Below are 60948 nucleotides of genomic sequence, written 5' to 3' on the forward strand. Positions count from 1 at the left end.
ACTGAAAACGGAATACCTGCTTTTGACCCTTTGAGGTAAGAGCCAGAAAGGGACCTTACCAAAAAGCAAGATCCCTGGAGGAAGCATCTGGTTGAACTGATCCCAGAGATAAGGCCTCAAGGCAACAGACTGCTGGAGGGGAGGTGGCCACAGCTAGCAGAGGCCAGCCAAGCTGCGACCTGTCTTGATCAGTGGAAGCCACTAAGAGTTTCTACTTTCTTTATTTAATTGAGATGGGGTCTTGTGTAGCCCAGGATGACCTCCAACAGACTGACGCTGAGGATAAGCTTGAAATTCTGGGTGCTAGCTGGGCGTGGCGATACATGCCTTTTATCCTATGGTCTAGAGGCCGGCAGAGCCCTGTGAGTTCAAGGCCAGCCTGGCCCACATAGAGAGTTCCAGGACAGCCAGGGCTACAGAGAGAAACCCTGTCTCAAACAAACAAATGTCTCTACCCCCAGAGTGCCGGGTGCGTGCCACCAACCCGGGGCTTTGGGCATGGTGGGTGGTCACTCTGCCAGCTGAGCTGTACATCCTCAGCCCTGGGAGCCACTGACAGTGGTAATGGGCTCCGTCGGACGTGCCTGCCCAGAGCGTCTCACTTGAGCCACTATGTCTCTTCAACACCCCCCCCCCCCCAGGCTCATTCCCTGGGTCTGAAGCTAGGCATCTATGAAGACTTAGGCAAAATGACCTGCATGGGTTACCCTGGCACAACACTAGACAAAGTGGAGATGGACGCCGAAACCTTTGCCGAGTGGAAGGTGGACATGCTGAAGCTAGATGGCTGTTTCTCGTCTGCCAAAGAGCGCGCAAAGGGTGAGCTTGCTGCTGGCAGCGCCCTCATCTGGAGCTGTCTGTCTGCACCCAGAGGTGGCGGTTTTCCCAAACCCCTCACCCCTGCTTGCAGCTCCCGGGGCTCCCTAAAGATGCACTATAATTACCTCCTGAGGCTTGGTACCCAGGAAGCGAGTCTTTAAGGTGCGGGGAGCCACTTTCTAGACTGTCTCCTGTGCCTGCTCAATCAGCAAATTGGGGTTTCTGCAGGCTACCCCATGATGGCTGCTGCCCTGAATGCCACAGGCCGTCCCATCGCCTTTTCTTGCAGCTGGCCAGCCTACGAAGGGGGCCTACCCCCCAAGGTAAGCTGCCTGCCACAGCTTCCCACTGCCAGGCCCCACCACCTCCTACAGGCCGGGCCTGTGGGAGGCTGCCACCATAGCTAGCTTCAGAGTCAGCCAACACACCCATTTGTGGGTGTCTAGACACCAGGTCACTGAACCGTAGAGGAGGCCTCTGCCAGCTCATCAGGTAGGATGTCGGGGTTGGCATCCAAGGCAAGCCAGCCACGGTCACAACGCTCAGCAAGTGGTCAGAATCCCTGCGTGGCTCCATGCGTGCCAGAAAACCCAGAAGGCTGCTGAGGCCAGGCAGAGCCTCAGAGAGGGCTCAGACCTCCAAACCTGAAGGAGGCGGCTTGTCACTGAAGCAATGGGAGCGCACGTCACGTGTGTGACGCACGGTGGGGAGGGTGATGGTACACCCCCCACATGGAGGGAAGGTCCCCTGACTTTGGCCACCGTCCGTCCCAGGCCACACACCCCTGAGCGCCTCTCCCCCGCCTCACTGCAAGCCTCTGTCAGCCAGCCCCTTCCGTCTGGTAGGTGGCCCCTGAGCAGCCAGGTGACTGATGCTGGCTCCTGCCTTTCCCGACATGCAGGTGAACTACACCCTGATTGCCAGCATCTGCAATCTCTGGCGCAACTATAACGATATCCAGGACTCCTGGAAGAGTGTGCTGTCCATCCTGGACTGGGTTGTGGAGCACCAGGACATACTGCAGCCAGTGTCAGGTCCCGGGCGCTGGAATGACCCAGACATGGTACCAGGGTGGAAGGGGAGGGCTCTGCCCCCACTGTCTGTGCTGTGCAACCCCCATGCTCTCTTCCCTATAGGGCAGTGGCTCTCACCCTTCCTGATGCTGCAACCCTTTAATAATAGTTCCAAGTGTTGTGGTGGCCCCAACCATAGGATTACTTCACGGCTACCTGATAACTAATTTTGCCCCTGGGATGAACCATAATCTAATATGTCACACACACACACACACACACACACACATACCCATGGGGTCTCGACCCACAGATTGAGAACCACTGTTCTTGGGCTAAAGCTGTATCCCTGGACTGGGTGTGTAGGGCTCTTCCAGGCCCCACCCTTCCCCTCTTTCACATCATAATGTTCAAGAGCAGAATTTGGGAATTCCCACTGTTCAGCATCTCCCCAGGACATTCCGATGTCTCTCAAAGCTCTGAAAGCCCATCCGTAGCATCCACCCACCTTCCCTGCGATCTCACTCTCTCGTCCCTTTTCCTCTCTGCCTCTGCTCCTCTGCCACTCTCACACGCGCCCCTCCCCAGCCCCACAAAGCCCCCAGCCCTGCCCCACCCCGCCCACCAGCATGCTGGCCCTCCATCCTGCTCTCAATCCTTCAGAGCCCAGTCCTAGCTGCAGCGGCTTACACACAGACTTCCGTGATGGTCAGCTTATTTAGGCAGCAACCGCACCAGTCGCTGACGATGAAGCAGGAGGGGCCCAGCCTGGGGAGCCGAGCTCACCTGCTGTGAAGCTCCTGCTCTAGCTCTGCAGCTTCGCCTGGCCAGCCTCTCCCTCTCTCTTGTTTGTTTTTGTTGTTCCGTTTGTGACAAAGTCTCTGTACAGCCCTGGTTGGCTTTATAGACCAGGCTGCCCTTGAACTCATGGAGATCCACCTGCCTCTATCTCCTACATGCTGGGGACAAGGGTGTGTGTGACACATTCATCTGTTTGGTTTTGAGACAGGCTCTTTTAGTGGAGACTTCATGTGGCCAAGGATGGCCTTGAATGCCTAATCCCCTTGCTTCTACCTCCCAAGTGCTGAGATTGCAGGCGGGAGCCACAGAGCCTACCCAGCCTTTCTTCTTGATTTTTGTTTTGTTTTGTTTTGTTTTCTCCCAGTACTAAGGCTTTTACACACTCTAGGCAAGCACCGACCGAACCCTGGGCTACACACTCACCCTTTTTTTTTTTTTTTTTTTAAATTTTTGTTTTTTTTAAGACAGGTTTTCTCTGTGTAGCCCTGGCTGTCCTGGACTCTCTTTGTAGACCAGACTGGCCTCAAACTCACAGAGATCCTCGTGCCTCCGCCTCCCAAATTCTGGGATTACAGGCATGCGCCACCATACCCGCCATCACTCACCCTGTTTTTTTAATCTTTACTCTGAGACAAATCTCACTGAGTCGCCCAGGCTAACCCTGAACTCCCTCTAGCACAGAGCCCTTGTATTGTATTTATTAACCTACATCTCCCCGCTCACAAACTTCCTGGCCACGGGTTATTGTATCACCTGAGCTCAGAGCTCCAAAAAGGTCATCACCCCCACTCTATACAAGGGAGGGGAAGTGACTTGCTGTCCCTGTGCCCTTTGGCTGTGCTAAGCCAGCCGCCCCCCCCCCCAATATAGCTGGCTCCCTGATCATTGTCTGCTCTTGCCTTGGCCAATGTTTGGCCCTGCTACCCACCTCCCTGAGGACGCCAACCCTGATTGCTCCTTTCCTGTGTCCCCAGCTGCTCGTTGGGAACTTTGGCCTCAGCTTTGATGAATCCCGGGCCCAGATGGCCCTGTGGACAATACTGGCAGCCCCCCTCTTCATGTCCACGGACCTGCGTACCATCTCCCCCCAGAACATAGACATTCTTCAGAATCCACTCATGATCAAAATCAATCAGGACCCCTTAGGCATCCAGGGACGCAGGATCTTCAAGGTACTGGAATGATGAGGAGGAGAAGAGAAGGGGAGGGTAAAGAACGGGGCTCCCCTGAGAGCCGCAGGGTTGGGGCTGGGTCTCCCTTCTGGTCCCGTAGGAGCTGCTGGCTTCTTGCCTGAGACAGAGCAGGACAGTTCCTTGGAGTCAGGGTGGGGGTACATGACAGGAACATAGGGGATTGGTGAGGCACGGACAGCTGCGTTCAGGTGATGTGTGCAGGAAGTACTTGTCTCCTGAGTTCCAAGAATGTACAGTAGCAAAAGACTACTGTTACTACTGCAAGTGTCCACTGTTCATTGAGCATCACCTCGGGCTGGGCATGCTATAAGCATTTTCTCAGTAACTCTGTTCTACTGCAATTGGAACTTCCAGAATCTAAGAAACAAGACCACATGATTCTGCTTGAATTATGTCACCCCAAATCCTTTGTTCTGCATATAAATCCTAATGTCTAATGAAAAGAACTCTATTATACTATAGAAGGCACTTGTGGAGGTCCAGCAAGAAGGCTCAGCTGGTAAAGTGACAGAGCCTGATGACCTGGGTTCAGTCCTGAGACCCACAGATAGAAGACGAAAACCAAATGCCACAAGTTTTCTGTTTTCCACGTGTTCTCTGACACACACACACACAAACACACACACGTATGTTATTAGTTAATAAAAGTTGGTGATGGAGCTTGCTGCAGTGGTGCACGCCTGTGATCCCAGCACTCTAGGAGGCAGAGGCAGGCAGATCTCTGTGAGTTCGAGGCCAGCCTGGTCTACAAAGTGAGTCCAGGACAGCCAAGGCAACACAGAAAAACCCTGTCTGGAAGAAACAAAACAAACAAAGAAAAAAACCAAACAAACAAACACGTTAGTGATGGAGAGATGGCTCAGTAGTTAAGAACACTTAACTCCTCTTCCAGCGGACTCCAGGTTCATAAAGCATGTGGTGCCCGTAACCCCAGTTCCAGGGATCTAGCATCCTCTTCTGACCTCGAGCATTGTGTACACATGATGCGTTTACATACACGCAGGCAAAACACTCACATAAGCATAATAAATCTTTTCCCAAAACCAAAAGCCAGAAGGCACTTGAGTTCGTGATGTCCCAAGGAGATAATTAGTCTTGCCTAGGTGCCAATGGTGGTGCTGAGCCTGAGGAGTGAATAGTCTGGATGATGAAACTCTACTTGAGGCCAACTGCATCCTCTCCTCCCGCAGTATTCATTGTTCCCTCTTCTAGTATCCCCAACTGCAGCCCTGGAATGGTCTTGGCAGTGTACAGCATGCCCTCAGTTCTTTGTGTCTATGCCTCTTGTCATTCTGGGGCGGGGGCCTGGCAGAGCCTGTGTCAGTTAGCAGCTGCTGAGTCGAGGAGGGGAGAGAAAAGTGTAGGTACTAGATGGCTGTTGCATCGCATTGTCCTCAAGTCTCTATGACAGAGCTGTGGGCTGGGGTTAGAGAGAGAGCTTGGGGCATGGTAGAGAAGGGGAGGGATGTCGGGATCAGACTGAGCGTGAGCCTCCAGCCATTGGTTATCTTTTCTGCCTAGAGTAAGTCTCAAATTGAAGTGTTCAAGCGGCCTCTGTCTAACGATGCCAGCGCCCTGGTCTTCTTCAGCCGCAGGGTAGACATGCCATACTTCTTCCATTGCTCCCTCTTGCAGCTGAACTTCCCCAGATACAGAGTGTATGAGGTGAGTGCCCCGCCGTACAGGCCCTGGCTCAGCCCTCTGGCATCCAGGTGGCCCTACTTCACATACGGTGTCCCCTGTACCTTGGAGAGCCCTAGATGGTTCCTGGGGTGGGAAGGGCAGCTAGAGGCACCGAACCGAACGCTGGGGCTAGTGCTGTTTTCTACACTGTTTGTTCCGGTTGTGGCGATGGAGCCTCTGGATATGAATGTCCACCCTTGACCTCCCAAGCTGGTCCTCTGTCCCTGCTCAGCTTTCGCTGCCGCTGTCCTTAGAGCTTGCCATGCGGTGGGGCTTCTTTCAGCCTTGCTGACAGAGTTCTCACTCCCATGGGGTGTGCTGTGTCCCAGCACAGATAGACTGAAGTACAGGCTTCTTGATCTTCGGGGGGGGGTGTCTCTGTATGGCTGTTCTCAGGTTAGCCTTGATAATGTTGTCTCTCTCCCCAATACAGGGCCAGAACGTCTTCACCAGGGACGTCATCAGCGGCCTCCACAGTGAAACCAACTTCACCGTGATCATCAATCCTTCGGGGGTTGTGATGTGGTACTTATACCCCATCAACAACCTGGAGCACACTCATGTCCCAGTTGTGAGGCCCCAAGAATGACAGGCTATGGCAGCCCCAGTGAGCCTGGACCACGGAGCCTTGGCGTGTGGAGGACATGGCAGCAGGGCTGTGTCCTCCCCGGGCCGCTTGGCGATGTGACGCCATCATACCCAAAGTGCATTTGCAGGGCCAGGTTCTGTGCCCTGCCGGAGCCCAGGGGGGCCCCTTGGAAACCTGGAAAGCTTGGGGCGGTTTCCTGTGGCCTTCAGGCTACAGCTCTGCAGATACTGCTGAACAACTCAGCCAGCCTCCTGAGCCCACAGGCAGGGCACTGATGCCCATCGGACTCTAGCTGCTGACTTTGCTGACTCAGAAATCAGGATTTGGAATTGCTCGAATTGAGAATGGAGATCCCCGTGCCAGGAACTCTCAGGAATCATGTGATTGGCCTCCCTGCTGGAGAAGGCCCTTTCCAATGGTACCCTGGAGACCTTAGGTCACCAATAAAGCTCTTTGATTTTTACAAACTGTTTTCTAATCAACTTGGGCTGTTATAGACCCGGGGCAGAAGACTGCGGGGACCGGTGGAGGACTCTGACCGGCCCTGCCCAGAGGATGACTTCGAGTCTCATCCCGCATGGAACATGTATAGCATCTTTCTAGCCTTCATTTTCCAGAGTGACATTCGGACTCTTTTTCCTCTTAAAAATTTCTTTTCCAGCATCTTCTACTTCCTAGAAATGCCAGGCTTGCCTCCCAGCAGACGACCGTCCCCGGTGTGCCTGACGCTGGTTGAGATGGTGGCGGCGTAGTGGGACGGAGTGGCAATACTCTGAGGCCCTTAACAGCTTAAACTCTGCCCACAGTCTCCCTTTCTTTTAGCTCCTCCGCCTGAGGTCCCCACCACCCGCACCTTGTTTATCAACCAGCCTGGGAGCAGAAGAGAAGCAAGTTTCCTCGCTATCTTCACAAGTCTGGGAGCCCTTTCTGTCCTGGGGTTTGTTACTCCCTCCTCCTCCTGAGAAGCATCAACCAAGGAATGGCAGGCCCTGGACCACTTGTTACTAGTTCCGACCCGGGGCCTTATTTATCTCAGGATGTGGGGATGCCTGCTTCACCTGAAGCCACCCACAACGCTGGTGGCAGAGCGGGCTAGCTGGGTCCTTCTATGTCTTAAATGCAGGGGTGCCCTGTGCTGCAGGCCTGCCGAGGAGGAGGAGATTTCTTCTGGGTGCATCTCTATTCCACCTTGAGGGTTTGGAGGTCCTTGAGTCTACAGTAAGGTGTAAAAAAAAATCTTAGAAGAATGCATTCGACAATGTCATGTGTGGGTTCTCTAAAGGCACAGAACTAGTGTGTGTGTGTGTGTGTGTGTGTGTGTGTGTTTTAAAAGGACCTATTCAATTGGTTTAGGAAATAGGGTCAAAATGGTCTCACACCTGACATGTCCAAAACCCATAATTGCTAGATTCTCAACAGGCAGACAGAGCCCAACAATGGCTGTCTTCTGTCCTGGAGGCAGAACAACCATGCAGTTGCTCCGTCCAGCAGACTAGGCAGTGCCGGGGGTGGGGGGAGGGGACGGCGCTCCTAAAGATCCACTCTTGTCTCTGTTGAAAGGCCAGAAAAGGACTCATCAGCGGTGACAGGGGAAGCCGATAACCTTCCTCCCCTGTCCTGGATCTGGACTCTCCCCAAAAGGTGCTGCCCAGATTTGGGCTGGGCTTTCCCGCAAGGATGAAGGCAACCAAGACGAGGCCCTACAGACCAGCCAGAAGGTCGAGATGACTGTAAACAGTTCCTCAGTTGAGGCTAGGTGATCAGATGACTCTGGGTTGTGGCAGCTGATGTTTAGAACAAACACATCACGCTGCTGAGGCCACCACATCCCACCAGTCCGGCGGTTAAGTCACCGGAGAAAGCTGCCCTTCCCCCAAAGGCTCTGCCGAGGACAAACCCAATTTTTATTTGTCTCAGAAAATATTTCTCTCTTATCTCAAAGATAATCTCACTGGGTATGGAATTTTAGCTGCTTCGTCCCGCTCTGTCTTGGAAGGTTCCCGGTGAGCAGCTGTGCTCTTGCCCTTGCCCTAACGCTAGGAGCTGCCCCATCCTCCCGTGAGGGTCTCTTTCTTTCTGTTACTCCTGTTATACGCACCCGGCATGTTTTATGACCTTTGCACAGTTTACCCTTTGTTTTCTCTTCACCCTTTAGTCCTGGTTACTGGTTTGTGTGTGTGTACAGGTGTACATGCTTCTACACATGCTCCAAAGTATTGGATATCCTCCTCTATCGCTCCGCCTTGTACCTTTTAGGCAGGGTCTCTCACTGAACCTGGAGCTCATGTTTTTTCAGCTGGGCTGGCAGCCAACAGGCCACAGTCGTCCTCCTGTCTCCACTGCCCTCGGTGCTGGGGTTACAGGAACTATGCCTGGGTTTCACATGAGGGCTGAGATTTGAACTCTGGTCCTTGCGCTCGCTCAGCAAGCCGCCCTCAACACTGAGCCATCTCTCCCGTCCCTACTGTTACTGCTGGCACAGGAACAAACCTAAGGACGTTTTTCCTCGGTAATGCTTAGTTCTTTCATGAGTTCTCAGAACACTTCATTCCTGTCCCGGTGATTCTACGTCTCATTTTCCTTTGATTCTTGAGAGTTTTTAACCTCTCTGTTCACATCATCCATGCTCTCCCATGTAGCCTGTGTTTTCCCTCAGAGCCTGTAGTGTACTCATGAGACTAGTTTGGGGCTTGCAGTCTGTCAATCACAATCTTTGTCAGCTGAGTCTGTTTTGTTTTTTGTTTTTTTTTAAGATTTTTTTTTTTTTATTATGTATACAATGTTCTGCTTGCATGTGTTCTGGCCTGCATGCCAGAAGAGGGCACCAGATCTCATTACAGATGGTTGTGAGCCACTATGTGATTGAACTCACATGGAATTGAACTCAGGACTTCTGGAAGAGAGCAGCCAGTGCTCCTAACCAGAGCCCCCACTGAGTCTGGTTCTAATGAGTCATCATTCAGCATTCTTTATAATTAGTGTTTAAAAGCGAATGTCACCTTGTCAACAGGCTGTGTGAGGGCCAAGGTTATGTTTTAAGTTTACATCACCGTGCTTAAGGGAGCTGTAAAACAAAAATGCCTCTAACCTGTCAGCTCCACTTGCCCAAGGACAGAGAACCTCCTGGAATGCTGGGAGTTGCTGTTCACGTAAGATGACAAGCCTCATGTCTTCGCTTCTGCAGACAATCTTGGTTGCCCCAATTGCTTGATCATAGGTAGGCAGGAGGTACGTGGGCAGGAGGCATGCTAGTTAGGATGCATGCTTGCCCCTGATTGGACGAAGACAGGAAGTATGTGGTCTCGTGGGTTTTGCCTTTATAATCTCCTGACTAATGTAATTCACCGTCACACTGTGGGAACCCCAGGCATGGACTGGGCCAGTCTCCATTGTGATAGCCAGTATTGAATAAAGCTTGCTGCAGATTTGGCTTAAATGCTGTGGCAGGGGTCCTGTTCTCCATGGTGGGATTAACAGCTGCCTTATTGCTTTCTGCCCGATACCTGTCGCCACATTCTTGCTCTCCCTTACTCTCCTTTTTCACAGCTCTTACCACCTTTTCTTTGTTCTTGGTCTCTCTGCAGTTTGAACATAACATGTCCAGTAGCGATGAGAGCGATTGATAAAGCAGCCTGCCTCTGTTTTAGGCTTAAAAGCCACCTTCTGGTAAAGACAAACCAGGTTCATCCCCGTTTGATTAAACTTCCTTTTCTCAAGAATTGGGCCATGCCCCACCTGTAACCTCACTCCTCCCTCTCCCCCCTCCCCCCCACCCCACAGGGTTTCTCTGTATACCCTTGGCTGTCCTGGACTTGCTTTGTAGACCCTGAGTGCTGGGATTAAAGGTGTGTTCCACCACGCCTGGACCACATCAATAACCATAACAACAAATGGTTCTGTCCTGCCTGTTTCAGGAAACAGCAACCACGCCTTTGTTTCAAAAGGTTATTACGACCACTTGTTATGACTGTCTTGTTATGAACACATTATATTATGTTTATGTGACCCTATTTGCCTGCCAAACCCCATTTGGAAACCCTTTACCCCGGAGCAATAAAAGCCCTTATCTTGCTCATATCCAAAGCTGACCTCTTGAACCCCTCCTTGGAGGTGAGGACGGGTTGGGGGAGAGGCGGCCCATGTACACGAATAAAAAAAGCTGGTTTTAACTAATTTAGCCATGATGACTTAGGTGGACGGTCTTTACCCTTAAAAAAAAATTTTTTTTTTTTTTGGATTAACACAGGGATTTGGGGGCCACTGGCCTGCTACATGTCAGATCCAAAGAAACCATTTCCCCTTATCGCTGGCAGAAGTGACGAATAGCTATCTGGGGTGCCTATTACCATACTAAAGCACGTGACAGTGTTCCAAGTTCTCACTACACATCTCAAAGCCCGTGGGGGCACCCTGGCCCTCCCATACCCTAACCTTAGCCAGCTTATAGACTTCCTTCCTCCCAGATACTCATTTCTCTTTATAATCCTGCTATTTTGGCTACTTTCTCTTTTTTTTTTCTACTGTCTCTCTTTTGCCATCTCTTAGTCTTCTCTCTTTCTCTCTTTTCATGGCTAGACCAGGTCTGTTAGCCATGTTCATTCTACTACTTTTTTTTTTTTTTCTCTGCTCTGGACTCTTCCAGATGCCTCTGGCTCTTCTCTTCTTCATATCTACAATAAAAAAAAAAACCTTCCCCTAAACCATGCTACATGTTTGAGCAGTCATAAACCCTTAGTTTCACTGAGGAGCATCACGTAAGAAACACTGGGTAAACCATTTTGATTATATGAATTGTAAGAAAACCTAACAGTTAATTTTCGAAATAAATGTATCTTGCGTGAGCTTTGGCTCAATTACAGATAAACAGAAAACACTGGCTATCCAACTACCCATCTTCAACTCTGCTAGTCTAGCTAACTTTTCACCCAAATTAATTTAGAGCAGATAATAACTAATAATCAAGTTTGCCTAAGGACCTACAGATGTGACAAGATCACATGCCTGAGGAACTTTAAAATAAACAGGCTGTGAAACGTCCAGATGGACCCACAGGCTGGCTTTTGTTTGGGAATGGACACAAAGTTAAAAGTAGAGATGTACTGTCTGTTAGTATTTAAGCAGCCTGCTTCTGGGTTGCCTAGCAACCTATGATGTCATCATGTGTCGACCACCAGGTAGCCACACCTGGTAGGTGTGGTTAAGTTGCTCCTTAAAAGGACCAACCTGCCACTTTGTTGCTCTCTTGCCCTCTTGCCCTCTTGCTCTCTTACTATTTCCTGCTCTCTCCCCTTTCTCTGTCTGGTGCCCTCTCCCTTCCCCCTATCATGTCTTGCTCTTTCTCTCTCTCTCTCTTCATGTCCATCCAGTAAACCTTTTTCATATAAAATCTGTGTGTGCATCATCATTTCATTGGTCCTAACACCGTCCTGGCCTGGAGAGTTGTCTCCGAAGCTAAGACAGCTTGCTGCAAACTCTCCTACACATAAAACAAAAAAATAAATAAGCCCCTCTTTTAAGACTGAGTTGCTTTGGTTTTATGTGCATGAGTGCTTTGCCTGTATGAATGTCTGTGCACAATGTGTGGTCCATTGCCTGTGGAGCGCAAGTGAGAATCTCAGAGCCTTTCATGTGGGATGAAGCCAGCGTCCTCTGGAAGAGCAGCCTGTGCTCCTAACCACTGAGCCATCTCTCCAGCCTCATAAATAGACTGTTAAAAACAAACAGACTGCACTGTCCTTGGTTAATCAGCTGATGGGGAGGAGGAAGAAGCCCCTTGCATTCAGGGTTATTCTAGGTTCACACCCAGGTTTGCAAAGGCCTAAGATAAACTCTGTCTCCAGCACCCTTATTATGGAGTGAAGGTCCACATTTCTCACATGAGTGAAGGGGTCCGGCCCTGCACTGATACTTATTTGGCACTTGTGTAGCCAAACCAGTTTGCTTGCTTGGGCAGTTTGCTTCCATGTTGGTCCCAACTAGCTAAATGCCTGCCTGCCTTCCTGCTACGAAGCATCTCCTGTCTCAGTGTTGTATAAAAATTGTTCTCCATCTTTTCTGACTGGTTAATAAAGAGCTGGACAGCCTGTAACTGGGCAGGAGAGTTAAGGTAGAGGTTCCAATCCCAGTGAAGGAGGTTCCAGGTAGAGAGCAAAGAGAGAAGCAGAGCCGCCATGAAGAGTCACCATGAAAACATGGATGGAGCAGGAGCAGCCAGGGCAAGACTAAGATGGCAAATAAGGGGCTTCTCATGGCTGGGAAATAGGCCACACCAGCATACATGGGCTAGAATCGTTCACTATCTGCCCAGCTATAGTGCCTGAAGCTTATAATAAATATAACAGGTCTCCACGTCATTATTTGAGAGCAAGGATGGGCATAGGAAAAAAAAACAATATTACATCATGTATGTGAAACATCTCTTGGGGTGCTTGGAACAAGCATATAATTAACAAATGCACCATCCAGTTTGTACAGCCCTGCCAACTGAGCGTTGTTATAAAGAAAGAAAATCCCAAATGTTTGATTTTACCAAGAAAGACTCAGGAGCCAGATGCTTTGGTGAAAACTTGCTAGCTCAGAGAGGCAGAGAAAGCACCCAGCTAACCTTCCTGTTCAGCTCACATCCCAAAGGAAAAAGCCAAAACCCAAAAGCTTGCTTCCTCATCCAACAGCCCAGGAGGAAAAGGCCTCAAGCTCTTTCTTCTTCTCCACACTGTCTAAAATACCCTTCAACTCAGAGTCCCTCCTCTCTGTTAATCCCTGTCAGCTGGTTTCTTGCTCTGCCTCTTGACCTAGTGTTAACTTTATTAAATCCTGTGTACAGAAAGCTCTTGGTTTAAAGGTGTGTGCCGGGGCTGAGCCAAACCAAAGAAGAAACAGGTTTTTACAGTTCACAGCAGGACCAAATGTCTTGCAGCACCTGAAAGCGTCACATTCAGCATCCCTGAGATTAGGTCTGGCCATGCTCCCTGGATGAGAGCATAAGGCTGTGAAGAACTTACAGATCTGAGAATTATCTCATCCCCGTGTCAAGTGAGACGAGTCGAAGGCAGCCAGCACCAGGCTCTGGGCAATTCCTATGTCCCACTTACATGGTACTAGAATCTTCAGGTTCCTGGGCCCTCCTTAGATTTTTTTTTTTTAGCATGTTCTACAGAGTCAGCTTGCAGGAGGGGAAGGGGCTCACCGTAGCCTCACCAAAAGACAGCTGGAATGGGTGTGAGAGAGCACTGTGGGTGACAGAGGAAAAGGTTGTTACCCAGAGGGTAGGCAAGACATTTTTATATTAATTTTTTAATTTCCCCTTTTTTGGGGGGAGGGGGTGGAATGTAACAAGAGTGGAGGGCAGACATGGAAGAGCTGGGGGAAAAAATGAGTGGGATAGGGGTAGCTGATGTGAAATTCCCAAAAAATTTAATTAAAAAAATAAAACCCAACCCTATGTGATAGCCGCAGTTGAAGCCAGGATCCTTCACATGGAGACTTTGGTGTGGGTTTTCACAAGACGGTTGGTGGATTCCTAAGAGGGAAACCTGGTGACCGCAGTCTCTTTCCAGAGATCAAGGTCAGCTGTAATTCTCTCTATGCAGTCAAAGCTGGCCTGGTACTCACTATGTAGACCAGGCTGGCCTTGAACTCACGGAGATCCACCTGCCTCTAGAATGTAAGGTGTACACCGCCACACCTGGCCACCTCCCCTTCTGGATGGCTGTACTTCCTTTGGCTTTTCTATGGTCCTCAAACTCTCTCGTGCTTAGCTGTAAGATGAAGCTATCAGCAGCACCTACCTTGATGGCTCGCTATAGGATTAAGTTGGCATATTGCCTGGCAACCAGCTATGGCAGTGAGCATTTTCAAAAGCCTTTTGAACATAAAGTCCTATGAGAACCATAGAACTCCCCAGCTTTGGCCAGCGGGTACCCTATAAACCATGGTTATGATGTGGGAGTAGGTGGAACATAGCCCAGCCTTCAATACAGAATAGCTCAAGCAGCCAGACATAGCTCTCCCCCAGATCTGGAAATTTTAATCTCTTCTAATATGCCAAACAAATTTGATCCTACATGGTTTCAACCTTCATTTGGTGGCTAGAAGTTAGCGGCACGCACATGCGTGCCTATGTGCGTGTGTGCGTGCGTGCATGCGTGTGTGGTGTGGTGTGTGCAGTAAAACACAATGTCTTTTTGTCCCTCAACAAACTCTTTGTGGTAATCCACTCTGCAGCAAATCCTGGCAATGAGATGTAGCTTCCGTTCTCCGGGAACCCACAGGTTGCAGGGGAGAGAACAGACACACACACAGTCCCTACAGGTCTTTGCTGGAACACACAGAAAGGACATCCCACACGCTCAGCGGAGGGCAATTAGCCCAGAGCACGCCCTGAGGAGAAAGGACTTGGGGGCTGTTTGGAAAGATGAGAGGAATGAGTGGGGAGGAAGGCACTGAGGCAAAGCCGGTTCACTTCGGTGTCTGCCAGGATTCAGCAGCGCTGGATCATGCAGCTGGAGGGGTCAGTGTAGGGCAGGTAGAGCCGGAACGGTAACAAGGCCCTTGTCAATATCTAAGAACCAGAAGCCTAGCGTTTCCCCTGGAGACCAGGGAGCCGCTGCACAGCTTGGAGGCTGAGCTGAACTAGGCAAGTTATTCACTCCTCTTTTATTCAGTTAAAAAAAAAAATAGGTTTTACATGCACATAGGACAAAATGCAGAATGTACAGACGGAGCTTACAGTCTTCCTCCAGTCTTCCCCTCAACTCTGGCAGCTGCCCACCCGGGAGAAGCCTGTTTACACCACGGTTTTCCCTGAGGCCCGCTCAGTGGCTATATATGTAAGCAGCAGCAAATGGGATGGGTTATGACCCACTTTTCCCATTTATTGTATTTTAGAGGTTAGAATATTGTTGCTCAGCGCTCTCTGTAGAGCTCAGACTGGCCTGCAACGGAGGCCTTTTCCCTCAGCCTCCCAAGCGCCGGCAAGATGGCTCAGCGCATAATGGCACCGGCCGCTAAGCCTGCCGTTAGTCTTGGGGAGCCATACTGGAGGAGAAAAGAAGGGGCCCCCTGAGTGCCGTGCATTGCTGTGCCTGCCCAGATTGTTTGGGGAACTTTCTAACGGCTGCCGGCGTCCCCACAAGAGATGCCTAGATTGTTTTAGGCTAGCATGCCAGAAGGTGCCCGCCTGCCATTCAGCTGGAGCCTGGGGAACAGACTGGAACTAGGGCTCCAGTGGCAACGAACGCTGGATCAAGAAAGAGATTCCAAGCGAAGAGACAAGGGGTGCTGCTTTGAGTAGGCATGGCTCCCACAGACTCATGTGTTTGAATGTGGCCCATTGGGAGTGGCACTATTAGGACGCATGGCATTGTTGGAGCAGGTGTGGCCTTGTTGGATAGAAGTGTGTCACTGTGAGGGTGGGCTTTGAGGTCTCCTATGGGACACTGGCTCCTGCTGCCTGTGGGTCAAGATGTAGAACTCACAGCTCCATCTCCAGCACCGTGTCTGCTGCATACTGCCAGGCTTCCCGCCATGATGATAATGGACTAAGCCTCGGAACCGTAAGCCAACCCCAATGAAACGTTTTCCTGTATAAGAGTTGCCGTGGTCATGGTGTCTCTTCACAGCAATGAAACCCTAAGACAGGTGGCACTGGCAGTAGAGGGCGCACTAAAAGTCTGGGGACCAACCAGGTCCTCTGCAAGAGCAGCGAGTGCTCTTAACCACTGAGCCATCTCTCCAACCCCAGGAAGTACTAACAGAAAGGACCTAAGCCTCAGGAGCAATGCACCAGGCAAGGGCCACTGAGCTTGCTTGTCCAGGTAAAGCACTTGCCAACACTAAGCCTCATGACCTAAGTTTGTGTCCCCCGGACTCATACAGTGGAAAGAACTGACTTTACAAAGTTGTCCCCTCACCTCCACCCATGAGCCATAGCACAAACACACACACAATTAAATGATTAATTAATATCATTAGTAATCACAACAGGCAATAACAGTAATATAGGTACACAGCACCATGTCAGCTTAGTGGATCAAGACAACAGCTACGTTAGTGAGGGACGGTAATAGACACTACCTTCAGGAATAGGCATGACCTCCTTTTAGATAACTGGACCTCCCCTCAAACCCACCGGCACAGCTGTGCAGAAGAGCAGAGGAAAAGTCTGGGCTTTACTTTCTTTGAGTCTGAGTCACAGAATCTTTGCTAAGTATCTTTTTCTTTTCTTTTCTTTTCTTTTTTCTTTTCTTTTCTTTTTTTTTTTTAATCCTTCAAGACATGGCTCTTCTGTGTAGCCTTGGCTGTCCTGGATTCTCTTTGTAGAACAGGCTGGCTTCACACTCGCAGAGATCTGCCTGCCTCTGCCTCCTGAGTGCCGGAACTAAAGTATCCATTCTTTGGAGAAATCTTCCATATCCCCCCCCCAAACCTCTTGTTACCCAACCTGGCTTGACCTCACTCTGTGGCTAAGATGGCTACTGGAAGAGGTGTGTCACTAGGGATGGGCTTTGATGTTTCAAAAGACTCACATCTTTCCCACTCTCTTTCACTTTGCCTTCTATTTGCAGATCAAGATCTGAGCTGGGCATGACACACACCTTTAATCCCAACACTTTGGAGGCAGAGGCAGGCGGATCTCTGAGAGTTTGAGGTCAGCCTGGCCTACAGAGCGAGCTCCAGGACAGCCAAGACAGTCAAGGTCACACAAAGAAACCCTGTCTCTGGGGGGTGAGGAGTTGGGGAGGAGATCCAGCTGAAGGGTATTTTCTTAATCAGTGATGGATGGGGGAGGGACAGCACATTATGGGTATCGCCATACGGCGCTGGTGGTCCTGGGTTTTATAAAAAAACAGGTGGACCCAGCCAAGGGGAATAAGCCAGTAAGCAGCACTCCTCCATGGCCTCTGCCTCAGCTCCTGCCTCCAGGTTCCTGCCCTGTTTAAATCCCTGACCTGTCTTCCTTTGATGGTTGACAGTGATAGGGAAGTATAAGCCAAATTAACCCTTTCCTCCCCAAGTTGCTTTGGTCACGGTATTTCATCACACCAAGGGTAACCCTAAGACGCTATGTAGCCCTTGGCTGGCCTCGGAACACACTGTGTACCAGACTGGCCTTGAACTCACAGAGGTCCAACTGCCCCTGCCTCCCATGTGCTGGAACTAAAGGCCTGTGTCACTACACTTGGCAAAACACATACCTTTTAAGCCATAACTTTTGACCCTTTGTCCCAGTTATAGTGTAAAACTGTGTTCAGTCTGATTGTATTTATTTGTTGTCTCACTATGTAGCCTTGGTAGGCTTGGAGCTATATAGACCAGGCTGGACCCAAACTCAGAGTTCTGCCTGCCTCGGCCTCCACAGGGCTGGGCTTAATCAGTCCAATTTTAAAAGTTCCCAGACTCAAGCAAGATGATGGTAGCACATACCAGCACTCAGGATGCAGAGGCAGGCAGATCTGCACACACACACACACACACACACACACGTGCACACACCACAGAACCTTAAAATCTGACTAATAGTTACTTCTGTATCCTCCTTACATGACATTTCTAGTTATCGATAATTTTAGTTGAAATTATGTGAAATCCTGCGCAACTACTGACAACTTTCACTGACTGTGCACGGCATGTTACAAAATATTTATTGCAAGTTAAATGTATTCCTGTTTTCTCCGGATACAGCTTCACTGTCGCCCATGAAGGCCTTGAAGCTGTGATCCTCCTACCTCAATCACCAAATGTTGGGATTACAGGTGTGCACCGCTGTTCACAGTTCAAAATGTATTTGTTACAAACACACCGTAAAAGGGCTCCATTATGATGGGGTTGAAGCCTCTCACGCCCCCCCACACACATGCTTCTCTTATTTAACAGTAAGTACATGTAGGTGGGTGTGCCCGTTTCTAGATTTCGTATTAATGGCCATGAGTTTTGTTAATAATGAGTCACGACTGTGACCAAATCATCGACAAAAGGCAACTTTGGGGAGAACAGGTGTTTGGGGCTCACAGTTCAAATCTCTGCAGCCCATCCTTGCAGGGGGGGGGCATGTAGTAGAAATGGCTGGGTCCATGGCCCTGTTCAGGAAGCAGAGAAAGGGGGAGATGGTGCCCACCTGCCCTTTCACCTTTATGCCCTTTGTATTCCCAGCACGTGGAGCAGTGTCGCCCATACTGAATGACTGTTCTCAGTCAGCCTCTCAAAACAGCCCCAGAGACACACCCGGAGGTGTGTCCCCGTGTGTCCCGCCGTTTCTCAGTGTGATCAAGTTGACAACCATCATGTAAGTTATTTCTAATTTTGTGCTACTGGAAAAAAAAAAAAATGCAATGGCCCCTCTCCGTAGGCATCTTTTGTGGGCATGTGCAAGGATCCCTTAGGGGTGGACACGGAGATGTGAAGTCATGTTACTACCTCGGTTGTTGTTAATTGGGAATCCACCATATTTTTTCTCCCACGTATTCATTTCTTTCCTTTCAAGAACATTGTGAGTGTAGATGTGCAGGTCTAAGTGTGCACGGGCACGAGGAGGAGAGAGGTCAGTGTTGTATGCATGTGCTGTCATTTGTGAGAGGAAATTAAGGTCATCCACTATAAGGAACAGCTGTGTTCGCTGTGATGCGGTTTGGCCATTGTTTCTGAGACAGGTTCTAATGTATCGTGGGCTGACAGTTAACTCCCTAGGTAGCCAGAGATGACCTCGAACTTCTGAGCCTCCTGCCTCTGCCTTTCAAGTGCTGCTGGGATTACGGGCATGATTTTTTTGTGCTTGGGATTAAGCCTACAGCCACCAGCATGCTAGGCAAACACACTGCGGCTGAGCTCTATCCCTGGCCCTTTATTTTATAGTTTTGGAGATAGGCTCTCACTAAGCTGCCCAGGCTGGCTTTGACCCTGCAGTCCAGGCAAAGCCTTGAGCTTGCCATCTTTCTGGCTCACCCTCTCTGGCAGCTGGGGTTACGGGCCTGCACCACCAGGCCCAGCTTTCAACGTGACATTTTGGAAGATCTTAGTCTCTACCAAACAGAGTAGTGCAAAGGTTTCTGAACACAGATGAGGAGAAAGGCAGGAAGCTTTTTGCAAACTCACAACAGGTTGTGTTTTAAAATGCATCCAATGTCAACGAATTGACTAGGGAACTCACCCTCTGTGCTATTCCCCCTTTATCCAGCCAATCAAGGGTTGACACTGCTCCCACAATCCAGGCATGGAGACAAAGCTTGGTTTCGCCCTATGACGGAACTTCCAAGGCGAGAGACCAGCTACCTAGGATGGGTCTGTGACCGGATCGCTCAGTGTCCTCATCATCTTGACTTCAAGGCTGGGGTGTGGCTTTGCCTGCTGAAACTTCAAGGTTCACTTCTTAGAAGGGGGAGAACGGGCCCGCGAAGACGAGGTGGAGGGAAAAGATGCCTGAAATCCGTGAGTGTGGGCTGCGGCAGACCCAGCCGGCGGAGTTTCACGTGCCCCCCGCGGGGCTCTGGATCCGGAAGGTACGGACCCCGATCCCGAAGGGGGAGCTCCATACTCCACAGGTGGGGCTTCGTATCTGGGAGGCGGGGATCCAGACTGCACAGATGTGGTTTCGTATCTGGGAGGTGGGACTCCGTACTCCACGGCGGGGTCTTCATAGCCAGGAGGCGGGGCTCCATACCCAGGAGGCGGGGCTCCGTACCCAGGGGGCGGAGCTCCGTACCCAGGAGGCGGGGCTCCGTACCCAGGTGGTGGCACTCCATAGCCCGCAGGGGTAGCTACGTATAGGGGAGGAGGGGATCTGAATCTCTCAGCTCCGTATCCTGGAGGCAGGACATCATATCTGGGGGGTGGGGCTCCGTATCCTGCAGGTGGGACTCCATAGGCAGCTAGGATGGCAAAAAGAAGGGGGGAAAAAAATCATAACCCTGAGAACAAAGAATAACTGAGGAACAAGAAAAAATAATGCGGGGGGGGGGGACGAACTCACACATCAGAATTCAGCCATGCTAAAACCTTGTCTTTAGCAGTTACCCCGTCTTATCATTCCTCTGATAAGGTTACCTGAATGAACTGGAAACAACCTTCTAGTTACACTGGTCCTGACTTAGCGTTGTGCACATACACATCTGATAAAGTTTGTCTGGGGTTATGAAAAGAGACATACCTTCAATGAGGAGTATAATTTGGAAAGTTGGATGGGAGGTAATTTTAAAGGAGAGGCGGCTCTGGAGAGACTGCTCAGGGTTAAAAGCACTGGCTGCTCTTTCAGGGGACTCAGGTTCAACCACCAGTTCCCACCCTGAACGACATGGTTGGAACGTGGTTCCTCCCCCCAGACTCCTCCCTCCCTACTTCATGTTCTCTCTCTCACTCTCTCCCTAAACCACAAAACCAAATGAAAAACAAAGGTAGAAACAAACAAATACATTAAGACAAAACAAAAACATTTTGTATTGGCCAGCCACACCTAGGCATAGGGCCTGCCCTGCAGTGTGGTTGATAAACCCAGTGACCCTCCTTTAGAGAAAACGGATTTTTCCTTTCTCCGAGGGCATCAGTTACAAAAGCTACTCTGTGTCCACTTTCCCTTCTGCATAAGGGGATTCTGTCTGTTTTGAACTTCTCCAAGTCTTACATGCACTGTCAGTCTCTGTGAATTATATACATCAGTCCTTTTGTATCTAGAGCACGCTGGTTCCTTGGCGTCATCTATCACCTCTGGCTCTTACAATCTTTCTGCCTCCTCTTCTGTGTAGATCCCTAAGCCTTCAGGGGAGGGTTTTTGTGGTGTTTTGAATGAAACACCACATTTTGAATTCATTTTGAATGAAAATGGTTCAAAACCATTCATTTTGAATGAAAATGGTTCCCTTAGGCGCATGTATCTGAATGTTTGGTTCCCGGATGGTGGACTGTTTAGGAAGGATTGGGAGGTGTGGCCTTGTTGAAAGAGGTGTTCCCTGGGGTGGGCTTCGAGGTTTCAGAGGCAAGACACACAGCCCAGTCTTAACGCTGTCTGCTCACGGATGAGATGGAAGAGCCCAGCTACTGGCTCCGGCACCAAGCTCATCTGCTTGTCACCACACTTGCCATGATGACTGCGGATTCCCCTTTGAAACTACAGGCAAGCAAGCCCTCAGTTGAATGCTTTATTTTATAAGTTGTCTTGATCATGGCGTCTTTTCACAGCAATAAAAAAGTAACTAAGACAGGTTTGATGAAAACATCCCATTTAGGACTGAGTGCTCCAAGGTCTCTCACTCTCTGCATTTTGTCCAGTTGTGGGTCTCTGTGTTAGTTGCCATCTACTGGAACAAGAAGCTTCTCTGATGAGGACTGAGTGATACACTGACCTATGGCTGTATCAGTGTGTCATTAAGAGTCACTTTATTGCTATGTTCCTTCAGCAAAACAACAGCATTGTTTTTCCGCTGGTCTCATGATCTACTTAGTCTCAGGTTCTTGGCCACTTTAGCAATGTCAGGTATGGGTTCCTTAATGGAGTGGGCCTTGAACCCAATAAAAAGTGGTTGGCTGCTCCCCTAACATCCACGCCACTTTCATACTAGCGTATCTTGTAGGTAGAGTGGAGCTGGGTGATACTGATGATTACCTTTTTCCCTCCAGTAATGTCTCCTAGAAATGGCAGAGAAGCTAACTCATGAAGCCTCACCAGCATGGCAGCCTAAACATGACTTGAAGACACTAAAAGACATGGTACCCTGAAGAAGGAAAAGTCCGCGAAGCTTCAACCCTAGACAGGAAGCTCTAGGCAGCAAAGGAATACTGAGAGTGGGGGACATAGTCCTCCCCAGGAGAGAGCACACAAACCGGTTATCTAATACCAAACGGTCAGCCCTAAAACCATACACATATGAGTGATACTATATGGACTGAGCAGATTTTACATATTTAGGGAACACATACACATAGCGACAAGTAAAGAAAATGAGGCCAAGAGTTTGAAATAGAGCACTGTGTGTGTGTGTGTGTGTATGTGTACATGGGAGGGTCTGAAAGAAGAAAAGGGAAGGGGAAACTGATGTAATTATATTATAATCTCAAAAAATAAAAACATATTAAAAAAAGATAGAATGATGTCCGATGTCCCTGGTCATGACACACACTTGCCTTTAAGTCAACAAGCCAGATGAAGAGAGAGCATAAAATCGAGATACTCTCACATGTCAGATGTCTAGAGTAGAACAGGTTAAGAGCTTAGAAACCAGCCAGGCAGTAATGTTGCATGCCTTTAATCCCAGCACTTTGGAAGGCAGAGGCAGGTGAATCTCTGAGCTCCAGGACAGCCTGGTCTACAGAGTGAGTTCCAAGATAGCCAAGGTTACACAGAGAATCCTTGTCTTGGTGAGGGGCGGGGGGAAGAGCTTGGAAATCATCATTTCCATCCTCACTATAACAATCTTTTTAAAACAGATGAGCTGAAAACCCATCAATGAAAATCAGTCACAAAGCAAGCTGCCACAAAACATGGAGAGACAGTGACAATGGAAGCCAGAATAACAATGGTTACAAGTGAGGAAAATGCATGATATATGCTTCATGTACATGAAGAGGCAAAGACAACAGAAAAGGAGACAGGAAGAAAACTAAAGCCTCTGGTACTGAAGAGTTTAATTTAAGTTAGCCTGAGTAAAGAGCCATCTTGACTGGGAGCTGAATTCAGGTACCAGGAAATATCACAGAATGTACACTTGGCAGAGAACAAAGTTAACTCTCCTAGCAACAGCCTTCAGGAAATAATACAGAATAAATGCTTCATAGAAAATAGAGACAAACTCCCTGGCAATAATCAATGGGAATCGGTTGGTAATCGGGTGGGAAAATTCTCCCCAATGTTTCAGAGATGGTTTAGAAAAATAGCCATTGTGATTATATGCCTTAGCCACTGTGATTGTGTGCCTCAGAAAAGGTCACCCCGCCCTGCTAAACTTCACCCAATTCTGTAACGCCAAGGCTTGTGCCCCCCCTGCTTGCTGCCATGGAAACCCCCGGCTCACAGACTTTCCCTTTAAAAATCCTGTTCACTCAGAGCTCGGAGTCCCACTTCTCTACTGCTGCGCCAGTGAGACTTGGGTCCCAGGTTCAATCGCTCTCGTAATAAAGCTCTCTTGCTATTGCATCGAGTCGTCTCCTGGTGGTCTCTGAGGGCCCCGTGAACCTGGCATAGCAGTACCTACAAGAACAACCCTGAAGAGTCTCACTCCTAGCCGGATGAGAGTAAGACCTCACACCAAAAACCCACAATCCGGTTCTATAACTTACTATATCATGACACGCATTCAATAAAAAGCCACAGACATCCATAGGTGTGGTTTTGTATGCCTATACTCTCAACTCTGTGGGAGACTCAAATAGGAGATGCTAAATTCAATGACAAAAAAAAAAAACCCAACCAAACAAACAAAAAAAAAACAAAAAACAATAGCTTGGAACTATGGCACACATCTTTAATCTGGAGGCACGGGCCTGCAAATCTTTGAATTTGATGCCATCTTGGTCTGCGTAAATTGCAGGTCAGCCCAGGCTATACAGAGAGAGCCTGTATCAAAAACTAAACAACAACAACAACAAAAAAAAAAACACAAAAATCAAAACAAAGGGCCAGCAAGATGGCTCAGTAGATAAAGGAATGTACTACCAAGCCTTAGAACCAAGTTCAATCCCTGGGACCGTAGTGGAAGGAGAGAGCTGACTCCCACAATATGTATCCTATGACCTGCATAAGCAAACTATAGCAGGCACATTAAAAAAAAAAAAAAAAAAAAGCTCACACCTATGACCAGCACCACGTGAGGCTGAGGCTTGGAGGACTACCACAGTCCAAGGCCAGCTTGGCTTACAAAATAAAACCACAGTGTGAGACCTTGTCTTAAAAACTAGCCATGGTACGGGACACCTGTAATCCCAGCACTTGGGAAAAAGAGGCAGGAGAATCAGAAGTTCAAGGGCAGCCTTGGCTACACGAGTTGAGATCAGCCTGAGCTACACGAGACCCATCTCACAACAACAAAACCCCTTCTTTTAAAAACTGTCTTAGATATTTCATTATAGTAGCAGAAATCTATCACACAGATAGATAGAGATGGGAACACTGGGAAAGGATCAATATTTATTTTCTGTACTCTGAAGTGTTGTTTGGGTCTGACATCAAAGGCTCTTTTAAAAAAAATTATTATTTTTGAAACAGGGTCTTCCTCTGTTGTCCTGGAACTCACTGTGTAGACCAGACTGGCCTTGAACTTGAAGCAATCCATGTGCTTCTTCTGCCTCTGGAGTCTGAGTGCTGGCATTAAAGGTGTGTGCCACCACATGCCATGTTCTGCTTTTATTTATGTATGTGTGTCTGGACATGTACTCCCTGGGTATGCTGGTCTGAAGAGGGCATCAGATCCCCTGAGGCTTGGTGCAGGTAGTTGTGAACTACTCGGTGTGTTTGCTGGGAACTGAACCCAGTCTCCTGGATGAGCAGCAAGGGCTCTTACCTGAGCCTCTCTCCAGCCTCCAGTAAGGCGCTCCCTCTCTCTCTCCTCTCTCTCTTTCTCTCTCTCTCACTTTGCAGACCAGGCTGGCCTCGAACTCACAAAGATCCACCTGCCTCTGCCTCCCAGAGTGCTGGGATCACAGGCGTAGGTCACCACCCCCTGCTGGAAGGCTCTCTTGAAAGCAGCTCTAGTTCATCTTCTTGCTGCTGAGACTTTGCGCTCAGCGTACCGTGAACGCCTCAGATACTTGGAAGTCTCGTTGGGTTTCTAGGCGGCCTTCAAGCGCTGGGAACCGACGGCAGGCACTTAGGGTCTAGTGAAATGCCTCCAGGGCACAGATGCCTCTAAACTGTGTGTGGCAGGGTATGTATGCCGTTTTTTTAATCCTGGACTTCAAAATGAGACATTTTAACACAGCAGTAATACTATCTCAAGGATGTCATAAATAAAAGGAATGGCGCTTAACTGATACACGATTGAGCAAGCCAGGTCTTCATGGAAGCCCGCAATTTTCTCCACCTGTGCCTAACGTTGAAGGGTAGGGGGTCGTGGGGCCCAGGGTGTGGCTGGAAGGCATGGCAGCCTTGAGGGCCATGATAGTGTAAAGTAAGGGGTGAGGCGGGTAGGGCTGTGTTTTCTGCTCAGGCTCCTAACAGGGCTGCGTAGGTGTGCTTTGCTTATACGTCATCACCAAAGTCAGTCTGAAACACGGCACAGAACCTCAGCCCTCCGGAGGCTGAAGCAGTGCGGTCGATTCCAGGCCAGCCCTGTTCACAAACAGAATTACAGACAAGCAGAATGTAATCTGAAATGCAAGTCCAGCCATTTGCTTACTCACTATTGGCTTTCCACCAAGAAACAAAGCCACGGACACCCCAAACCCTGGCGCTTCTCTTGAATCAGACCTCAAACAAGGCTGTGACGAATTGTCTTCGAGCCTCTGGCATACTTTTCCACTTCCTGGAGGGCATTTTTCCCACACCTCACCTTGGTATGCCTGTGGGGCACACATGCTCCTTTCCCTCACTTTGGCATGCCTGTAGGGCATGCATGCTCCTGTCCCCCACACCTCACCTTGGCATGCCTGTGGCCATGTATGCTCCTTTCTCCGCATCTTACCTTGGCTTGCCTGTGGGGCATACATGTGCCTCTCCCCAGGAACAAGATAAATGCCTGGAGGGCCCATCCAGAAACTTGCAACTCTGAGTGGAAATCCTTGGGCAGCTGAGAAGACAATTTGACAAAATAAGAACTTTTTAATCTTTTAAATCAGATCTATATAGTGGCTATGAACTGAATAGCTAACAGTGTTGGCTGCCTCCTTACCTGTGAGGCAACAAAACTGATACTTTACATATGAGCCAACAATACTCTTCTCTACCAGGTAAAAAATACATGTGGCTCTTTTCTTAATCTGCATACTTAATTGAGAGCAGAGAATTTGTCCCATTGTCTGTGGTTATTTAGGGCCTAATATAGTACTTACTATATAATCATCACTTACTTGGTTTCCTTCTCTAAGAAGAGAACATAATAGTATCTATATCATAAGGTTTTATGAGCATTAACCTGATCTTTGTAAAAGGGCTTAGACCACTACCCAGCATAGTAAACATTTAGAAAGTGCTAACTAAAGTACGTGTCTCTAAATTGAACTAATTTCCTCTCAGACTTACACTGATTATAAATCCTGACCACGACACACGGCCTCATAGCTCATTCACTGCAGTAACCTAGACACACTCTACCCTTTCCTCTGAATCTGCAGCACCATCGTCGTGCCTCTGTTAAAGCAAGTAAAAATGTATCTGCAAATGCCCATCTTTACTAAGCCGTGTTTTCAGCATCTAGACTGGAGTTTGAGGTGGATAGCAAAAAAAGAAAGGGAAAGAGCCTTCCTGACAGAACGAAACGACAACTCAGAGAAGAGAGTGGCAAGGCACCAAGTGCAGTCTGAGTGGATTGTAAGTGTGAGATGTAGCGGGTGGCGGTGGTGGCGGACATGGCGGCGCATCCCAGCACTCAGGAGGCAGAGGCAGATGAAACTCTGTGAGTTGCATTCCAGCCTGGTCTACAGAGTGAGTTCTAGGACAGCCAAGATTACACAGAGAAACCCTGTCTTGAAAAAAAAAAAAAACCAAAGAGTGTGGGTGGCATGAAGTGAGACTAGCTTGAATGAGAACATGGCATGAAAGTGTAGTTTATCAGCCACAGAAAGCCCTCTCTGCACAGCCGTTAGGTCAGTACTTTAGGACAGTAGTTATCCTCATTATCCTCTCATGGACAAGAGCAAACAGAAGAGAAGGAAGGGCAAGACCAAGGCGAGAAGAGCAAAACGCTTGTGGCAAAGCCATCCCCAGGTCAGGCTCAGGGGATTGGCACAGCCTTGCTCTAATCCATGTACAAATACTGGCAGAGCTTACAGAAGGCATTGGCTGCTCCCGGCCTGAGTCTGCTCCCACAGAGAGACTCTACTGAACTCCCTGACCTCTCTGTTTGTGCTGCTCTTAGAAACACTCTTGGGTTTCTGGGCCGCGCCCAGTGCTGCTCCATCAGAGCAAACACAGTCCACTCAATCCCAGCTACTCCGGACATGCGTGCGTTTGTCCTTCATCCCCCAGTCACCCCAGTCAGGCGTCCAGAAACAAGGGGTGCAGGATATAGCAGTTTCAGGTTAGACCACAGGCTCCCAGCTCCTCCGGGACAGGGTGAGGTTAACAAGTACATTGTATGGGACTCGACACACGACAGGTAAACTCCTTAACCCCTGGAGCTTTTACTGTGTTGGTCACTCACCGGCAGAGGCAGCTTTGGCCATCAACTGGGCGAAGTCGATAGCACCTCCTTTCCTGAAGACCATTTTAAAGGTAGCAGACCCTTCCCAGCCACCTGAGGGAAGGAATGGCAAATGACCTACAGGCACTGGGAAACACGCTCTGCCAACAGGCAGGTCAGCTCTGATCTGAACTCTAACGTGAAGCAAGTCCGAATCTTAAGCTTTCTAGAATCTTTTTCTGGGGTGTAGGGGAGACTCTTCTAAGAGAGAGAGAGAGAAACTTACCATCTGGAGCTGCCTGAATCGTCCCTTTAATGTAGTTTGCACTAAAGACAGGCTGTTCAACGCTGCAGTTACTCATGAGATGAAATGGCATCGTAAAAGACAACATGGGATCATTGTTTGGACGTGACGTCACAAAAATCACCTAAGTGAGGAAGGAAACTTTGGAAAAGGGATACAGAATTTGTCCATGGACAGAGACTTGCAAAAGCAAGTGGCACTGTGGCCTAAGTGAGAAAAATCATCTTTCACCCTCCTGCAAACCAAGTCTCAAAGTAAAACACCTTAGAAGCCAATGTTTAGCTTTCGTTTTGTCTTGGGGTTTTTTTGTTTGTTTGTTTGTTTTTGTTTTTGAGACAGGGTTTCTCTGTGTAGTCCTGGCTGCCCTGGAACTCACTTTGTAGACCAGGCTGGTCTTGAACTCAGAGATCTGCCTGCCTCTGCCTCCCCAGTGCTGGGATCAAAGGAGTGCACCACCATGCCCAGATGTTTAACTTTTTTCTTAAACTTTAGGAAAAAAAAAACAAATGTTAAGCTAACTAGCCAATCAAAAGAAAAGTAAAACTTACCCGGTACGAGGTGAGAAACAGCGTCCCCCTCCTCGTACCACTGAAGAGGTTGGAGCCTGGCGGTGACTGGGGGAAGGAGAGGTCCACATCTAAACTCTTCATCAAGAGGCTGCAGAACGGCAGAGCAGGCAGCAAGGGTTAGGAAGCGCATCAGACGAGCAGGGCAGCCATGGCCCACGCCTTTAATCCCAGCACTCAGGAGACAGCGGCAGGCGAACTCTGAGTTCAAGGCCAGCCTGGCCTACAAAGTGAGCTCTAGGACCGCCAGGGCTACAGAGTGGACTTGTCCGGGGTCAGGGGAGCACACAAAATGACGAACACGGGGGTGGGGTGGCAACTCTAGGCTAGAGTACCTGCCTAGAACACGCGAGGCCAAATGCAATCCCCAGCACCGCCAAAGAGGACACCAAAACTGTACAAACAAAGGTGTCGATCCATAAGCATTAGCCACTACTCCTATTATAGGGAAATGAACAGGATTCAAGCAATATTGTTCTTGAACAATTTACTTCTATCCTCCCTTTAAAAAAAAGATTCCATGGGGGCGAGCAATGGTTCACCAGTTAAGATCGCTGGCTCCTCTTCCAGAGGATCCAGGTTTGATTTCCAGCACCCCCAGGAAACCTCACAGTGGTCAGCAGCTCAGTCCCAGGAGAGCTGATGCCCTCTTCTGGTCTTCAAGGGACCTTCACGAACATGGGGTACACACACGGGCAGGGGAAACACCATTAACAAAAGATGATCATTTTTAAAATAAGAGGATTTTACTTTTATTCATAAATTTAAGTTTATGCGTGGGTGTGTCTGCGTGAGTGTTCTGTATGCCCGTGTGTGTGTGTGTGTGTGTGTCTGTGTGTGTGTGTATGTTCACAGAGGCCAGAAAAGGGCTTTCGATCCCCCTGGAGCTGGAGTTACAGGCAGTTATGAGCTGACTGACACGGTGCTGGAAACCAAGTTTGTGTCCTCCAGAAGAACAAGACATGCTTTTAACCGCTGAGCTATCTCTCCAGCCCTTCTTCTCCCCTTTTATCTCTTGGCTGTCTTTGTCTTTCCAAACTTACTTCTATTCTCTATGTTTGTCACTAATTCCTGAATTTCTTGGGCAGACACTGGAAAGTACCGGGTTCCTGGCATGTTTGGCTGGGAGAGGGGTAAGGCAGACAGGTGATTCCACACCCTGGCACATTATTTAGACTCATGCTCTCCTCACTGATAGAATCTAGTTGTTTGTTTGTTTGTTTGTTTGTTTTAGTTTATCTGTTCAATGTCCTCCCTGATGATTATTAGAAACAATAACTGCCTGCTTCACTATTATGGCTCTAGCAAAGGATAAGCCACTAAATATTAATAAATAAATAAATAAATAAATAAAGGAGAGGAAACAGGAATAGAAAACACAATGTAAGTAACAGGAAACATGTGTCATGTAAATGGCACAAAAATATCCCAGTAATCTAACCGGAGGGATTGTTTATGGTGGAAACGATGGTGAAAGTTCTCCTAGAAAGGATTCTTAATAGGTAGTGTTTAAACAGGCAGAGGTGATGGTACAAGGGACAGTTCAAATGGGGAATCAACAGCCTTAATGGAGATCGAGACGGAGATACTGGAAAGCAAATTGCCTGCTTGGGAGAAGACTAGACGTACGGATGAACCAAGACACAGAGTGAGCAACGTTAGCAACATTAGGGAGAGTCTTGAGACCAAGTTGGGAAGCTGTCTGAGATTTAAGCTTCACACACACACACTTGTGCATCCACCACACTCACAGCACATATGCTCACACACAGAGTTCCAGACTTACATCCTTGGCTTATGTAACCATCCGGGAAGCTCTGTAGTGAAATCCTGTCTCAAAACAAACAAACAAAAGAACAAAACCAGGGCTGGAGAGACGGCCCCGTTATTGAAAGCACTGCCTGCTCTTGGAGACAACCCAGGTTCGATTCCCAGAACCCCCACAGTGGCTCACGGTCATCCGTAGCTCTAGTTCCAAGGGAACTACGTCACCTGCCTGTCTCCGCAGGCATCGCGCACACGCGGCCTAAATAGAGATGCCGGCAAAACACCCGGACAATAACATAAAAATGTCTTAGGGTTCTATTGCCGTGAAGAAACGCTACAGAGTATGGCAACTCTTCTGAAGGAAAATATTTAATTGGGCTGGCTTAGAGCTCATTATGGAGGGAAGCATAGCAGCGTGCAGACAGACGTGGTACAGGAGAAAGGAGCTGAGAGTTCCACGTCAGGATTGGCAGGCAGCAGGAAGAGGGAGTGACCCTGGGCCTGGCTTGAGCTTCTGAAACCCCAAAACCCACCCTCAGTGACAAACTTCCTTCAACAGGGCATACCTCCTAATAGTGCCATTTCCTATGAGCCAATGGGGGCCATTTTCATTCAAACCACCTCAGAATACAAAAACTAAACCTCACATAAACCAGTCAGACGTGAATAAAGATTTTATGACGGGATAACAATAGCACTATGATTGTGATATTATTTTCCTACTTTTATTAAAATTAATTCAAGATTAACAGGAATTGATTTTCAGTATAACTTGAGTATCTCTTAATGAAATACTTAGGATCTGAACAGTTTTAGGTTTTGGAATACTTGCATATACAAGAGATTTGGGGGAATGAGACCCAAGTTCAAATGTGACATGCCTTTGTTTCATATATACCTTACCCATATAACCTGAAGGTAATTGTGTGTGTGTGTGTGTGTGTATACTTTTTGGGTTTTTTGTTTTGTTTTGTTTTTTCAAGACAGGGTTTCTCTGTGTAGCTTTGGCTGTCCTAAACCAGGCTGGCCTCGAACTCACAGAGATCCACCTGCCTCTGGCTCCCTGAATGCTGGGATTACAGGAGTGCATCACAGCACCCAGCTGTATATAATATTTTAAATAATGTGATGCATTAAACAAAATATCATGGAGTGCAATTTTCCAGATGAGGTATTTGGTGCCTTCAAGTGTTGTTTTGTTTTGTTTTTGAGACAGGGTTTGCTATATAACCCGGGCCGGCCTTGAACTCACAATCCTCTTGTATCAACCCCAGTGTTGAAATTTTCAAGGTGGTTGCACCTTCAGGCGTGGCCCACCACATCTGGAATTTTGTTTTAAATGCATGCCCTCTGTGGCGGAGGGTGGCATACTCCTGTCTGTGGGACCTTGGAGGCCAGTTCCCCCTAGAGGTGGTACCAGGCCTTTGCATGCCATCCAGCAGAGGTTGAACTCAACTTGGGCCCTCTGGCAGAACAAAACTCACTCTCACCCGACCTTCCACCTGTTTCAGTGGAACCTTTTAGATTTTGGATTTTCAGATCAGGGGTGTTCAGCCTGTGCTGGGTGAAGACAAGATAGAAACCTAACAGTTTAAAATTATTAAATTTTCCTATGGAAAAAAAAAAAAAAAAACTATTTGGTAGTAGGTGTTCTTATGCTCAAGTACTAAAAGTAACCTTCAGTTTCCAGCCAGGCTGAACTGGCACGCCACAAGATCTTTGTTTTAAAGATACTAACATCATTACAACACCAGACCCTAAGTTTTTCCTTTATCCTTGGGCATCTTAAATCTGGCATTGAGGGACCTTTTTGCCCTGGTTTTCCATTCTTCTTTGGCTTTTCGGAATGCCTTGGCCTACCTGAGCAGGGTCTTCCCTGCATATCAACTTCTCTGGTTTCTTTTTGGAAACTGGAATGCCCCAAGCATATTTCTGGAACAGCAACAACTGAAGGTCTCCTTCTTCCACAGTCCCTACCTGACCTTGAATAGTTTCACCTTCAGCTGGGCTCAGCTACTCTCCTGCTGAGAGCAATGCTTACCTTCAGCAACCCATCAAGTAACTTTTTTGTTGCTCTGGTGTAACTTGTTTTTGTTGTTTCCTGTTTTCGAGACAGGGTTTCTCTGTGTAGCCCTGGATGCTGTCCTGGACTCAGCTCTATACACCAGGCTAGCCTCAAAACTCACAGAGTTCTGCCTGCTGGGATTAAAGGCGTGCACCACCACATCCATCCTGGTGTAACTTTTTACCCAAAAGTCAGAAAAAGGCAACTCCTTTACAGTTCTTAGTATCTTTGTTCTTCAAGTGAAAATATCCAGGAAGTTTTCGTTGGCTGAAAGGGCAAGTTGGAGGCATACATTGTCCTATTGCTGGAAACCAAGACACTACTGATTTTTTTCACACAGGGTAGGTCTGGGACACCAGAAAAGAGGCTCTACCCCGGCTCCTCTTTGTCTCTCACTGCATCCTTGGTCACAGATCAGGCACAGAGCCAGGTGGTACCAGCCCCAAAGATACATTTTGATAGACAGGTAAAGATACATTTTCAAAAGTTTTCAAGCAGGCCCTGGCAAGATGTCTCCACAGGTAAAGGCACTTGCCACTGTGCCTGCGGAGCTGAGTTTGATCCCTGGGACTCACCTGGTAGGTGAGAGAACTCCCACAGGTTGTCCTGTGACCTTTGTATGTGCTGGGGTGTGTGCATATGCACACATGCACACACGTAATTTTCTTTTTTAAAAGATTCCAAGCAGTAATAAAGAAAGGGGAAAGCCTCAGAATAGTTCAGATTAAGAATTAACCAGAGGTTTATGTACAATGGAGTATCAGCCCATTGACAATAATAATATAGGTGTGGTTACTGGAGACCGTCCCAATGTGTTATTAGCAACTGTAAATTAGTTACAAAGCCGTTGGTAAGGGGGAAAAACAAGTGTGAGTTTCCTTAGGGAGAAGCACAGGGAAAGCCATACCAAAATGCAAAAACTACTGAATGTTGGAATTTGGGTAATCAGCTTTTCCCCCTGATTTTCCTACCGTGACATCAAATGTCATCTACACAATTTTTAAATAATGGATAAAACAAAACAATTCAATCTTTTCCAGTTTAACAACGCAGCCTGGCCCATTCATTTATGACCTCTCAGCCATGGTGACAAATTCTCTACAGGTCAGGAATGGCACCATACATCTGTAATCCCAGGAGACTTGCACCACCACATCTGGCTTCAGTGGAACATTTTGGGTTTTCATAATAGGGATGTTCAACAGGTCTGTGCTAAGGCAAAACAGAAGCAAGATGCTTTAACTTCAACTTGAATCACGAAATTCTTCCTCACTGGTAAAATATTCTCCCCCCCTCCAACCTCTTTGAAACTTCTTTCCCTCATCACAGATGCTTTTCAACATCACTATCTGTGCCAATATGCCAGCGGTTGGTATTCCAGTGTGAATAAATCCTTGCTCAAAACCAAATCTGAGATTTTTTTTTTTCTGGGATGTTTTATTGTGTTTAATTACTACAAACATTCACTGGGAGGCTGAGGCAGAAGTATCACAAGTTCAGGGCCAGCCCTAGCTAAACAAACAGCAAGACTTAGTCTCAAGACACTCAAACACACCACAGTTGTAACTAAACTCTCAGGTGTGCATCGTAATTACAAGGAAAACTAAAAATAGAACCAATTTTCCCCTTCTCAAACTATTTCCCTACAGCCAATTGTAACTGGGAAAGCCAGAGAACCAGCCTTTGATGAAGAGCAAGCAGAAAGTAAAACTTTTCTGAAGGACAGCAAGAGGAGGTGATGCACTGTATGTAATTTCAAATCCAAATCCAGACTTTCCCATATGCACTGAAGGTGATTTTTGAACAAAGTATTTTTCCTATTCCTACCTGTGAAGTGAGAGGAATGGTTCAGACAGAACAGTTATAGCGACAAAGAACAATGCTTGCCATACTTAGCTGTTCAGTGAAAACTATCGGTGCATACTCAAGAACACAGATTCAAAACGTCAAAGGAAGAAAAAAAAGCAGGGTTTTTCTTTCCTTTCCTGCTTTGGGACAGGGTCTTTCTACTCTGTGGCTCTGGCTGTCCTGGAACTTGCTTTGTTGATCAGGCTGGCCTTGACCCGTTCTCAGAGATCTATTTGAGCACATCTTTTGAGTTTGAGTCTCACTGCCTGGTGGGAAATAATGGAAAACCAGCAGAAAGGGGGCGTAATCCACGAGGGGCAGAGACAGTGTAAGGAAAGTGTTTGGGGGAAGGGGGGGTTAAAGAGGGGAGTAGGGTCAAGGTCTTAAATTTGCCTAGAAATGAGCTTCTCCTGACAGAGAAGCTGCCTTACAAGCCCCAGCACCGGGGGAGGCCGACGGTGCCACTCTTCCTGGGCACCCCAACTTTTGTTCCCAATCTTTTCATAGAGGTGAGAAGCTACCAGGAAAGGGAGCTTTGGGGGAATTCTGAGGAAGGCTTGTGCACGCCAGCCCCATCCCAGCCCCTCTTCCAACCCGCCTGCCCCGGGCCCTTGTTCCTGGTCAGCGTGAGGCGCACCGGGGGCCCTCGGGACGTTTGTCCCCACCCCCGTAAAGTGGCACTCAACCAATGGTGCAGGGGCTGACCCACTCTTCACACTGCCCTCTTCCCGCGGCCTTCCCTCTGAGGAGGCCCGAGCCCAACCAGCTGCTCCGCGACGGCGCGCGAACGCGCCCGGGAAGGGCGGGAAAGTCCTCGATTCGCGGAGCGCTTCCTAGCGCGCGTGCGTCTACCCTGAGCAGCTCCTCCCTCCTCAACAGCAGCCTGGAAGCCCCCTCAGGCACCTTTCGCCAGGAGGGATAGCGGCCCAGCGGGGGTCCACCGTGTGGTTCTGGTTCACAGCCATCTCGCTCTCGCTGCTCCGCACCGGCCGCCGCCCCGCCCTTCAAATGGGAAGGGGCGGGGCCTGCCAGGGCAGGGGGCGGGCCCTCAAGAGAGGGACCGGATTGTGGCGCAGAAACGTGGAGGAGTTGAGTGGGCAGCTGTCACAAGAGGAACGGTCACAAGAGTCAAGGGAGAGAGGGTAATGAGAGAGAGGGGGGCGTGTTCGTGGAACTGGCTCCACCCCTAGAACGGGGGCTGGAGGATGGCTGAACAGCCTCTGTGGTGCAGGTCTCCAGCCAGCCTTGGTCCCGCTGGGAGTTGGTGGTTTAAAAAGGAGCCATTAACCCAAAAGCTCAGTCCGGGTTATTTTAAACCAACCCAGACCGAGGGTCTACGTTTCCTCCACTTCTTAAAGGCCAGAGTGGTCTTTCTTGCATCAAAGATGGCCTAGAATCAGAACCCATGATCTTGTGAGAGAACATCCAGAAAAGGTGAACTAGGTCAAGAGGTGGACGGTGAATTTCAACCTTCAGGGGGTCCCGTTCCAGAATTTATTGAGCCTTTGTAGGTGTCACGCCCAGAACATTACTCAAGACACACTAAAATATCAATGTGCCAGTGAAGAAAGGAAAATTGCCAAATAATCAGACATATTATCATTGTAAGACATGTCTGAACTTGGTGTGTAGCCCAGGCTGGCCTCAAACTCACAGAGGTTCTCCTGCCTCTGCCTCCCAAGTGCTGGGTTTAAAGGCATGTGCCACCACACATAGCACAGACTCTTTTTTTTTTTTTTTAAGTACAAGGTCTACTAAAATTCAAAAATCATATTCAGTGGGAATAATATACAGCAGGTGCCCAAACATGGAGCTCTAGCCTCTCCTGCTGTGGTCAATGCAGCCTTGAACAAGAAGACTGTGATCTCCAGACTCCACCTTCCACACACGTCTTGGTGTTGAGCCAGAAGGGAGCTTAGGTTTCTGTGGCTATGATAACTGGTGTCCACCAAACAGTTCTGCCTTTCAGAGTTCACTTCCCCTCAGCTGTGTCGTGTTGCCGCTGGCTGCCATCCTCACCATTTCACCTGCATGGACTCAAGAATCTCCTGACTCATCTTCCATTCTGGGCTCTCCAGACTGTTTCATTGGTTCTTTGTGGATTTCATATCATGCACCCCAATCTCACACATCTCCCCATCCTTCCACATCCACCCTCTGCCCTTGCAACCTCCCCCCCCCAAAAAAAAACAAAGAAAAAATACATATTTTATTAAAATAATAAAAACCAAAAACATCTCAATGTGAAAGCTGTAGTGTGTCGTGGTGTGTCACACAGTATAAACAGCTTTATTTGCAGTGAGACATTGTCTGGTGCCAGGCCTCTGGTTTTTCTACTCTATCAATGCTGGATCCTCACCAGGACTCCTTTTAGCTATCCTGTTGTTGCCCTGTGTCATGGAGAACCTACAGCTTTGGTTTTGTAGGATCAGCCCTTTCATGTGCTCCAGCAGTTCATAGATGGGGTAGATGTTGGGGTGTTCCAACTCAAAGCCCTGGATCTGGGCCTGGGTGGCACCTGAGTCAGTCAACCTGCCAGCTCTCCTGCATCCAGGCCACTATGCCAGCTCTCCAGCACTGCCCCAGTAAGGGGTGTGGCTGGCTCACCTGAGCCCACACTACCAGGGCCAGCTCTACTGTGCTGTCCAGGAGAGGTACAGGGCACTCTTCCACTTTCATGCCCTTCAGGACAGCTCTCCCATGCCTATGCCACCAGGGCCAGGTCTTCCAAGCAGCTCAAGTGAGGGGCAGGGCCAGCTCTGCATAGTCCTTGAACATCAAGATGACCTCAGCTGGCAGGCCAGACCAGAGACGTCTGCATGGCCTTTGTTGTTAATGTGGGTCACGGCCTCTAACCCAGACATGGCCCTCTGTGACAGCATGGGCTGGAAGATCAGCATGGCCTCAGGTAGCATCACAGGCCACTCGCATCAGGCTGTTCCTCATCAGCCTCACATATCCAGTTCCGCTTCTCTTAATAGTGTGCAAACCATTCCACTTCTCCTTCTCTCCCATCTCTCCACCACATATTAGCTCACCATAGAGACACCTGGGCCTCTGACTGTCATCCCCCCCTACCCACTCTGCATGGTGGGCAGAGCCCTCTGGGTCCATATCTGGGTCCATTTCTATGTGGGTGCCAGGAATCTGAACCTAGGTCTTCATGCTTGTGTGCAGCCATCATGCTTACCAGCTCAGCCATCTCCAGTATTTTAAAATAGTGTGTGAGTGTGTGTGTGTGTGTGTATGTGTTTATGTGTGCATACGTGCAACATGCGGAGGTCAAAGGGCAACTCACGGAAGTTAATTCTCTCCTTCCGCCATGTAGGATCCAGAGATTGAACCCAGATTGTCAGCCCTGGCAGCAAGTGCTCTTCCCAGCTGAGCCATCTTACCGGCCCCTTTATACTCTTAATATATTTGTGGTTAAATAGTTTTCTCGGCACGTCTAGGTGTTCGTTTGTAGGCCTGCTCCTTATGCCTTCAGGGCGGGGGAGATGGGAGTTAAGTAACTGGGACTAAATACCTTCTGGATAAACACGGAACCTATGAGATCAAGTGTCGGCCCTCCCACTCACTGGGGTTACGAAATCCCAGAGAGCGACTAGGACACGACCTCACCTCACCTGAAAATGAACAGACACCACATAGTCAAGATCCAACATCTGTGGCTAAGTTCTCACCAAGAGGGTCCCTAGCTCACACATGGCTGAGCTAGTGTCATGCATGGCTGATTTGATCAGGAACAAGGAACACAAACAAGACAAGGACCAGGCCATTATCGTTCAAACAGTAATGTTTAGTTGTACAACACAGAGGCTAGCAACATTTACATGACCAGTCCTGGTGTCTGTTGGCTTGTTTTCGGTTGGGAAATTAAACTGGAATGTCACCAAAACATTGGCTGGGACTAATACCATTTTAAAAATGGGTCGTTCTAGCATCCCCTAGGCTTGGGCCTCTTGTTCCATCAGGACTTGCAGATGAATGGCCCACAAGTCACCAGCTTTTGAGCAAGTTGTGTCCAGGTGAAGATGGTGGGCGGGGCGGCTGAGGGGGGGCTCTGTAAAGACACAGTATGTGGGGCAGTGGCAGCCGACACTCGCAAACATTCATGCAACTGAAGGAGGCTTTGCCCTCCATTGGGTATTTTCCATTAGCCTGTAGTGACCACCTGTGGCCAGGCTAATGCATTGCTCACATTAACGGGGGGGGGGGGGCAGGGGAGGAGAGGGATAGTCAGGGTAGGTGGGAAGAGATCCCTCTTATTGCTAAATGTACGAAAGGGTGCTATTTTTCTCCCTAGAGTATATAGCTGTGGGTTTGGGGTGGTTCATGTGTGTGTTCAATTGACTTCCCTTTTTTTTTTTTTTAAGTTTGAGGATAAATAAGGAAGTCAACTCCAGCAACCTCTCTTCAGGAAAAACACTTCCCAAGTGGCCCTATTTTTTTGGGGGGAGGACAGGTTGTCTACACACATTACTCACTGGGCCAGCCACCAGCAATGATATTTTTTTTAAGCGACGCTAGCCCTCTTGCTCCCCAACATACGTAACGAATCACCCTTATAAATACCTTTAAGCAATGAAGGAGACACCCTTGTCCCACACATGGCTGACCTCAGCAACTCTGACAAGCAGAAAAGTTGCTTTCTTGACCGCTTAAGGGAGCCAAGAAAGTACTCATGCAGATGAATGGCTAGGGAGCAATGTCGGGTCCCTTGGAGATGGTTACAAGTCGATGGCATGGGCTTGCAAGGGCGAGAAGCTCTCGATGAGTCCCTTCGCCCTACACGTGGGCTGGGGTTGCTGACACAGAGGATGGAGCAGGGCAGTGCTGGGGGGGGGGACTCCGATCCATTGGGAGGAGAGGAGTAGTTTGGCTGAACAGGAAGCAACCGTCCTAAAGAGGCAGCTAGCCCCTCCCACCTGCTGAGGGCTGAGAGGGGCTGAGGTGGTAGGCTGGACAAGCACAGCACTAAAGGGGGCTTGGCCCTGCAGCAATGACAGCTGGGAGCAATGAGGGAGAAGCAGCGCTTGAAATGGCCGTCACTCACTCAGCAGTGGGGCAGGGGGTGGCCAGCACGGGTGGAAGGACAGTGCCCAGGAGGCCTTCTCCCTGCAGGGGGAGTTGAGAATGGTTGAGGGTGTGGAGACCAGCAGCTGACAGCAGACACATAACACAGCTTGTCCAGGGAGAGTGAGCCCGCAGCTGAGGGAAGCCCGGCACGCTATGTTCTCCTCCTTAGCCTCTCCAAAGCTCACCATCCTTACTCCATGCTGGCCCCAGGCGCCCACTCCCATGCCACCATACAGGACAGCTCAATGGGGTGGCCAGCAAGCTCTATCACACCACCGCCACGCTAGCCTGACAGGTGCCTACTCCCTAGTGACTTCATGGGGAAAGCAAGGTGAGGGACGAGGGCTGGATGGCTACAGCAGTCTCCAGGAAAGGCTGAGACCATAGGATTAGGGTCACATGATCTGGTCATTCCCTCCTCTCTCACTGGATCATCACGGGTCTTCCATCTCTTGTTTTTCCTAGTACCTGAGTGATAAAGGACTGGGATCACGGCTGCTGGCTTCAGTGAGGACCAGTTAATCACCCGGGCTAGACTGAGAGATGGGGTAGTGGCTAGACAGACTGTAAACAGAATCACCTGGTGTCTTTCCTTTCCTAAGACTGAACTGTTTTCCTTAAAGCAGCCTGAGAAACTACAACTCAAATGTGCAAGGGGCCATAAAACTGTGCATTAATAAATACGGGGCTCCCAAGAAGGGCATGAGGAGGCTAAGGGTACAGCTGTGGGTATTCTCAGGGACATCTACAGGATCGGAACGTGGGTGAATGGGGGGGAAGGGAGAAGCAGAGAAAGACAGACGGACAAATGAGAACAGAGAAAGAGTGAGTCCGGTTTATATGAGACGAAGCCACAGAGAAGCCAGCTCAACAGAGAGAGGAGACTGCCAGAGAAAGGGGAAGTTGTCTCGCAAGTCCCGCCTCCTAGGAAATTCTGTATATTGTTTCTGATTCTTCAGAATGCAATAGCTTCCGCCCAAAAGTCGCCTCCCCTGACTGGTATTCGCACTTCCTTGAACACAACACTGGGAGCCACCCAACTTAGCAACAGTCCATTCCCCTATTCACCTAAGCTACTCCCAAGTTCAGAGCAAATTTCAGTACTCAGCTGTAGAAACGGGCTTTCCTGTTCTTCTGTATAACTCATTTCCCTTGCAATCACAGCGTGCATTGGCCCGTGCTTTTATTGGGATCTAATTGTTTTTTTTTTTTACGATTCATTTATTTTTATCTCACACGTATGAGTGTTTGTCTTCGTGTATGTACGCCATGCTCACGGGGCCAAAAGAGGGCATCAGATCCTTGGGAACTGGAGACACAGAGAGCTATGAGCTGCCAAGCAGGTGCTGGGAACCAAGCCCCAATCCTCTGCGAGAGCGAAAGGCGCTCTTAAAGACAGAGCCGTCTCTTCAGCCCCTAGCTGTGATTTTATATTAGGGCAGTAGGAAGTCAATTTAGGAGGAGACTGGGCATGGTTTCTAAGTATAGAAATGAAGCTGACACAGATTGCTCTGAAAGGAGGTGAAAGGTCAGAGACAGGCAGGAAAGGGAGAGAATATACGAATATATGAAGAAAGGAGGAGGAGGAGGCTGGGGGAGGGGGGGAGAAATCAGGAAGAGGAAGCAACCTGCCAGCCTGGAAATCTGGGCAAGGTGGGCACAGACAGCAGCGGTGATAACCCGCTGTTTGACAGTGACCCTCAACACAGAAACAGAGGCGGAGCTCCATCTCCAGACGCTAATTCTGCGGGAACCTCCTCAGCGGTCTCCTCTGCGACCCGTGACCTTTCTTTTCCTAGCCTCACTCGAGATCACCTCAGCTTACAGTGAAGGTTGCTCTGGACTCCCACCTCACACCACAGGCCAGCTCAGCCGGCTGTCCCTGAAGAATGCTCGAAGCCCCAGCTTGTGGGTGGGTCAGAAGTAAGAAAAGAGTTGCCTGCAGCTCACCTGCTCCCAGCATTTTAAATTAAAACCTTCCCCCAGACCTCTTGAGCGAGGCGCACAGCTTTTTGCTCTGGAGCACAAGAGAAAGGGGGGGACAGAATGGATAGTCATGGAGAAAGCAGACTTAACGTAGGACTTTTCAGAGACAGGAATGAAAATACCTCACCCCTGAGCGCACACACTCGGGCACTCTCCATTACACACACACACACACACACACACACACACACACACTCACACACACGCTGTAGACAAAATACTCCACAAATACCAGACAAGCCTGTGGGACAGAGCTGAAAGGAAAGGGTGGTTCGAGGAGGTGTCTGGCATGTGTGTATCTGGAGAAGTGAGATATGTATGGCCAGTAACACAGAGAAGGGGTCATCATGGGTTACTGTTGTGGCTTTCCTCTGTGTCCACGCTCACCGGAGGGAGGCCCCCGTTGTCGTTGAGCCTCTTGGCCCTGTAAGTCTCATAGTGGATGTTGTGTGTTACTTCTTTGAGGTCCTGCAGGTGAGTCCTGAAGGGCACGGGGTAAAGAGAGAAGAGGGTACGATTAAGGGTCATCAGAGGAGGAAATGTCCCACCTCTGAGGCTAACACATCTCCTCGGGAGACTGGACCCACTGACTGGGACCCACGGCAGGGCGCCAAGGACACTTCTTCAAGCCCTCCTTCTTTGAGATAGGGGCTAACACTGGGACAGAAAGCTCTGTCAGAGAGACACGCAAAGTCAGGCAATGGATCTGAGCAGAGGGCCTTGATCCCAAATAGTTAAACCTGCCCTCTGGGGGCGGAGAGAGGGTCGTACCTGATGACGAAGTCTCGAAGCAGGGCAAACTCACAGTGGTTGAGATTTTCCACTACAGACAAAACAGAAGAAAACAGGTAGCCATCTTGCTAATGTATGGCCTGGAAGGTAGGGTGCTTTAAAGAGAGCATGAGGCCGGATCTTTTGTGGCCCTGCCTGAGGTTCGCTTCTAGGGTACTGATTCCCTCCCCTGCCCCCTTTCTTTAAACCGAAAAAAAAAATACTTTCAAATCAGACATAATGGACACAATAGTATTCCAGATAGTGTAAAATTAATCTTAATATGAACTGGTTTTGTCCCACACTTTACCAAAAAAAAGAAAGAAAAAAAGAAAATGAATGTGGGCATTTGAGAAACGTGTGAAGGCCTATTCTAGTTTCTATTCTAGAGACAGGGTAAAGATGAAGAGAAGATAAAAGGCACAGAACCTCGTAACTGGTCCAGCTCCCACAGGTCACGTTCTATACAATAAATCCAGGGGATAGAGATGGAGTGACTACGTCTGCGCCTCACACTAAGAATGGTGGGAGCAGAGGGGGTTAGACACGGCTCTCTGGTCTGATGACGTGTCGGTAACCTTCTTATCAATAATTCTAATCCAAGGCAAAGAAGGAGATAAAATCCCAAGGCACTGGGTGTGGTGAGCTTGGTGAGCCAAGCACCCCTGTAACCTCAGCATTTGGGAGTCAGAAGCGGAAGGATCCTAAGTTCAAGGCCAGCCTGGATCCAGAGTATAAAAACCTGTCTCCAAAAAGCACAGGGAAGGGCTTAGCTTGGTCGCAGAGCGCTTGCTTATCACAGTTAAGGCCCTGAGTTCTATCACCGCGTCCACAAAAAATTATTGACAATTTAAACAATTCAAGGCAGTAGAGTAAATCTTGGTTTGGGAATCAAAATATCCGAATTTGAAGTTCAAGTTTCACTAGCACGTGAAAAGCTCGGGGTTTGGGCTGGAGAGGTGGCTCACAGGTTAAGAGCACTGGCTGTTCTTCTAAAGGTTCTGAGTTCAATTCCCAGCAACCACATGGTGGCTCATAACCATCTATAGTGAAAGCCGGTGCCCCCTTCTGACATGCAGGCAGAATATATTAAAAAATATTATTTATATATAATAAATAACTAAATCTTTTTTAAAAAATAAAGGTTTGGGGTTTAATATCCAGCGTTTCTTAGTGGTGGTAGGTGAGGACTGTGTGACCTTTGGGAAGAAAAGCACTTAACTTGTCTGAGACTCATACTCTAAAGACAGGAAGGCCTGCCCTGTATGGGGCTACCATATTGAAAAAAGGGTTGCTTGTTTTTTTGGTTTGGTTTTGTATGTATTGTGCAGGGGATCAAATCCAGAGCCTTGAATGCACTAAGCGAGCGCTCTATATACCTCCCCAACCCTCAATGAGACCCCTGAAGTAACTGCTGAAAACTTTCAGAATCATCACATCCCACCCAAGGTCACGCCCATTCATAATAAATCATTGACGAAGGAGGGTGACACCTGAACTTTGTCAGGGCACACATGAAACCCTTCCCCTGGCTTCTCCATCCCTCAGCGGTTTCTCTGGATTCTAAATCCACTGGAGAGGCCAAGTCATTGCCACCTGATCACATGTTCAGTGGTGGCATTGCTTCCTGCCTGTGACTGGCGTCTCAGACCCTAAGCTCCTTATGGGCAACAGTTGGCTGCCATCAATATCCTGGTTTTAGGATATTGACACGTTGACCTCCCGATAGCTAATAGCTGCTCCCTTGGATGGCCACTTCTTCTGGGAGAAGCCCAGAATTACCTTCAATGATCCCCCAGGGTGTTTTTCTCCCGAGGACCCTCTTGCCGTTCACTTGGTACTCCTTGTCACTCCCCACCACAGCGAAGGGCATGCTCTCCTGCTAGAGAGGGGGGAAAGCACAAGCCAGACACGCAGGCTCAGTCCTCCGCGCCACCCTGAGGGTCCCAGGGCAGCACAGCCTACTCCACTGCTCACTCAGTCTATGACGCCCCTGGTGGCAAGGGCGCAAGGCTCTGCCTCTTGAAAAGACTGAGCCGGGCCCAGGCCTGACTACGTTGCTGTCTGACTGGTTAGCCTCAGCAAGTTGGCTCTGCTTCAGCCAGAGAGCACTTTGCACAGTTCATTGTGCTTGGGCGCATAGTTTCGTTTGATTTGGAACTGCTCTGGGAGCTAGCTAGGACAGACTCTCTCACAAACAGTACCCACCCAGGCGCCAGTCCGACTCCAAGACGTGTTATGCGGCTCTCATGGAACCTGCTGGCAGATGCCCAGGTACTGAACTCTCAGGGCTCTGGGGCTGCTCTCTGCTCTATCAGGGCAGCCGGAATGGATCTGCCTTCTGCGTGTTTGTTATTGTCACTGGAGAAGCGGGTCATGTGTTGCTTAACGACAGAAGTGAGTTCTGAGAACAGGTCATGGGCTATTGGGCCACGGGGGTGAACTCATAGAACAGAAGCATGCAAACTACTAAGGCAGGTACCACGTCACCAGGTGAGAAGATTGCAGGGAAACAGTCTCATGTGGCCCTTCACTGCCCTAACTGTCCTCATGCAGCACATGAATACAGTATGTAAACTGAGGGAGCATACGTGGAGAGCTGCTCTCTGAATATTAAGCCATGTGCAGATGACAGGCATGAAAGGCTTTGGCATTAAGAATGGACTTTGCGGGGTGGGGAGGGGAAAAAGAGGAAGGCTGTGGAAACTGATGCACCAACCAAGGACCATGCACGGAGAGGACCCAGGCCTCCTGATCAGATATAGCCCATAGGCAGCTCAGTCTAGGGGTTGACCAGTGGGTCACCTAGTAAAGGGACCAGGGGCTGTCTCTGACATGAACTCTTGCCTGCTCTTCGCTCACTTCTCTCGGGTGAGGAGGCCTTGCCAGGCCACAGAGGAAGAGAAGGCAGGCAGTCCTGATGAGACTTGATTGGCTGGGGTCAGTTGGTAAGGGAGCTTGTTGTTAATTTAAATTTTTTAAATTATGTGCAGAGGGAGAAACTGAGGCAAACTTTGACTAGAGCATAGATTCCTCTGGGCCCCAGCCCAACGCCCCGTCACTTGACACTGGTTTTGCCAGGTCCTGGGAAGGAAAGGTGATGGAAGGGACCACCTTCCTGGGTACAGAAAGCCCCTTTGTGGGTTCACAGTCCTAGTGAGGGTCACTGACACCCCCACCTCCCATGGTCTGGGTTAGATGAAGTGGCAAGGAGATACAGTACGGGAAAAGCAGGAGGAAGGGCCTGAGGCACGTCCCAGAGGCGGGGGCAGGGTCTGTGTGATGAAGAGGGCCCCACACACCTACCCGGATCTTGTCGTTCTCCGTCTTGTCCTCCAAATCCTCATCAAACTCTTTCTGAGGGTAGAATTCAATGCCGTTTACTTCGAGCTCCTTGCGAACCTAGAGAAGCAAGGTTGCAGAGCACTGTGATAATCTTGACTCTCTTGACTTCAGACCCTGGGCAGCAGGAAGACCCCAAGAAAAGGCACAGGCCAGCCCAGGAGGGAAGAGGAGGGGTCTGTGGGTGCAGGCGTGGAGTCCTGGGGTCTCAGACAAGCAGCAGAGCTGGGTCCAGACGCTCCAGGCTAGGCTCAGGATCTCTGAGCTCGGGACCTTGCAAGGAAGGGAGGTCAAGCCCACCTCCTGGGCTCTCTGCTAGCCGTCTCTCAGGGCCAGCTTAAATCTCTCCCTCCAGGGCCCCTTCAGTGTTCTTTTGGGTTTCTTTTTCTTTTCATCCAGCGGGAACTAGTACAGGTTGGCTACAGGCTACTGTGCTCTTTCAAGTAACCTAATAACAGAGCAGTTCACGGCAGTGTGTGTATCCCAGAGCCTTTGCAGACCAAGCGTGGAGAGTAAGAAAAAGGCAGCCTGGAAATGCGGAGACCTGCCTTGGGTCCCAGGAACTTCCAGCGCTTGCCTCCTGGATGGTGAGGTGGGAGGGAGTTAGGGAGGGGAACTAAAGTGGAGAGGAAGTGGAAGAGGCGGCAGGCTGGAAATGGCTCGGACCCGAAGGAGGGGAAGGCAGCAGCAGAGACAGGAAAGGGACACAGAGGCCTGCTCACCCTCTGCTTGAATTCGGACTTCTCCTCCAGGGTCATGGTGTCGGCCTTGGCAATCACAGGGATGATGTTCACCACTTTGCTGAGGTGTTTCATGAACTCAAGGTCAAGAGGTCGCAAGCTGAGGCCCAGAGAAGGCAGGAACATCAGAGCCACCTCCCCTTCCCAACTCAACCCTCGCCACCTCCTGGGAGAGGACCGGCCTGGGGATCTGGCTGAGGCTAAGCAGCTGCAGCCTCTCCTCTTGCACATGGCCACTGCTTCAGCGCCCACTGCGTGTCCCCAACTTGTCCTCAATCCCTCATAGCCAAGCTCCCTCTTATCTTCCTCTCCCTAAATCCTTCAAACCATCCCATGATACCTTTTCTGACCTGGGAATGTCTTTCTTTGGGGGACATACATGGATGGCCATTACCATGGCCTTGTTTCAGCCCCCACTTCTATCCTGCAGAGCCAAGCTCTAGAGCCCCAGTGGGACTCTACTTTGCAATCTGGGGAACCATTAAGTCAGACTGTCTGATGGTCACCACTCACTGTGGATCAAGGAACCCTAAGGTCACAGCGCCACGACCTTCCAGCCATCTGGCCCTCCCCAGGTAAGCCCAAGTGTGGATTCTCCAATCCTTTGGCACAGATGCCACAAATTGGAGGCAGGCCCAGCAGTAGGAGTGGGTCTGGTACGTACGAGTGTCCCGTGGGGGAGATGAAGTAGAGGCAGCAGTGGACACGCGTGTCGGGGATGCGTTTCTTCCTGGCAATGTTCACCTCTTCCTTCAGGAACTTCTCATACTGCTCATTGATGTATTTCTCAATGGGCTCCCAGCTGAGGGGTGAGGGGGAAGAAACAGATGGGCTAACGCATCAAAAGGACAAGAACCCCTCGCTCCCATCTCGTGTGCTATCTTCCTTCCTCTACCGGATGGCCAGTTCTCCATCATCCTCCCGATGGATGGCTTTTCATGGATGAAGTCTCCCGGGAGAGCCAACCTCATGCCAAGGGTGGTCTTCCTCGCAGGGAACTCAGGGAAGAGATCTCACAGGCAGACACGTACCAGTTCTCATTGTTGATCTGGTCTCCGAAGCCCGGCGTGTCGATGACTGTCAGCTTCATTTTGACTCCGCCTTCCTCTATCACTAGAGAGAACACAAAGAGCATCAGAGCGATCAGTCCCACAGCTGACCCCAGGGGCCCTGCAGCCGACTGGCCGGGAACACCCAATGCTTCTTAAAAGCAGCTATGAGCAAAGTCAAGGTGACAGACCCCTCCCCTCAGCACTTTTAGCTGCTGTGCCCCACACCTAGGAGACCGTGCCCTACTTCTTCCTGTTTCTACATGTGTCTAAATCCTCCCTGGTCTTCATCACCTAGTTCAAGACCCATCTCTTTCAGTTCTACACCCCCAACGCACACACTCTCCCCCTCCCACCTCATTATCTAGGCCTAGCAGAATTAAGGAGTTTGCTCCAACAAATTTGGGGCTTAATTCCACTTTGTGGCTGCCTTTCACATCTAATTCCTCGACAAGCCCCATCCCTTCCTCCTGCTCGGCAGGCCCCACCCCTCCGAATGATGTCCACAGAGTCCAGTCCTGGTCTAGCCCTCACCATGCCCAATCGCCTTGATCTCCACTGTCTTGGGGATCTTCTCCTCCCGGTTCCAGCTGGAGGCCTTCCGGCTCACTTGGGACTTGAACAGCGTGTTGACCAGCGTTGATTTGCCCAGCCCACTCTGGCCTGCGGGAAGGGAAGGGGAGACGGAGAAAGGGAGACAGGCCCCACATCTCCCTCCTGAGCGGCGGAGCCCTCCTGCGAGCTTACACGCCTGCAGAGCCGCGATCCAGGCCAAGCCTTGTCTGAACACCCTTTGGGGATGAGCGTCAGGTAGGAATGGCTGTCTGTTTAACGGGGGGTGGGGGGAGAGCTTGGGACATGGCAGTGGGATTCCACGTCCCTTCGTGGACCCCAGGACCACTGGGAGGAGGCACACGTGCATCTGTGTGGTGCGTGTGATGTGTCTTTCTGTGCTTCTCGTAACAGAGTTACTGCCCTAGCTGAAATGGCCCTAGAGACATCTAATGCAACACGTGAGGCCACAGAGCTGGTGAATGCAAGACCAGGGCCCCCACCTCAAGAACCATGCTGCTTTTTTTTTTTTTTAACACTTATTTATTCCGGGTGCATATACGTGTATACATATAAAATGCCCACATTGTGCGTGCATCTGTGTGGTGTCTGTGTATACATGATGTGTGTATTGGATGTGTGTTATATGCTCATGTGGCTCTATGTGTGCCTAAGTATGTGTGCATATATGTGGTATGTGTGATGTGTGCACATACGCGGTGTGTGTGTGTGTACGCCTGCGCGTTACATTTCACGTGTGTACGTGTACATGTTTATATGGGTAGTGGCAGAGTATGTGTGTTGTGTGTTCTTGTGTGTGTGCTCGCAGAGGGCAGAAGAGGACGCTTGAGTGCCCTGCACTATTGCTCACCACCTTATTCCTTTGAGACGAGATCTCTGATTGAGCCTGGCGTTGGGCTGGGGGGAGCTTCCCATCTCTGCTCCCCCCTGCACCAGGGCTGCCGGGGCTGCAGCTAGCTGTTTGCGTAGATGCTGCGGATTTGAACCCAGTGCCTCGTGCTTGTGCCGGCATGCTTACTTACTGAGCCATCCCTCTAGCCCCTGGTGTTTTTTAAACTGTGTTCCCAGAAGGCCTAATGGCCTCTCGGAGGAGCAAGGCAGAAAAGGCACCGGGAGAGGAGGGGAAGCTGGGCAGACAGGACGGCAGCACCTTCCGCCACGATGGCTTCCTTTGCACCCGTGTTATGTGTGCAGCTCTGCAGCACAGTGCTTCCTAAGAGGACCTCCAAGTGAAAATGCTCTCGAGCCACGCAGTACTTCTCGTGCACAAGAATTACCCAGAATGCCTTGGAGCTGGTGACCAACGCCGCCATTTCCCTGCATGTTTGCAGATGTTCCGCCTCAGACCCCCCCAACTCAGAATCTGTGGTTTAACCGGGCTTTGAGAGGATTCACTGGATGGAAAAACCCAAGTAGGGCTGGTCTGAAGCGTTTGTGTAGTATATTGGGGCGGGGCAGGGGGGAGACCAGGCAGACAGGAAGGAGCCTGGGACTCCTGACACCAGCTGAGGTGTTTGCACTGCTTTGGGCTTGTCGTGTTATCCCCGTCATTTCTCTACAGACGGATAAGGAAGGAGGGAACTGGCAGAGACTAAGAATGGCGAATAGATGCATTTTCTCATTCCACCTGAGGAGATGGCAAAAGTCACTGAGATGGCCATGTTGAAAGGGCTCTACAGGAAGGAACACGGCAAGTCGGAGAGCCTCTGTGTGTGCACGAGCAGAGTGTGGATGGGAAACGGTAAGAGTTGACTTGGAGCAGTTCCCAGCCAGGCTAGAAGTCTAAATTTATCCCGAGGTTAAGAGAGAGTTATGGGATTAGAATGGACGGCTCAGTGAGTTCTGCTGTTGGAAAGGCCATTGGGGTAGCCAGTGGACAATGAATCGGAGAGGAAAGGAGACCACGAAGGCCCGATGTCACCCCAACTGGCCCATGGCCCAGCTGTAAGGGCCCATCTGCTTCTACTTCTGGTTCTTGAGCTGAGACTTCGGTGTGGGAAAGTTAAACGTGTGTGTCACAGGGCACGCGGTCCGCACAGCCGGTGGCTGATTTCTACCTTGGCGGCGGCTCTTATCCTGCTGTGGGTCAGCCCTTTGTGACCAGCACTGAGTCAGGCAGCGGAAGCAGCCCGGGTGAGTCCCCCTAGCTCAGCCTAGGGTCACAGCAGGGGAGGGACGGGCAGAGGCTGGCAGACCCGGGGGCCCTTTGCAAGGTTGAAGGGACAGGGTTGGGTGATTGTACTGGGAGAAGGGGGAGGGAGAAGGATGCCTCACTTCCTCCTTCTGCACTCACAGAACAATTCGGATGAGGCAAATGGGCCCTTCCTGCTACAGCCTGTGACTCACTGATGCTACTCAGTGATCAAGAAGACCTGGGCAAATTTGCAAAACATGAACGATAAGACCACCTCTCACCCTGTCCTCTCACAGGCTCCCGGAGGTGGGAAAGAGCTGGCAATCCCATTCCATGAGCCCGAATGTAAGCATGTGCCCCGGGGGCATGTCTGCCCTCAGCTAGTGGGGAAGCCGGGCCCACCTTTAATCAGCGGGTTAGGAGGAAGGATCAGGCCCTTGCGATCGCCATGATGAGGTCCTCCCTCCAGAACAGCTCACCCTAGAAAAGGCCAGGCCATTCTGGGGAAAGAAATGGGATCCTTGGCGCTGCCCACCACCTAGGCCTTCAGTGACCCCATGGCTTTCCATACCAACCACCATGATGTTGAAGTCAAAACCGGTCTTCATGGTCTTCTTGCGCATCTGTTCGATAATGGTGTCGATGCCGATGTAGCCTAGCAGGTTGGAGTTGATGCTGACCGGCTTCATGGGTACCGCCGGCTTAGGCCTGGGCTCAGGTACCAGCTCTGACATGGCTGCGTCCGTCCTGGCCTCTGGGAGCCCTGAAAAGCCGTGGTGGGAGGGGTAGGCAGGGTGAGTGGCAGGAGAGCAAGGGTTTCGTGGAAGACATAACAGTACGGAGTCACAGAGTTGGGACTGGGACAGAACACAGAATCGTGCTGTCTGGGCTCCACACTGTGTATATGGAGAACACGCTAATGCCTTGAGAAAGAAAGGGCTTTGCCTGAGAACATAGTTTAGGTCCTTTGCAAAACCTGCACTAGGACCAGTTTCCCCAGTTTGTTTACTGCGTAAGCACTTGTTTATTTTCATCTTCTGTGTAAAAGACTTTGCCTAGATGTAAGTGTGTGCCCCCATGTGGACTCGGCACCCACGGAAGCCAGAAGAGGGCCCTAGAGCATCCTGGAATGGATTTAGAGAGCACTGTGAGCCGTGAGCCGCCGTGCAGGCGCTGGGAACCGAACCCAGGTCCTCCACAAGAGCACTAGGCGTTCCTTCACCACTGAGCCATCCCTCCAGCCCCGACCAGGCTCTCCAGTCTCTGGACACCTTCAAGCACACCACTGTTCAAGAGTTCTATGTCTGTGTATGCAATCTAAGGTCTCCATGACCTTAGCTCGACTGATGCCTGAGTTAGCTACTGTAGCTGGACCGGCTTCTCCTGTATCTGCAGGATGGTTAACAGGATCCATAGACCCCACTAGGTTCCTGAAGGAGCCTCTCGGATGTGTCCATCGAAAGAATCCCCACACAGTACCAAATGTTTCCTTGGGGGACAATTCTACCCCCCCCCAAAAAAAAACCACCAGTCTATGAAATGTCTGTTATTCAGAGCTGCACCTTTCCTTGCCAAGTGTGGCACAAAGCACCTCTAGGGACCCACATCTATGGCACACCGACCGTCAATGGCCTTGGTTCCTTGGTCTCTTAGAAGCTTTCAGAGCTAAGCCTGGCTCCACCTTCAGCCTCGGTCTCCCCAAGTTTTGAGTCTGCACAGCCAGAAGGAAAGGGATGAGCCCCAAACAAGGACTGCCCCTTGCCTACCACGATACTTTCGTACTGGTAAGCCACAGAAGGGGAGGCTGAGGAAACAGCCCTCCCCTTAGGAAAAGGTCAAAGGTCAAAGGTGCCCCTTGGCAGCCCACGGATGTGCTGTGGTGAGCCTCACGTGCTATGGTGCTTACAGGTCCAGAAAGCAGCCTCACAGACCCATGCCCTCTCGCCCTTGCCCTTTTCAAGTTGCCCCTCTCTGGACGGGGGGTGGTGAGGCTTGAAGCTGCGCACATTTATGAGGGGGAGGTGCCCCCGGCTGTTAAATTTCACAAGCATATTCTTTGCCTGCATGCTCTTGGGGAAGCTTTGTCATCTTAGAAGCTTGCAGTTCACGATCACCATCCTGCGCCTCAGCTCCGTGAGGAGGCTTGAGGGAGCAGCAGATGGGCAGGAGGAAGTGGGAACGTCTCCCTCCCCACCTCCAAGCCCAGGCAGGAGTCTGCTCTCCGTACCCCCACCACCTGGCCCTTCCCTTGGTACTGGCAAGATGTTCTTTCCTGATGGGAAACTCTTCTTCCCCCTGTCCCCCTCAGGCACAGCTAAATCTGACTTAGCACCTCCCCAGAGCCTGGCTCTGCTCTGTCTTGCTTCCCAGGAAGCTGTTGCCAGCCAGGTGGCTCCAGAAAGTAGCAGGATTGGTGGCTCAGCCCTGTGACAGCCTGAGCCGGCTTCTCTATCCACACACATGGCTCATGTCCCCCCTTTAGCATATCTGCTTTGGGAGCCAGTGCCCCATTCCTCCTTTCCTGCTGCTCTCACAGCCTGGCCTTTTCGGTTTTCTGTGTGCCTGCTACATTTGTTACCCACAGCCTGTGTTGTGACATAAGCCACCGGGGAGGCAGGCGAGGGTACTTGTGTATGTGGAGGTTATAAGTAGACTTATAAAGCATGTGCCCCCCACCATGGCCTACCTAGCTGTCTGTCTGCCTGTCTGACCCTGACTGAAAGAGGGAGCTGACCAAATGCCCAAACAACTCCTAGACTCTATGGCCAGCCTGACGTAAGCTCGGGGCATAAGTGGCTCTCGCTCTCTTTCTCCCAAGGAGCACTGTTAGCATCCCTTATAAGATAAGGCACAGAACACCTACAAGTCAGCCTCCTCCTGAGCACATGCCAATTTCATGCCAGTCACAGGCTAACAACCGATCAGCTGTAAGTATGACAGCCACGTGGCTGGTCACTGTGTCACAGGCTTTGCCGGAACACCCTGTCTCAGCTCAAAACCCCAGCAAAGCAACCACCCCTCCCTGAAGGCCTTCCCATCTGGTGTGGCCGCCTCTCCCGGGCCACCTCAGTCCCCTGCAGCTTCTACAGCACTTAGCATATCCATCCATTCCAGGCCATTCCCTACGCTGTCAAGTGAAAGCCTGACCAAGCCACGTGCTACACTAAATGCTAAGGATATATCTGTATCCAAGGCAAGGTCATTGCCCCCGAGGACTTGTCTCTGAGGGTGCCTAACCAGTACACCAAGACCTCCAGGGTACAGAGCAAATGCTGTTCTGGAGTTGGCCTCTGTGGCTCCATCGCCTGCTCCTCCCTTTCCCCAAGTGGTGCCAGGCCATCCTTGGATGGGCAGCTGACACAGGCGTGGATCCCGGCTAGGTGAGCCTAGGGAATTTCTCTCTCTCTCTCTCTCTCTCTCTCTCTCTCTCTCTCTCTCTCTCTCTCTCTGACAAAAGGAGAATGCACCTGTCTTCCCTGGGGTTGCAGGGAAAGTCATACAGAATCATGAATGTAAAAGACCTTTCACTGACTATGTGCAGGTTTCCAGGCCCCTCTGAGGGAGGGGCCAGGCCTTATTGTCCTCCGAGCCCGGTGCACCTCGCATATCAGAGACCCTCAACGATGAATGGATGGATGGTGGATGAATGAAAGCCCCTGGATGAATGAAAGCCCCGCTAGGCAGGTGTCCCTGCGGACCCCTCTCTCCTTCCTTGCATGCTGCTTCCTGTCCTGAGCCCCTGGACCCTACCCCCCACCAACAAACAGCTGTTGTGTGAGTCACAGTCAAGGTAAGTACACCAATGAAGACCTCCTCCATCCCCTCCAGCTGAGGGTAGGAGGAAAGCTCATAACAGTCCTTTGGGGGCGCCCCTCCTGAGCTCCCAGCTCGCTCCTGTCTGCAGGTACCCCCTGCCACATCAGTGCTCCAGAAAGAGACAGTCCACCTGACTGAGGCCTGGCCCCACAGGACAGCGCGCTCCATCCTTGAGACAAGCGAGGATGCGCTGCCTGCTCCTCCAGGAAGACGAACCGGCTCTGTCTTTGTCTGGCCCAGCGACCCCACCCCTCTGCTGGAGAGGTGACAGAGAGAGAGAAGGGGACCTTACTAGAGCAGTGCCTGCCTCCTGAATACTAGGCTCTCTCTTCCCTTCCCAAGCTGAGGGGTCTTATCCAGCAGCTTTTAAGACCCCACCCCCATTGCAGAGCCAATTCCGGTCCCATCCCAGCTCCAGCCCTGGGCAGCTAGGAAAAAAAGAAAGAAAGAAAGAAACCAATCCTTCCCCATAAAAAGGAGCAAAGGGCCGCGGGACACCTCCCTCCCCCCTCCCCTCCTTCGCCCATTCTAGTCGGGAGGCCAGCGAGTTCCCTTGGAGACCACCAGCTGGTGCCAGTCTCTGCGCCTGGTCTCCGTGTGGGGGGAGGGGACCTACGGATGTGTCAGCGCACAGGTCCCTTACTGGTTGTAGGTGGTCTGGTACCCGAGCTCGGAGTATGTGCTGTGCGTGTGTGTGCGCGTGTGCGGGTGCGCTCCAGGGAGGCTTTCTCTAAGCATCTGGGTCTCCATAGCTCCCCAAGCTCCTGTGCGTGCCTGTGGCCGAGACTATGCCTCCAAGTGTGTGTCGCCGGGTGTGCGTGTGCCCATGCCCATGTCACTGCACGTGGGGTCCTCGGCACAGCAAACCCTCCCTCTGGTAGCGCCTGGGGCCGCAGCCCCCTCCGGGCCGGTGCCGGGAGCCCAGGCGACAGCCCTACCTTTGGACATGAATCCTCCTTTGTCTCGGGTCCTCCCGGGAGATGCTCAGGGCGCGGGGCTGCGAGGCTGAGCCGGGCGCGGGCTCCCCCTGGGCCACAGCGGCCCCTGCAGCCGGGCCTCGCCCCTCGGCGCCGTCCGCCTAGCCGCCCGCCCCGCCACCCGGCCGCGCCGCCCCTGCGCCCCGCGCCCGCCCGGGACCTCGCCTCCGCTCGCTCGCTCGCTCGCTCGCTCGGCGCCGCGCCGCCCCTGCCCGCGCGCACCGAGGCCGCCGCTGCCACCGGCACCACGTGACCCGCGCGGCTCCACCGAGGGGCCCTCCCCTTCCCGAGGCTCCCGCGGCGGCAGCGCGCCGGGGCGGGTACCGGGGCTCGGGATGCGCGGCCGGGAAAGCTGCCCGCATCGCAGCCCGTGGCTTTCTCCCTACATCCCGTCCCCAGCCTCTCACCGGGTCCGGGGCGCCGGAGACCGGGGAGGAGGGGGGGTGGGGGGGTAGCTGCTGGCGACCGTGCGCGTGCGTGAGTCACGCGGTGATGGGGAGAGTGCGCTGGCTCGCCGCGGCGCTGCCCAGGCGATTGCTCACGGACTCAGGAAAACGGGTTCCAGGCCCCTCTCCTCCGCCTGGGTGCTGAACCCTATAACCTTGAACTACTCAGGAACTTTCCCAGGCCTCCCTTATCCACCCACAAAATCTTTGCTGCATTGGCGACGGCGGGTTGGTCAACCCTGGGAGCACAGGGCGAAGGATGACCGAGAACCTTCTTGACCTTAAAGGTTTGGGGGTCTAACAGAGAAAACAGAAAGCGAGCTCACACAGGTTCCGCTGGAGTGCAAGACAGGAACCGTGGAGGTGATGGGAGATTTGGAAACAGGTGAGGGCCGATGCGGAAAGAAGACAGGAGAACAAGAATAAAGGGGAGTTTTCCAGAGAAGGGCAACGCGGCCAGGGCGCCGTGCGGATGATGACGGAGAACGTGGACCTGGGAGGAGGCGAGAGAGAGGACCTGCGAGGGCTGCCCCAGCTCAGAGGGTGGAGAGGCAGGTTGAGCGGGTGGACTTCAGGGCTGGGAACGGTGGAACTTTACAAACGTCCCCGTCCGTCTGCCAGCGAATAGCTGAGGCCCTGTGGCAGCTTTGTGGAGGAGGGAAGAAGCGGGATACAGAACTGAGGCAGGGGCAGGTGGATCTCTGTGAGTCGAGACCAGCTAGTCTACATAGTTACAGTGAGTTCCAGGACAGCTAGGACTACCTAGAGGCATTGTTTAAAAAAAAGGGGGGGGGATGGGGGTGACAGCCACGTGGTCAAAGTACAGAAGAAGTACATAAATCAGATTGGGGATAAGACTGAATGGGATATAGAGGAAAAGGATGTAGAAGACTGGTTACCTGGTAACCTTGGGATCTGATCACCCGTGGTGCCTGCAGCTGAGAGAGGGGAGGGCAGCAGCTGGGTCTAGAAGAAAAGGGCTCCCTGCCTCTGGACATGGAGACACCCAGGCGATGTGGCTCTCTGTGTGCCAGGAGGGAGAGCTGGGCTAAAGAGGGAGGGCACAGCAAAGGGTGAAGATGAGGCCGTGGGCAGGGGTGAGTGAGGAAGGCTCTGACTCAGAGCCCAGGACTCAGTTCGAGCACCGGGCTGGATACCTTCCAGGCCTTTTTCCTGGCCCAGAATCTGAGCTTTTGAAATGTTGAGAATGAGGCTGCTCACGGTGGAACGGCCAGGTCGGGTTTCCGATCGATGTACGGCCACCACCTAACTCTGGGGTGACTTCAGGTACGCCCCAACCTCTCTTGAAACATCCACAGAATTTCTAGCCCTGTTTATACAAGTTCTGGCTGACTTGTTTATAGATCTGTGTAGGATTTACGAACGGTTCACTGATGTATGTTTTGAGTAGCAGGTCTCCTACGAAGCTATCTGTGATTTGATCTAGGTCTCAGACAAGGTCACTGTCTCCCACCCGCAGAAGCACTTGGATGCCAGACTACTGTTAGATAAATCACAGCTTACTGAAGAGCTTGTCCGTGTTCCTTTCGTTGGGATCGGGGGTGGGGCACGGAGGTCGAGACAGGGTCTTGGCTGCCCTGGAACTCGCGCTGTGGACCAGGCAGGCCTCAAACCCGGATAGGCTTTCCTTCAAGCTGGACTCACCTATAAATCATCCAATTATTCTGACTTTTCAGAGAACTGAGAAACAAGCATAGGTTTTGGTCCTTGATGGCCTCCCTCAGCCCAGCTTCTAGGAGGTCAGCTCATTTCTCCCTGTCTCCAGCCCCTTGGCCCCTGCCCCCTTTCCTGCCACCCATTTGATTCTGACCGTAGAGCCCCCAGTCTCTTTCACATCCTGTTGAGACTGATGTGGCCCTGCTCCCCCAGCAGCAGGACCTCCCTCTCCCCCTCCCCCAAGTTCTTACATTTACCTCTGTGTTCTCCGGCCAGGTCCAGAGAGGCAGGCTCCATGGCACTGTCTGTGACACCATCCACAGTGGCATAGTCCTGGGCTAGGTCTGTGCTTCTGCTTGGCATTAGAAGGTAGGTGGCAGTGCCTGGGATGGTCAGGTTACTGACAGCATCTAGGTTGGTCTCCTCATTGGCTGTGTCTGGGCAGAGCAGCACAGCTGAATCCACAGCCCTGCCCAGTCTGCTGGGGTCCGACGCAGGAGAATGTGTGCTTGTGTCCAGCTTGCCTACATTGCCTCCAGCCAAATCTGTGACTCTGTCCAACCTGGTGATGCCAAGATTGACCTCATCTGATAGTGACAAAGCTGGGCTTGAGACCTCCGTGGCCGTAAGCATGACATTTTCCGGGTTGTCCGAGTCTGAAGTGACCAAACTCATAACCTGGCCTGGCTTGGTTGTCCCGGCTCTCGTTAGGTTTGTGGCTGTGCCTAACCTGGGCCGGCCTGCTATAACCGAGTCGGTGGCTTTTCTTGACTTGGATGCTGTAGGTATGTCCGTGACTGTGTGCATCTTGGCATCTAGAATAGGGAGCTCTGTGCCTCTGCCCAGTCTGGGTGGGCTCGGTGGGGACACACTGAAAGCTACCTCAGGTCTGTGGATGGCTGCTGTGCCTAAGTTTCTGCCCACAGATGATAAACCTGTAGCAGGGGTGGCCCTTTGGAGGTGCGCGCGGGACCTGGGAATACCCCTGGGCCTGGGCTTGCCTCTTCCTGGTGAGGTTCTGGTGTAGATTTGCCCCACAGGGCCTGCCCTTGGAAGGCCTGATGAACTCTGAGTGACCCGAGCTGGGAACGGTAAAGCCAGACATGAAGACACCAGGGGCTTCTCCCCTGGGGGTGTCCTGTTGGATTTGGTAAGGTCTGGGTTCTCATGGCCTCCAGAGGAGGTCCCGACCTCTGACACCTGGTTCATGAGTGGCGACCTTAAGGAGTACAGCTTCCCTTCTCTCTGGGAGGCAGCCTCCTTACCAACATTGGACATCTCTTCCCAGTGAGGAACCGAGGCCTCTCGGGGCCCTGTCTGGACATTCTGGCGAATCGTTAAGGAAACAGAGCTGAGTTTCCTGGGCATACAGCTATTGGGAGGCAGAGAACTCAGGGGCCCCATGGAAGTGCCATGTTGGGACATACTCCAGGCCCTGGATCTAGTGCTTGGTTGGTTAGAATTCTGTGGGACATTGCTCTGGGGAAAGGCATCCAAATGGACACTCTTCTTGATGACAGGGATGAGGGGGGACACATCTCCAGGAGGCTTTGGGTGGGTATGGCGGCCCAGCATGTGGCTGCGAGAGAAGGGAGTTCTGGGGCCTGGGCCTGGAGCCCTGTGCGGCTGCTTCTCCGGAGGAGCAGGTACAAAGTCGTGGTCCATCCAAGCTGTCCAGCTTCCCCTAAGGCAATCACAAGAGAAGGAGGGCAGACACGGATGAAGGCTCAGCTCTCCTCCTCGCAACCAGCAGGTGGCGCTGCGAGGCTGAAGGACCGTTATTTGGAGGCCTGTTGTGTCTGTCCTTAGAGGAGTAGAGGAGCGCTTTCCTGTAGCTCAGCAGCGTCCATCTGGACACACACACCTGATACACCTGCCCTCCAGCAGCCACAATATGGGCACTGCCTACGAGCAACTTGCCCCTGTCACGAGAGAACCCGGGATGGGCTTTAGACCTCTCTTTTCTTGGGTCTGAGTGTGGCCATTCTCCCTGGACACCTCTGACGGTTATTCAAAGACACTGGTGGAAAGCAGTCTGCCTCTCTCTTCCCGGAGCCAACCACAACAACCCAAACAAACAAGAACCCAAGTGTCTGAGCCACAGGATGATGGGGTGGCCAGGTGGCCTGAGGACAAGCACCTAAACCAGGGGATCCCGCACCAAACCAGGAAGGAGCCCCTGAACGGGACTAGTGGTGAGGAGAGACGTTTGGGGGAACCCTGAATCAGGATGGAGGTCAGCTGAAGGAACCTGTACTGGGCAGCTCCCTACGGACAACCCACCGACGAAAAAATAAAGCCTTCTTCTGAAAATCCAGCACGGGGCTCTCCGGTCTGTGCGTGGTGGGGTGGAGATACGGCTGAGGGCCAACAGGGAGGGGCCAGGCAGGGCTGCAAAGCTGTTCGGGTCCCGTGTGGTATCCTGGTCCACTCTGCTGTTAGGGGCCACCACTCAAAGGCAGGTTGGAAGGGGGTTGTTGGGAATGGAACCGAGAGTTAGGAGATCTGTGGGGGATGACAGAAGGGCTCTGGGCTGTGCAGTGGGCCCAGGTATGGGGCTGGAAAGGGCTGCCTGGAGGGCAGGGAGTTGAGAGAGAAGGGCGTGTTTGCGTAGATGAACTGTGCTCCCCAACCTGGTCTTGGGGACCCCAGATGACAAAGTCAGTTCCATTACTATGGGCTGCTGATGGGGGAGCTGGGCCAGGATGGGGGGGAGGTTTATCTGAGTGTGACGGGCTGGCAGAGGAGAGTGCTGTGTGAACCCTCTCTCTCTGAAGTTTAGAACAGGAAACAGGAGAAGCAGGGAGCACGGGGACCTCACTAGGCCTTAAGGGATGTCCTCAGCCCCTCATCTCCAGCTACGCATTTGCATCGAGGCTGGCCAGCCTTTGCCCCTTCTCCATTTGTCAAATCCCTGCAACTCTGACCTCTTGCCCACTGTCCAAGCCACCTGGACCTGGACATGCCATGTTCACACTGCTTAGCCACAAGCCCAAAGACAGGGACTTCTGAGACCTGTCACCAGATCCCTGCCTCCTCACTGAGCCACATGTGCCATGCACACCTTGGTCCTCTCCCACCCAATATACTAGTGCACCCATGCCTGCGCACGCACGCACGCACGCACACCTACCTTGATCAGAAGCCCAAAAAGAAGCAGGTGGTTTTCAGTCAAGGAAACTAGACCAATTGCAGCCCCCGCCCCTTCTTCTGCACCCAGAAGCTGGCCATGTGGCCTGGCTCGAAGACCTCTTTTCTCTAGGTCCTCTCGTGGGCTTTCCCTCAGCCTCCCAGTCACAGTCCCTGCTCCCTCCGGACGGGTCCCCCTGACTACATCCACAGCAGCCGGGCTGGGCTGCGCCCTCTGGGCAGAGAGGCGAATTGAGAGTGGGTGGCAGTGAATGGCTGCTCTGAGTCTCTGGAATCCTACAGAGCTATGGGAGTCAGTCAGCTGAGCTGCCTTAAACCCGGGGGCCACCTAGGGAGGGGATGACCTGGGGTGGCACCTACCCATGAGTTCTTGTCTCCAAGACTGGCCCCTTGAGAGGTATCACTGGTAAGAAAGAACAGTTACTCCATCAGTGACACCACTGTCTGCCCTCATGCCAACCTCCCTCTTGCTTTCCCTCTGCAACCCCCCTACGAGTTTGCTGACCCTGGAGCCATCTGTGGTCCATGCTCCTGAGGTCTTGCCTCAGGTTGGAATTTCTGAGTATGCATCTGTGCCCTTCAAACCCATTCTCTGAGATCCGGCTTGCTCCAGACAGATCCTGTACGCCAAGACTCAGGGTATGAAGAGAGCCGGCCCTGGGCAGATCTCAAAGGGATCAACAAGCCTCCTCAAGCTGTCTCTGTTCAGGCAGATTGTCAGCAGCCCCTGGCCACTGGACTGAGAGGAGTGTCCTTCCCTGCATTCCCCAACCCTGGGCTGTGCTGTCACGCAGCGGTGGAATAGGACGGGGGATGGGGAGAGCCACCCTTGGCCGGGTACTTACTCTGAGCCAGGCTGGGGTGACTCAAGAGTCTGCTCCAGAAGGCAGGTGCGTAAGCAGATCCTCACAACTTTGGCCACAGGGCGCATGACATGAACATCCCCCCAACACTTGCTCTGAGCCAGGAGCTAAGGAAAACATTCTCCCGGCACATCCTCTAACCGTCACCTCACCGCCTGCTTTCTGCCGGTTGAGGACGCTGTAACCCCACAGCCCTGTGGGGTCTGGCCCGCTTTTCTGTGTGCTGAGCTCCCTGGTGAGTGAGCTTCTGGCCCGGCCAATAGAATTTTCTGTGATAATGGAAATGTTCTATATCTCCACTACCCAATAAAATAGCCGCTAGCTACAGGTGGCCCCTAAGCACCCGCCATTACTCTATGATGAACGAGGACCTGACATTTTTGTTTTTTATTTCGTTTGAATGTGTGTCTACCATCTTGGACAGCACAGATCTGAAGAGCGCG

At 51.0% G+C, this 60948-nt stretch overlaps 3 protein-coding genes and 1 long non-coding RNA gene across 9 annotated transcripts in view; 2 read left to right on the forward strand and 2 right to left on the reverse strand.

Annotated features, from left to right (window-relative positions):
- Naga (alpha-N-acetylgalactosaminidase) overlaps nucleotides 1-6565 on the forward strand; it is an 8846-nt gene extending 2281 nt beyond the window's left edge. Inside the window, exons 5-10 of the mRNA XM_021646498.2 lie at nucleotides 642-819; nucleotides 1048-1142; nucleotides 1721-1882; nucleotides 3608-3805; nucleotides 5348-5491; nucleotides 5943-6565. Of these exons, the coding sequence (XP_021502173.2) occupies nucleotides 642-819; nucleotides 1048-1142; nucleotides 1721-1882; nucleotides 3608-3805; nucleotides 5348-5491; nucleotides 5943-6098 (933 nt within the window). The 3' untranslated portion in view covers nucleotides 6099-6565. The remainder of the gene's footprint in view (nucleotides 1-641; nucleotides 820-1047; nucleotides 1143-1720; nucleotides 1883-3607; nucleotides 3806-5347; nucleotides 5492-5942) is intronic.
- A 7948-nt stretch (nucleotides 6566-14513) lies between these two features.
- On the reverse strand, nucleotides 14514-34995 carry Wbp2nl (WBP2 N-terminal like). Its single transcript, XM_060388946.1, has 6 exons — nucleotides 34806-34995; nucleotides 28205-28313; nucleotides 27639-27780; nucleotides 27374-27466; nucleotides 25697-25801; nucleotides 14514-19960 (listed from the first exon to the last, which is right to left on the reverse strand). The coding sequence occupies exons 1-6, from the start codon at nucleotides 34865-34867 to the stop codon at nucleotides 19455-19457; spliced, it is 1017 nt and encodes a 338-aa protein (XP_060244929.1). The 5' UTR covers nucleotides 34868-34995; the 3' UTR covers nucleotides 14514-19454.
- A 2685-nt stretch (nucleotides 34996-37680) lies between these two features.
- On the reverse strand, nucleotides 37681-58157 carry Septin3 (septin 3). 3 transcript variants are annotated; one of them, XM_060388948.1, is made up of 11 exons: nucleotides 56750-58157; nucleotides 50148-50339; nucleotides 47404-47532; nucleotides 46852-46933; nucleotides 46485-46622; nucleotides 45803-45920; nucleotides 45045-45140; nucleotides 43521-43620; nucleotides 41739-41790; nucleotides 41355-41448; nucleotides 37681-39020 (listed from the first exon to the last, which is right to left on the reverse strand). In XM_060388948.1, exons 1-11 carry the CDS (start codon nucleotides 58155-58157, stop codon nucleotides 38955-38957), a joined length of 2475 nt encoding a protein of 824 aa, XP_060244931.1. In that variant the 3' UTR covers nucleotides 37681-38954. The 3 variants fall into 3 exon arrangements, with proteins under 3 accessions (XP_060244931.1, XP_060244932.1, XP_060244933.1); XM_060388949.1 differs by having other exon boundaries at nucleotides 37681-39449; XM_060388950.1 differs by lacking the exon at nucleotides 56750-58157 and adding an exon at nucleotides 54331-54684 and having other exon boundaries at nucleotides 38247-39020.
- LOC132655784 (uncharacterized) lies at nucleotides 43886-51098 on the forward strand. 4 transcript variants are annotated; one of them, XR_009593630.1, is made up of 5 exons: nucleotides 43886-44012; nucleotides 46251-46395; nucleotides 46938-49575; nucleotides 49738-49921; nucleotides 50625-51098. It is a non-coding gene; the product is annotated as an uncharacterized LOC132655784 (long non-coding RNA). The 4 variants fall into 4 exon arrangements; XR_009593627.1 differs by lacking the exon at nucleotides 50625-51098 and having other exon boundaries at nucleotides 46938-49183; nucleotides 49464-49575; nucleotides 49738-50190; XR_009593629.1 differs by lacking the exon at nucleotides 50625-51098 and having other exon boundaries at nucleotides 46938-47679; nucleotides 47836-49575; nucleotides 49738-50190.
- Nucleotides 58158-60948: the final 2791 nt, after the last annotated feature.

The sequence above is a fragment of the Meriones unguiculatus genome, chromosome 8, assembly GCF_030254825.1.
Source record: "Meriones unguiculatus strain TT.TT164.6M chromosome 8, Bangor_MerUng_6.1, whole genome shotgun sequence".
Lineage (NCBI taxonomy): Eukaryota > Metazoa > Chordata > Mammalia > Rodentia > Muridae > Meriones > Meriones unguiculatus.

Coding starts and splice junctions, on each gene's coding strand:
- Wbp2nl (XM_060388946.1), bottom strand. CDS start 34,867: ATGGCTGTGAACCAGAACCACACGGTGGACCCCCGCTGGGCCGCTATC. Junction 28,314..34,805: donor GCTATCCCTCCTGGCGAAAG/GTGCCTGAGGGG, acceptor GCCGTTCTGCAG/CCTCTTGATGAAGAGTTTAG. Junction 27,781..28,204: donor TGTTTCTCACCTCGTACCGG/GTAAGTTTTACT, acceptor TTCCTCACTTAG/GTGATTTTTGTGACGTCACG.
- Septin3 (XM_060388948.1), bottom strand. CDS start 58,157: ATGGACCACGACTTTGTACCTGCTCCTCCGGAGAAGCAGCCGCACAGG. Junction 45,921..46,484: donor ATCTCCCCCACGGGACACTC/GTACGTACCAGA, acceptor TCTGGGCCTCAG/CTTGCGACCTCTTGACCTTG. Junction 43,621..45,044: donor CGGAGAACGACAAGATCCGG/GTAGGTGTGTGG, acceptor CCCCCTCTCTAG/CAGGAGAGCATGCCCTTCGC.